Source organism: Oryza sativa, chromosome 3, assembly GCF_034140825.1.
Source record: "Oryza sativa Japonica Group chromosome 3, ASM3414082v1".
NCBI classification, from domain to species: domain Eukaryota; kingdom Viridiplantae; phylum Streptophyta; class Magnoliopsida; order Poales; family Poaceae; genus Oryza; species Oryza sativa.
The window spans coordinates 31,368,030-31,424,347 of NC_089037.1; the positions used below are offsets into that span (position 1 = coordinate 31,368,030).

A 56,318-nucleotide genomic window follows, 5' to 3' on the forward strand; every position below is an offset into this window, starting at 1 on the left:
CACCGTGGGGCCGGGCTGCAGGTGGGGACACCGTGGCGTGTGGGGCTCACACCCCTCCGCGGCAGGATCTACCTTCGCTTTATTCTTTGGGTGATGATCCACTTGCAGAGATGCATGCATGCATTCTGAACTCTGAAGCCAAGGCTCAAGGGAAGAATGTGCGTACGTGCAAATCTAAAAGGAATTCATGTACAGTTTGTGCTACTAAGTTTTTTTTTTCTTGTTCTAGATAATGTGAAAAAAATATGAATGTCAAGGGTCAACTCTAAGTAAATTCAAAAGTACAAAATGGCCCACACCAAAAAGAGATACTCAGTCGTATCCAAATGCATGGTCAAAATTTGAAATTTAACACAGTCGTATCCAAAATAATACTCCCTCCGTCCTAGAAAAAAAATATAGAGTTTTAGAGTTTGACACGGTTATTAAGAAAGTAGATAGAATTAAATAAGGAGTTGTGATTTGTTGAGAAGTGGAAGGTATGTGGGAAAAGTAAATGGTGGAGGGTTGTGATTGGTTGGGAAGACAGTGTTGGTGGAGAAGTTGCTATATTTTGGGACACATTCTAAGTGCTAAAGTTGTTATATTTTATGACGGGGATTTTAATTCACTCTAAAAAAAGCAATATGTTTTCGTCGGATGGAAGTAAAATGGATTCGAGTAGGACTATCAAACAAAGCGAGCACATTCAAAATTCGAGTTCTTTTGTCTCAATATTGGTACTGTCCTTATAGATTTTTACTTCCTCCATACTAAAATATAAGAATGTAATATTAAATGGGATATTTTCTAATACTACGAATTTAGAAGTATATTATTACATTATCATAAAATGCCCCATCTAATTCTAGATTCTTATATTTTGGGACTGATCTTGAAACTTTGTGAGAATTCATATTTTTTTTGCTTTGATTAGAGTGTACTAATACTAGCTTCGGAGGCCTCGCTCGTTTGTGCTAGCTAAGGCAAAAAATAGTGAACTGCCGGCTGTGCTTTTGGGCGAGCTGCAGCCTGCAGAGGCCCAAAATGTCTCAACCACCAAACAAATTATGAACAACAATTACTAGCAGAAAAATGAACAAAGCGATAAAAAAATTTATGTGTATAATTTCTACGTTTATATATTTGTCAATTAAAAGCTACTGCGTCGTAATGTTGTAAAATAAGTACCTCAAAATCAACTCAAAATTAAGTTTGTAAAATTTATTTTGTTTACTGCGGTTGATAAGAAGAAAAAGAAGAAGATCAACAAACAATCAGTATGAAAAACACATGTACTCTACAAGTACTAGGGTGTAGCTCTATCCTTCTACCCTTGATCTACTGTATACTCTACAAGTAGGCTGAAGGAAAATAAAAAAATAAAAACCGAAGTGAAAAAAAAAACATGACGTATATCTGACTTTGATGGGCAGCACAGCAGCAAGAAGAGGAGTTGTTGGATTCCCAGGCCTCCAGGGTGGTGGGCCCCACGTGCCGGGAGGGGTGGGGACAGGTCAACTCAGGTGTCGGCCCCACCACTCCTGCGTGCATGTGGGTTGTGAAAAACGGATTCTCAGCTCCACGCGACCACCTTATATATTCCCGCCCAAATTAATCAACTACTAAAACCAAATTAATCAACTAATTAAACCGATCGAGAGAGCACTAGCCTACCTAGCTTAACATAATGGCATAGGATTAGTGCTGCATAATTTAATTTAGTAGCAGCAGCAGCATTTCTTGGCTTCCAATCATTCTCCAGCCAGCCAGCCATGGATCGATCCCCAATTTAACTTAATTATTAGTAGCAGTATAGTAGTAAGAAGAGAAGCATGATTTGATTTGTTTAATTAAATCCGTTTGCTCAGAACATAGTTACTCGAAAAGGCAAATTAGTTAACGCTGTTAATTAGTGGCAGTGTGTTCAGGGAAATCTCTATCAGAATCTATGCAGAATTTGACGGTGCATATATATATACACACACACATCTGCCATGTCCTACTACTGAGTACTGACTGATGGAGCTTGTTAATTGTAAGCCCCTGCATGTATGATCAGTTTGAACATAATCCGCCCTGTTTTACGCAAAGATCGAATTAATTGTGCAGAACTCATGGACTAATATGCGTCGCGCAGTCCCCGGGATAAGCTAATTGAGATGGGTGATGAGAGGGCAGAGTGATGCCTAGCAAGTACAAGAAAAGTCCTGATCGAAATGCCCGTGTCCCCTCAAAAGCAATACGCCACCATCTATTGCTAGCTAGCTAAACCAGCAATATCATTTGATTTGTTTCAGTCCATCAGTAAATCGAAGTGATGCATCAGTAGTACATCCATGATCCATATGCAATGGATTCCCTGTCCTGGTGAGGCATCGGATGGCACTACTGCTTTTTTTCCCCTCCAGACGGCTGGAATCACTTTTCCCATGTGGGTGGAGCAACCGCCTGAAATTAGATATACGTACAAACCAGGATTTTTATAGACGGGCGCCACAACCGTTTGTAAAAACCGATTTTTCCTGGTGAGCACGTTACGATGTCCGACCGCAGGAATCTTTAGTAAGAAATAAAAAGTCTAAAAATATATTCCATAAACCTTAGTTTAGATCGTGTTGATGGCAATATCGTCTCCGATCTAGCCACCGGATCCACACCTCTGGAGGCTGATGGCAGCATAAATCCGCCGCCACTGTCATTGTCTCTGCTCTCAGTGCCCACCGACAGCGGATCCGTCCTTCACAAGACTGGCACCATCAACGCCGCCACTACTGGGGTCACAACGATCAATGTTGCCGCTCGCATGCATATCGGCAGTGGATCCATCATTCCAGAGGCTGGCATCGTTGTCGTCGCTGCTTCTGAGGTTGTTGGCCGCCGTTGACGAAAAGAGGAAAGAGGACCCAAGTGGCGTCGACTCACTGCTTAAGAGAGGGAAAAATGAATAGAGGAAAGAGGACCCAAGTGGTGTCGACTCACCGCTTAGGAGAGGGAAAAATGAATAGAGTAAAGAGGAGGAGAGACCGAGGGAAGAGACTAGGGGGAAAGAGCGGGCTCAATGCGCCCTTTGATTTTAAAGTGGTCGTACGTCGTTGGTCGATGCGTCTGGTTGTTTAGATCAACTAAAAAACCACCACATGCGAAAGTTAGGTTATTTTCATAGACAGACTGTTTAAAAGCATCTTATGTGAAAATCAATTTTCACATGAAAATGTTGATCAAGTGTGTTCTCCGTATTTTCACCAACAGGTTTTACTTAAGCCATTTTATATATAAAAAAAGGAGGGTGTTTATGAAAATAGTTTATTCATATATAGTTGCGGCTGATCAAAACTCAATGCAATAAAACCAGCGTGCCACGTTACTAGTTGTGGTGTTTGCATGATATATCCAATATAATTAACCATCCGTTAGATCGATGTTTGTTCTGCTCGCGCGGGCTCTGAGAAATTCTCGAGTGCATGCATACTGTTCTTCGTGAATGGGCAGTGGCGGTAGCGGGGGCGAGCATGTGATGTGGAGCGAGAGTAGTGGGGTGTCGCCGGCGCGTGGAGTGGCACGAACGGCCATGTGCCCCGGGCCGGTGCACCCCCCACCACCCCTGACGTACCAAACGAACTCCTGCATGCCTCACGACCGTTGCATTTGCATTTGCCTGTGGCTACCCCCAGCTTAGCTACTCTCTCTTCGTCTCAAAATAAATGGACTTTTCACTCATCTCATACATACCGATAAAACACTAGATTATCCTTTATTTTATCAAGATACAATACAATCTATTTTCCACCTTATCTACTAACAATACAATTATTCTTTACTTTCTACTTTAGAGAGTAGCTAGCACCGTGTTGTTTCTCTGTTCTGCATCTACTAGCTAGCTAGCTAGCCTGGGTCTAATTTAAGGCCCTAGCTAAGCCCCTATCCAAAGCATTACTTTTCTCTCTGCCTGTTACTGTTAGGGATCCTAATCTTATCTCACCATCGTGATTAATAATCATCACACATACATACTCCTTTTATTTTAGGGAATAGTTATTAATTACTCCCTCCATTCCAAAATATAAGGCATAACCACCCCTAACCCAAAGACCGAGAAAATAATTATTATCATATTGTAGTTTGGATCATTCTAATAAATACAATGTATGCATCCAATAAAATTAGAGAACATGAAAGTGGATGATTTAAAAAAGTAATAATTTAATGGAGAAGAGATCATAGTTAATTACCTACATGCATACATGCTTTAGGGCAGTCCCAACTCATAGTGTCCATAAATAGTGTCTATGGTGCCATGTCAATAAGACATCATGATAGAAACTACACTCCACAAACCATGGTTTCTTAAAGTGGGCCATTAATAAATACATCATCTCTCTTCTCTACCAATCATATTTATTCTTCATATATTATGAAGACACTATTATCTCCCAATGCAAAACTTGATAGTGTCTAGTGCATAGGTTCTTGTGTTGAAGCTGTGTCTTGCATGAGACCCAGTTTCTTCCTCTCTTCACTCTCTCTCTTAATTAATATAGTGCCATATAAGTTAAAAGTCCTACATGACAATGTAGTTAATGCCATAGACACCATCCTAGGTGGAAGATTGGGACTGCACTTATATTATAGAATATCTAAAAGTGGTTGTGCCTTATATTATAGAACATCATTAAAAAATTGGTAGAATGGAGGGAGTAGTTAGTTAATTAATTAGGGCTTCGTTCATCGTCAAGACCTGGGGATTAACATGAAAAAGTTTAGCACAGGAACACCGACTGTTACATCGAGGACAATCAGAAGATTGGAAGTTCCAGTGGCGCATCAAGTGGCTCTGAAGAAGAGAACCTCTGATCTCGACACACGATGCCAGCTTTTTGCCGGTGATCGACGCTGACCGATGATAGGATCCCAGTAAGTAATTCGTGCTAGTAATAACGTGTTCTTTAGCAGAAATGTTTTTTTTAAAAAAATCAGGGATGAATTTAGAGAATCTATAGCAAGACTATTCCCGCCATCTCAAAATATAAATAATTTTTAAAATAGTGACAAGTTAAATCTTTATAACTTTAACTGTTAATAATAAAAATAAAAATAAAAAAAGATCAATCATGTAAAATTAATATCACTAGATTTATCATTAAACAAACTATCATAATATGCAAAACTTTTTATTTAAAATATTTTATTTTTATAGATATTGTTGGTTCGAATACTGTGTCGAAAGTCTTAAAAATATTTATATTGTGAAACGAACGGAGTGGCAGTTATGATCAAGCATTAATTATGAACTGATCAACATGATTGTCATCCTTTTCATCACAAGCAATGCGATATATACATGATGTGGAAGTGATAGGGAATGGAGAAAGAGCAGAATACATACATGCACACACCTCATGATTCATGAATATATATACAATAATGCTCCGTAGCATGGCTCACACCCACAGATAATCCATAGAAGTAGCATGACTCCCAATTAAGCTAACCCCCCTAATTATTGTATTAACCTGTCTAGAAACACGTTCCTGTTGCATGTGCCCGATTCCTCCCCCGGCCTACACACACACCGATCGATCGATCAGTCTCACTGGCCGTAGCATACATTGCACGATCCAAGAAACGGCAATGTAGAGGCATGCATGCATGCATTCAGAATGAGATCGAAAACTACCTGCAACTAGCCCAGCCCCAGCCAACAAGTTTGCACACTGGCAAATGCCAACTCAATAAAAGTACTCCCCTTTACTTCCTCTGTCCCACAGAAACCAACCTAATACTGAATATTGACATATTCTAGTATTATAAATTTAGACAGACCTTAACATCCAGTATTAGATTAAGTTTTTTTTGGGATGAAGGAAGTAAAATATAAGTATTTTTAGGTTGGTAAGAGTATTAAAAAGGCATATAGGAATATTGGAGAAAATATATGATTGGTTGAAAAGAGAAAACAGTTAAAGATGAATGATTATTATTGGCTGAGAGTAGGAGATAAATGAAAAAAAAACCTAACTTTAAAACAAACTACTGTGATATAAATTAATAGCTATTGCCGTGTTTAGTTGTTTTGGTAAAAAAAATTTGACATATACAGACACACATTTGAAGTATTAAACGTAGACTAATAACAAAACAAATTACAGATTCCGCCTGAAATTGCGAGACGAATCTATTAAGTCTAATTAATCCGTTATTAGCATATATTTACTGTAGCACCACATTGTCAAATCATGGCGTAATTAGGCTCAAAAGATTCGTCTCGCAATTTACATGCTAACTGTGCAATTGCTTTTTTTTTCATTCACATTTAATGCTCCATGCATGTGTTCAAATATTTAATGTGACGGAAAAGTTGGAAGTTTGAAGGAAACTAAGGCCTTGTTTAGATTCTAACTTTTCCGTCACATCGAACTTTACTATACACAAACTTTCAATTTTTCCGTCACATCGTTTTAATTTCTTCAAACTTCTAATTTTAGCGTGGAACTAAACACAACCATAATATTAGTACTGTATACTACTATGTACAGTACACAGACCCTGACCAGCTAGCTGCTGGGGAGCTGTGCCTTTGGATCAGCTGAAAATTGCTGCATTTCTCTGCAGCTGCCGCTAGCTGACGCCGCCGTCATATAAGCTTGGTTTCCCAGTGAGGTTTTACACTGCTCTCTGACGACGGATGGATGCATGCATGCACGCACGCACTGCAGATGTGGTGTCCGAGTAGCACGGTGCAGCGACGTCAGATGCACGTCGCAATGTCGTCGTCTACGGGAGGCAGCAGGGAGGCATGGAAACGAGCCCATGCCCCTCCCGAGTACGCACAGGATCGTACTATACGTACAGTACTACTGTGTTGGATTTTTTTTCCCCATTCAGTGCATGCATATGCACTCCAATTTATTGTATTTTTTTTTACGGATTGACCTTTTGGATACTGAGGTGTGGTGGTACGGTACGGTGGAAACAATGCAGATTTTGTTAGCAGTAGAGCTAATAACCAGCTGAGATGTGACTTTTGAGATCTATGCACGCGACATGGCTTCATTTTATATTGATGTGCGTATATAGATGTCAGAATGTTCATATCAGATTAATGTAGGGATGGTGAAAATAAGCCCCTTGTTTAGATCCAAACTTTTTCTTCAAAATTTCAATTTTTCCATCACATCGAAACTTTCCTACACACATAAATTTCTAACTTTTCTATCACATCGTTCCAATTTCAACCAAACTTCTAATTTTAACGTGAGCTAAACACACTCAGCGTACGCCTTGACGAATGACGACGCAGCGTACGCATCAGATTGAGACGGTCCAGGCCGTGACGGCAAAATTCAGCTTCAGGCTTCTGCACTGGTAGCTTGGCTAGCACCAGAAAATTAAGTAGAGCAAAAGTGTGAAGGTAGCTAGCAAGCGGAGTGAAGAGGAATAATGGTCATATTGAGGAGAGTAAAGTTACGTGGAAATGTTGTTTAAGATTAAGATTTTTATGTGGTATTTATTTTAAAAGGTAGTACTATAACTAAGGATAATTTGGCTAGAAGAAATTAGAAGGGCATGAGTTTGAGATTCTTTTTTTTGCATGAAAAGTAAGACGATACATTATTTATTTTTTAATTGCCACTTTGCTAATTTTTTCTAAAAATCGGTACAGTTCTCTTTTGGTCTATATCCTCCTAGTAGTATATCATATATATTTGAGAATTGACTTGTGGGTATTGATATAAAAACAATGAAACTAATCCTTGTAGAAACATCTGCTATATGTTGGGTTTTTCTAAATTAGTAGAAATGATATGGTCTTTGATAAATCCCCATCTAAATCTTATGTATAGGTACTTTTTATGGCAACGTAAAGGCTTCGGTTTCTGAGCACAATTACAAATACATGACGAGAACAACAAACTCATGCGTACTGCATGCCTTAAGCTAGAGAGACAACGGATATATAGATTTTTGTCAACAATGTTGATTCTTCGTTGAGTGTTGGTGGTTGACATTAGTCTATGTTTCACTTCCTTCTTTTTTTTTGCTCTTTGTAAGTAATATTTTGTGCTTTTTTTTATTATTGAACGGATATTTGTAACGAGTGGTTGTAGTTTCTTCGAAGCAAAGACTGAAATATATTTCATTACCTAAAAAAAAGGCTAGCGGAGTGGAGGAAGCAAGCTAGCATGGCCGACCTGCCTGCCTGCCAATACTACACCCCCAAATGCCCGGCAGACGACGCGCACGCACTGGCGTGGCCTGGCGCCCATGCCATGCACATACAGGGCCGCACTTGCACACACACACAGTCACACTCGCAGCATTATTCCTAGCCTTCGATCGATCGATCGATATATGTCGAGATAATCTATATCTGATAGAGCGATAGAGATGACACGATCACGCGACGAGTCGACGAGCGCTAGCTAACAAAACGAATTATAAACGTACACGATATATACACGTGTGTGGGGACGATACGGCGGCGAACGAACGAACGAACGCATGGGGCGCACGCACGCGCGATATGGCTGTAGGGGAGCAATGCCGTGCAGCCGGCCGGCCGCCTCAACTCAATTTCCACGCCCGTGCTGTCGCCGTCGGCGCCCACGCTCGCGCTGCTTCAATTCCATCGCGATGTGATTTTCCGTCGTCTGTACGTACGTCGCGCTTTGCCTTCTCTCCACCGCGCGCGGCGGCGCGATTATGGTTGCCAGCTACTTTCTCTATTTTACAATGTAAGACTTTCTAACATTGTCCACATTTATATAGATGCTAATGAATCTAGGCACACACACATATATATATATATATTCATTAACTTCTAAATAAATATGAGCAATGCTGGAAAGTCTTACAATCTGAAACGGAGGGAGTAGCATGTTTAGGGGTGAATCTAGCGTGGGTGATGGAAAACTCGGGTCCCCCTACGACTTCACTAGATCACCATCGATAGAAAGAGAGAGAGAGGGGGGGGGTAAATAAGGGAGAGTACGTAAGATGAGAAGGGGGACTGGACGAGGAAGAAGGAGATAAGTTCCATATATTGTTTTTTAGATCCATCACGGAATATGTTGATGTATGCGTACTGTTACACTGCAGTAAGTTGTGGTGGTCAATATATATTAAGAGGAGAGGAAATACATGTACCATCACTAAAATAAAGTGAAGAGAGTGAAACATCCTCTTTACTCGCATGAATGGACGAGATGGACGATATATTGTGTGTAATACTATTCACTTGTGCTTGTGTCTTGTTTATATGTCTTTTGGAGATTTGCTTACGAGTGGTATATTTTAACGCCATTTTAGGGCGAATCTTGTAGCCGACAGATAGCTAGTGCCATCAACCTGGATTTATCATGTTCCTGATGATGGAACAGCACCGGAAAGGTTAAGTTGCTACATGAGTTAGGAGGTAATTAAACTAAGTTGTTGCCGACACACACCTCTCACACGCTTAGATGGCCATATATATGTTTTTAGAGAAAATGAAAACCTAAGCTAAATATGAACATATCATATTATCTTATAGCAATTTACTCAAAAACAATCGAGACAAGAATATAAAGTCCCTAACATCTACTCCAAAACAACTCCTTCAAGAAAAAACGCAACATTTATCTATCATTGCCATCAGAAACATGAGATTTTTATCTGAAGCCCGAGAAGACACATGCGAAGGAAATACAAATAAACGTCGATATTACTGAATCCAGGTAAACTAGAGATTAGATTTTTCACCCTGGAGTCATCTCCATTACTCCGTGCCACCATCTAGATTAAATGAGCACAATCTGCGATGTGTAGCCACCAAAGACAAAGTGCTAAGCTTCCTCTATTCACAATCACCAGCGAATGGATGAATCCATTGTCGAGACGGATTCATAGAAATAGTAAAATAAAAACTATCAACGAATATATCCAAGTGTGTCCCACTTGATATCTTCATGATCAGAATGGAACTCGTTAGCTCAGCTGCACGGAAAGACACCACCAAACCCTTCATTAGCTAGGCCAAATCTCCCTTCCTAGATCTCAATCTAATAAAACTTGCTTTCGGTAGATCGATCTATAAACCCATCTGAAATATTTCGATCGAGAAATAGGAATGCACATCACATTGTCGCATTGGCTGGATTTTCACCTTTTAAAAAACTTATTCTACAAATAGATCCCTAAAAAAAACTTATTCTAGGAATGAACCCTTTTCGCGGCGCCAACGTTATTGACGTCAATAACGTTGGCGCCGTCCCCCTCATCCCCAGGTGAAAACTAAGTCACTAATATCTCGTTGGCGCCAAGGACCTTTTTGTAAAAAAAATAAAAATGACATATTTGTAGCAGAAAAGGACCTATTTGTAATAAAACACTAGTGCCAATGACCTATTTGTAAATATATTATTATTATAAATAGATCCTATATTTTAAAGAAATACAAATTAAATAGGTACTTGGCGCCAATAATGTTAACGCCGTTTCCCTTCACATTAGTGACTTAGCTTCCATCGGGAGCTAGAAGAACGTCGCCGACATCATTGACGCCATCCCATCATGTTGGACCTAACTTTGGCGTGTTGAGCAAAAACAAGTCGCTACACCACACCACACAGGATCCAACACGGCAACGTACATCCATCCATCCATTCATCCATGCATCCGTCGCGCGCGTCCGTGATACCGCGCAGCTGCTCATACGCCCCACATGTGTGGCCGGTTGGGCGCGCGCATGCGTGCGGTGTGCCTTGCCGAAGGGGATCGATAGATGGCCATAATTTTGACAAATTGACCCTTCCAAAAAACTTATTTTAAAAATAAACCGTGCCAAAAACTAATTTCAGGAATAGACCGTGGCCTCAGCGCCAGCCCACGGTTTTAACACTGATATCAGCGCCAACCCATTTGGCGCTAAGCTCGTGTCATGGTGGACAAAAATCTCAGCGCCAACGCCGGTGGCGCTGGGACGTTTTAGCTCACATTAGATAAACAAGTGAAGCTAGCCTGGTGGTAGTATCGACAAGTTTGAACTTGAAGGTCACGGGTTCAAACCTCGTTAGTGTAGTATTTCTTTTCAGTTTTTCTTTTACTTATCCTCCACGAATTATTGTCCTATTAATTTCTTTTCCAAAGAATTATAAATATAAAATTTTAAACTTGAATCGTATAATTTTGGTTCTTATATTCGTTCCCTCTAAGTCTAAAAATAAAATGAAGTTGTAAAAGGCACGTGAACATTCAAAAGAACACATAAAAAGAGCAAGTTGAGAAAAACAATAATTAAAATGAAGAGGACAGGAATCAAACTCCCGTGCCTTGGATTGCTACTACGCAACACCACCACTGAGCTATCTACGCTTCCTTGCTTTTGAAGCACCTATGCGATTTTATGGTATACAGAGGTCAGCGCTGTGGAGTGTGGCGCTGAGCTCTCCATACAAGACGAGTTTGTACCACGGCAGATGAAATCTCAGCACCAACTGCAGTGGCGCTGATACGCTTTAGCTCAGCGTCAATGACAGGCCACGGCCTATTCCTGAAATTAGTTTTTGGTACGGTTTATTTTTAAAATAAGTTTTTTGAAAGGGTCAATTTATCAAAATTACGGGATAGATGGAGCTCGAGCGGGAGCGCGCCCCCGCCCACGTGTGACAGTGTGTCGATGACGACGGATGAGCCGAGGCGCATGCATGGTGGCCGGCCATCAGTTCGCCACCGGACGACGTACGAGGATGGATTCTCATGTGGGAGTGGAACCCCGGCCCGCTGCTCGCCTGCTTCCCTGCATGCTGTCCCGGTGCGTGAGGTGCCGCACGTGCGTACGCAGTACACGGTAGCTAGCGCCATGCTCGTGGATCAACGTGATAGTAGTCGTAACCAGGGCCCTGCAGGAAAGGAAGCTGCTCATCTCTCTCGTAGAGGCCGATCGAGCTACTGAGCACCGCGCGCGTCGTGGGTATTTTTGCCGTGACAGGTCGATCAGCCACTGGCAGCTAGTTATGGCCTCCTGTAGATGGTGGTTGGACCGTGGTGTGGATATCGGTCAGACACATTTGGGTGTGTATTCATAAATTATCCGTTTGTTGGTGGCTTCGACTCAACAACCATACATCTTTAGATTAGGAAACGGTTCTGAACTGTTGAGAGGGATATCCTCTTGTTTTTTAATTATTGAAATAGTTATAATTTTTTTTAGAAAATATTTAATAAGATAGATTACTCCATAAACATATAAGGTTAATTTAACTTCTACAAGCTGAAAAGAAAAAAAATAGTCGACCAACTATAGTTTGATTTGTTTATTCAACTAATAAAATTTAATATTAACCCGCATGTTTGCGGATTGATACATATATAGCATATTAACCATTTTCTTGATTTTCTTTAAAAAGTTTCATAACACTATTTGAATGACATGCAAACAACAATAGGATGTTCTCTCAAGAGTTTAAAGTCCACTTCCCTCTAGATTGAGGGACTGCTTATGTAACATTTGCGAGGAAATCCATTTCATCTTATTCACTTTTGAACTACCCATACCGGTTTGAGATTAGTGCTGCTACGATAACTTCACCTTATCCATCTCCCCAACGCCGCGTCCTCCAGATTGAGTAGATCGATGTCAATGTCGCCGCCTCCCCTACTCAGCAAGGTCCCCCGCCCCCATCATCTTCACTGTCTCCAGTAGATCCGGCCTGTAGCTAAAGATATCGCCACTGACTCCGTTTCCTCCAACCTCGTGGTTCTAGCAGCGATGGCACCACCACAATGTCTTCTTGTGTTTGCACGCCCACGATTATCCCTCTAAGCCCAAGTGGACTTCATTCCCCTACTCTTTGCCCAAATTTTGATCCCAAACCTAGTAATTCGTAGCTCATCTGTCAGAGTTGGGATGCTGCTGCCGTCGAAGAAGAGGAGGAACTTACGAGAGCTGGAGGAGATGGGACTCATACATGAATCTTAGCGCAGATATATAGCGGTGAAGAAATCTCTTTAAATTTTCTGTTGGATGCCGTTTAACAAATCTATTAGCTATCTATACTCTCATGTATGTCAGTGTAGACACGCTTAGGCAACCAACAAACTAGCCATCCCGACCGTTCGAATTGAACCACACGTATGCGCACAAAAAAATTAACGGAGAGCTCGATGTGTGGGGCCGCCTCAGAGCAAGGTTAATAGTAGAGCTCGCTATTGGCTACAAAAATAACACATCATCCTGTTATAGCTAGTTTCAAAAGCTAATAAATAAAGTAATGAGCTCTATAGTTATCTCTACCTATTTCTCATGTACAACTTTTATTTTTTAAAAAAATCTTAAGTAGTACCATTTGATTGGCTGCTCACAAAGGATGTACAAAGTCACACACATGCAGGGAAAAAAGCTAGGCCTGCAGCATGGGTAGCCAGCGCCTCTCTCCTTTCACTCTCTCTCTCTCTCTCTTCCAACTAGATAAAAATTTACTATATGAAACACTATAGCCTACTGATGTGGACTTATTGTAGCTGCTCTCACCGGCCGGCCGGAACGCACGCACGTAGACATCGACGTACGTGCCCGACGACGACGGTCATCTCGACGGGCGGCCGGCCAGCCGGCGCTTGTCTCGCCTAGCTACAAAAGCAGCTACACCACACGCGATCCAACACCCATTAATCCATTGCGAATCGCGCGTGATCCCGTACGCGCGCGGCCGATGGATCGATCGATCAGACGATCACACTGCACACACGCGCGCAGAGCCGTGGCCCGTTTGGCTCTCCCATCCCATGTGTGTTTAGTTCACGTTAAAATTGAAAGTTTGGTTGAAACTAGAACGATGTGATAGAAAAATTGAAAGTTTACGTGTGTGAAAAAATTATTTTTAATGTGATGGAAAAGTTGAAAGTTTAAAGAAAAAGTTTGAAACTAAACTCGGCCGTTGTGCGGTGGTGGAGGGAACCCACGCTGCTTCCCGCCGTACGTACGCGTCGCAGCAATGGACCAAATACCAGCAAGCTGAGACGACGCTGGTCCTACTGATCCATCCTAATGCAGTAGTTGTAGTGATGGCCACTCGCTTTTCTTTGGTAGCTGCATCCTACTACTGCTTACACAGTACAGTAGTTACAACTTAACCGGGGCCCCGTGAACGGGACCTGCTCCCTCCATCGATCTCGCAGCAATCCGACCGGTCCCTCCCCACTGCACGCACGAACGGCATGGGTATTCAACAGCTAATTATCTAGGCACCGACGCTCTCTCTCACAACTCACAACTCACAAGTCACAACCATATGACCCAGCGACGACGATAATAACATATGACACCGATGGCTACTGACAAACTCATAGAATTCGTTCACCGATCGATCGACCGATGCTTAGCTAGCCACCAGCCACCGCACCCGGGCCCAAGCCGAATCCAACCATCTGCACCATTCGTTTCAAAATAAACCAACTCCTAACTACGGATCAGTCTATGTTCGTTGATAGGATTGATCTTTTTTTTTTGGACGGAAAGCAATAGCTCTTGCAACGTGCGTGTGCGTGGGCGTGGCGGACAAACAGTGGCCGTGCCGTGCGTGTCCCTGTTGGGTCTCAACCGAACAACAGTGGAGCGAACCGTGGCATCCGGAGACACTCGGACGACATGAGCAGTTTCACTTGTCCCCCTCCCTCTTCCCTTTGCTCGATTATATCCGGCTGTTCAGACTTCACACCCATCAGAGCACTGCACTGCAATGCATATGCGACCCAGAATTAGTGCCTACTTGGACTATTGTACCGCTGTCTTAAGACTATTCCCAGCTGCTAATACGCGTACCGAACTAACTGGTACTTAGTACTTGGCTTAAGATAGAATTAATTTGGGCTGTACCCTGTACGTACTTTGCATTAGTACATAGTACTAGGCTACTAGCTATAGCTAATTAGCTACTTGTTCGTAATCAAACATGGTGCAGAAATAACAGTGGAACCATGTGGCCAGTGGATGTATATCGATCATACATGCAATCCACTGATCCTGTGTCGATCAGACGATCGAAGCGTCTCTTACTTGTTCTCTTCTTTTGTTCGGTTCCCTGGAGGCTGGAGATAGGATCCATATCACACAAAGGTCCCATTCATTCTCCAATAAGAGTTGGACGAAGATAAAGATTTTTGTGGCACACTTTTCAAACTGCTAAACGGTGCGTTTCGTGCGAAAACTTTATATATGAAAGTTGCGCTAAAATATCATATTAATCTATTTTTCAAGTTCGTAATAATTAAAACTCAATCAATCATATGTTAATACCGTCTCATTTTGCGTAAAGAACTTCATCTTCATTTTCGGGAGAAAAAAAATACCACCAAAGTGCCACTCGAATCACATCAAACGCTGCATGCAGAGTTGATAAACCAGACAATTTTTCTTTTGAATTCGCTCGATCGAGATATATATCGCCGTATCGATCGAGGAATGTACAGACTGGTGTGTCGATGAGGAGCAGGGATCGCTGGTACGCAATCTTTCCTGTCGCCTAACCGACATGAGAGGAGGGATCCATCGATCGATCGATCGATCTCATCACCCGTTGATTAACTCCTCGTCGCCAAGGTTCCTGACAGATCGAAGATCCGGATTACGCTTTTGTCGATCGATCGATTCGAGTGTTCGGTATAGACGAGAGAGAAATCGATCGCTCTGCACATGCATGATGGTTGGTCGGTATTAGTCTGATGAACTCTGACGAAGCAAGTTGATGGCAGACATGGACGGGACTGAACGGCTCATATCGAAAAGCAGATGACATGTATCTGCTACTAGTACTACACTGCTGGTAATATTCCTCGGGAGCAATTGGGTTTTGATCTGGTAAACTGAAGATCATGTTGGTTGTGATCGAGCGATAATGGTTTGCCAATGGCATACTTAACCAGGGGAATGTGATCAGTTTTCATTGTCTTGTTTGATTTGATGAGATGGGGGGATGGAGGTGACGACATATGATGAGCAGGTGAAGGTACAAAACTTTATGGCCCCTTTTGAATTGGAGGAAAAATGTTCAAAAAAAAAAGAGGAATTGAAATCCTACACTATTCATGTCTTTAATTATTTATGTCTTTAATTCGTATAGGAAAGAAAACTTTCTTATTTCTACGATTCTAGTTGAAAAATGTATGAAATTTAACATCCACTCTAAGTCTCTAATCTCTTGAAAATTTTCTTTGAATTTATCTCTCTTATTTGATTCCTGCGTTTTTTCTACTGTCCAATCAAATGGTTATTCCTGTGTTTTGCAATCATCTGTTTTACACTTGCACTATTATCAGAATCAAGTGTTTTCCCTATTTCTCTTTTTTTTTAATCATGCAATTCAAAGGGGCCTATATCTTGCTCTCTTTTTTATACTAAACTTTTATCAGGGGACACTGACTGAAAGTGATTAGAACTGGACAAGCTTTCCTGGATGGATTAGAAAGACCCTTGTTTTTCATGTGACGTGAATCGACCATGGTAAATATGGTATCCCTAGAACAAACTGAGCTAGCACCGTATGATTCTCGTCTGATTTCGATCTTGCTTGAGCATAAACGGATTTCACTATATGGGTACATGCGCACACACTTTAGTTTACACAATTTAGCTTAGTACTCATTTGGTTTAAAGGATTTCTAAAAGATTATTGTACTAATTAAAACCATAGGATTTTTTTTATATATACATTATTCGTTTCAAAATTCTTAAGAATCATAGTCCTATAACCTTATCGTATATGATTCTTAGTATGAGATAGACATTTTAGAAAAAAAATCCTAGGAATTGGATTACATGTGACATCTTAATTTTTCTATTTTTCATATTCTTATGATTTAGAAATTCTTCGAACCAAATAAGCCTTACCCCTCCATAAAAGAAAATCCTAACTACGAATCTAAATATATATGTGCTCAGGTTCATAACTAGAATTGTCTTTTTTTTGTTTTTTTAACAGACTAGTATGGCCGTTGCAAGTTGCAACAGTGAGTTTTTTTCTCGGGCTTCCTTCCAGCGTAGCGCAATTAGAGGGTGGGCATAATATTCAGCCCATGAAGTAATTTCGCGGCCCATAATTTGGCGAACGTTTACTTTAGCTGTTGGGCCTCTGCCACGCGGCGCCGCCTCGCCGTACGCCGCCGCCGCCGCCGCCGCGAAGGCACCGGCTCGGAGGCGCTGCGGGCGCCGGCGGCGAGGCGGCCCTCTCCGGACGGCCTCCGCCGCTCCCAAACAGCGACGGTGGTACCGCCGCCCGGGGAGACGGCAGGCGCCTTCGACCCGACGCGCGCTCCCGTCTCGCCGGCGGCGGGATGGCCTCCACCGCCGGCGCCGGGAGGCCGCCGTGGGACCCGACCGTATCGCTCCGGCTGGGCCACCCGGCGCTCGTCCTCCTCGAGCGGTGCGGCGGCGGGGCGCGGCCGTTCAAGGCCATCCTCGCCCACATGCTCCGCCTCCGCCTCGCCTTCGAGACCTTCCCCATGAGCAGGCTCCTCCACTTCGCCACCGTCTCCTTCCCGCACCACGCGCGCGCCGCCGAGACCCTCTTCGAGCACTTCACCCCTCGCCCCAACCTCTACATCTACAACCTCATGCTCTCTTCGGCCGCGGCGGCGGCGGCGGCGGCCTCCTCCTCGCCTAGTCGTCGGCCGGCTGCTCTCTACATGTCGATGCTGGCGTCATCCATTCACCCCGATGAGCAAACCTTCCTGTCGCTGCTCAAGTCGGTGGATGCGGAGCGCCGCTCCGTCGGGAAGCAGGTGCACGCGCACGTGGTGGTGACTGGCCTGCATTCGCGCGTGTACCTCCGGAACTCGCTGATCAAGATGTACCTCGACGCCGGCGATGTGGAGGCGGCGGAGGCGATGTTCCGGTGTGCGCCGACGGCGGACGCGGTGTCCTGCAACATCATGCTGTCCGGGTACGTCAAGGGAGGATGCAGCGGGAAGGCGCTGCGGTTTTTCCGCGGCATGGCGTCGAGGGGGATCGGTGTTGATCAGTACACGGCTGTTGCTCTCCTCGCTTGCTGCGGGCGGCTGAAGAAGGCAGTTCTTGGTAGGTCCGTCCATGGCGTCGTCGTGCGGAGGATCGGTGTCGCGGATAGGGGATTGATCTTGAGCAATGCTCTCTTGGATATGTATGCCAAATGCGGGGAAATGAACACGGCCATGAGAGTCTTTGATGAAGCTGGTGAGAGGGATGGCATTTCGTGGAACACTATGGTTGCCGGATTCGCTAATGCTGGCTTGTTGGACCTTGCTAGCAAATATTTCGGTGAGGCGCCTGCCAGGGATATAATATCCTGGAATGCGCTTCTGGCTGGATATGCTCGATATGAAGAATTCTCTGCAACAATGATACTATTTCATGATATGCTTGCTAGTAGTGTAATACCTGATAAGGTGACTGCTGTTACTTTGATCTCTGCGGTTGCCGGCAAGGGGACTTTAAATTCAGCAAGGAGTGTCCATGGTTGGGTGGTTAAGGAGCATGGTACTCAAGATTCTTTCTTAGCATCCGCTCTTGTTGATATGTATTGCAAATGTGGAAGTATCAAGCTAGCGTATGCCGTATTTGAGAAGGCCGTGGACAAAGATGTTACCTTATGGACAGCTATGATATCTGGCCTTGCATTCCATGGCCATGGAGATGTAGCATTGGATCTTTTTTGGAAGATGCAAGCTGAGGGTACAGAACCTAATGGGGTAACTTTGGTTGCTGTTCTCAGTGCTTGTAGTCATGCTGGCCTGTTTGATGAAGGGTGCAAGATTTTTGATACCTTGAAGCAAAGGTTCAACATTGAACCAGGAGTAGAACACTTTGGCTGTATGGTTGATCTCCTTGCACGATCAGGTAGGCTGTCTGATGCAGTAGATTTGGCCAGGAGGATGCCAATGAAGCCAAGTCGGTCTATATGGGGTTCCATTTTAAGTGCGAGTTCAGCTTGTCAGAATACTGAAGTAGCAGAGATTGCTTCAAAGGAACTCCTCTGTCTTGAACCCGCAGAGGAGGGTGGATATGTTTTGCTTTCCAACATGTATGCTGCTGAAGGTCAGTGGAACTACAGCAATGAAGTAAGGGAGAATATGGAAAGGAAAGGAGTGAGAAAATCAGCAGGTGCTAGTACTTTTGGCAGCTGATTCTGTTGCTTCATATGCTAGGTAGGAGTATGTTTCAATTGTGTAGGCAGTACTAATTTTCAATTGCACACTTCTTTCTCCCAATAAACACATTTACTGGTGCACATGTCATTTACTCATCCTCTTCTAACCTGGAAGAATGCAGTTTTCAATCTGGGGAATAAAGTATTATTCATAAACCACTAGCTATAAGTTATTGGTGAAAACTTTGATGCTAAAACAGTATCTGGGCTTACCCGCTCCCTTTAATTGATTTCTTCTAATTCTTTATTCACACAACATATTCTGAATACATATTGATTTTTCTCTTCTTCCAGCATGCAGGAATTGAAGCAGACATTTTTATTCATAAAAGATCAAATTTCAGGGCATGATCTAGATTCATTAAGAACAATTTTGCACTTCTCCAGTAAAAAAAAAATCCTGCACTTCTATGTAAGCTATACCTCTAGTCATAAATTCTGTATGCACTAGAGATTGCTTCTACAATTATCGCTGGTTATTATTTTTTTATAAGTGAGTCATCGCTAATTATTTGAGTGAAGCCTGCAATGTTTGCACTAGCATTTAAGTGTTTACTGATCAAAAGAAACTTGATATCAAAATCTACCAGATCTATGAGATAATCCCATAATCCCATTGAGTCTTTTGATTTCAAATGTTATTATGATTCTACCAGACACTGAGACTGCAAAGTACAAAGGTAAAAGTATGGAAGAAATTCCACACAATGTTTAACACGAATATAATGTATAGCCATGATATCCAAGCTTTCTCTGATAAAATCTCTTAACTCTTTGAACTGTAGCTAGCCAATTGGCCCAGAATAAATTCGATAGGAAGCCCCATATCTTTGTTAGATGCTGATCAAGTACGGCAACAAAGAAAGTATACTCGTAAACCTTATTTTGAGAAACTGCAAACGGAATTTTCTAAATGCCCGAAGGTTCGGAACTGGAAACAAAATCTTGTAGATGCCTGAGGGGGTTGTCTTAAGTGGGAATCTTCCTCAGCAGTGCAAAATTGAAGATACCGAACTAGAAGATTCAGGAATTTTCTCTTCTTGCATAGTAAAATAAACTAATGATGTTTTTACTACAAACAAACCTTGCAACTTATGTAACGTGTAAATGCATCTTTTGGCAGGTGCAGTTTCATGAACGTTGACAAGATTGGGGGTGATTGGGTGACAATGGCCGGCAACAATACCACATTCTTATCAAGCTACAATCAGCAAGATTACTAGTCCCAGTGCAGCAATGGATAATGTGCTGGTAACTGTCCATCAGGTTTCAGGTAGTGTTTATTTGTTCCAGTATTTTTTTTTCAGAACAAGAATTCCATACAAGCAAATTTATTCCAGCTCTCATAGATGATTTTTTTTCCTGCTGCTATTTTATTATATTTAAGCAGAATTGTCAATGGTCACCAATTTCCCCTATTTTTCATCACCACCTGAGCATATTAAATGCATTTCTGCTCTCACCATCTGTAAGTATAGTTTCACCATTCGCTAATATTATGAATAACAATATTTAATTGTTACCTCATTTCCTCCTTGAGCCATGCCATCCCTTCTCGTTCACCACGCTTCACCATATGGCATATGAAAGGAGTGCCTGCACGGCTGCACCCCATAGTCAATGGTTTCCCCGATTCAAGCATTTACACACAATCCTTGTTTCGGATTATCCATTTTTAACCACAGGTCCACTGCACCAACTGTGCACATTCTTGTGCCATGACAACTAGTGCACACTCATCCCCAGCCTTGCTGAGCTCACACATGTACAGTAGGCACCACAAACATCAATGCCAGATTATTAACAGTGCATGTAAGCTGCATTTTGAGGGTGGAATTACTTCACAGTATGCTGTTGCTTGGGTGGGGTAGCTGATTTATGTTCCAACATGTTCCTCTGTCTGTTGCAGGTATCATCATGCTGGCATCGCCTCTTGGGAAATGCATCCGTGCAGTTGAAAAAACGGATGTCCTGCTGAATTTTCATTCTTTGCATACCACTCCCTCCATCCTCGACAAATACAAGCACTCCTGAAAGTTTTAAGATAAATTATGGTTGGGATAAAAATATTTTCATGCCTCCGGTTGAATCCCTCAACCATCACCTGATTGTTTGGGATGGGGAGTAGGTGAGGAAATTGAACGAGGGGTAGCTGGACAAATTTCAAACGCTATAATTGCTTTATATTTGTAGAGGAGGATTCTCTCAGGGCCCTGATTGGACAAAACCAAGAGTTCTAGAAATTGACAGTACTTCAAAGGTGCCAACTTCCAAGGTTAGGAGAAACTGCTTTACTGCTGAAAGCCTGAAACATGTGCGCCGGGAGCCCCTGGAAGTATTGCCATGCCAATGCAAAACAATAGAAGTTCTGTTCACCTATATTGATGAGGACGGGGCTGCGATTAACTGCTACCCGTATAATTGTACGAGCTTGGTATGAATACGATGGGTCCACTCAGTGTATGTACACATAGCCCTTGCTCGAGGAGTTTCAGGAAACTGCAACTTTTCAAATATTCTATACTTTTATACAAGTTACAGAATTTAGAAAATAAATTGAAAGTGAAAGGTTAGAAAATGTATCTTTCCTATATTCTCGTCGGCTATTTTTTTTTCGCGAACACGCAAAAGGATTGCACGTCAATATATTAGATTCTCGTCAGCTAATCACCGTAAGTTTCTCATGTATCTTGTGTTTCCACCAGTAGTTCTAGCGCTTCACACATGGATTATTTTGGACATACGCCCCATTTGAATTTGATGAAAATAAAGATTAATTATAGACATGTAAAACGAGAAAGTTATCTATCCTATAGTTGTAACAAATGGTTTCACTCATTCACTCGTTCTTTCATTCCTCATGGAACGGTCCAGATCATCTGTGTGTAAAATCGAACGGTCTAGATCGATCCCCCGCCTCCCACCTCCATCAATCGCGTGATTGCGTGGGCCCCACTCTGATTCGCCGCCCCCAACCTGCGCGCAACCCTCTCACTTCTCTCTCGCACACGGACGCCGCCGCCGCCACCATGCCGCTGCCCCCAAAAACCGGACGCCGCCACGCCAACCACTACGCTGCCTCACGCCAATCGCGATCTCCTCCCCATCCCGTCGCTCCCACCTCCCCCCTCGCGTGATCTCCTCATCCGTGATTTCGCGATTTCCCCTCACTCCCATCTCTTTGCAGGATCGCTCCCCTCTCTCCCATCGCGCCTCAGCCCTTCTGCCACCGCCGATGGTCCAACGCCTCTTCCTCAGCCGCTCCCCCTCAACAGCAGCCACACCCAGCCACCCACGATCCACGCCGACGCCGCCGTCGCCGCAGTCCTCATCCGCTCCGCACGTTCTCCTACGCTGGTCGGGATCTCCGTCCCCGTCGCCATACCCTGCACATGAGTCACCGAGGTCCGTGCCGCCAAGACACCATCGCGCCAACCCTACATCCGCCATCCCCGTCGCTGTCGGCCGTCTCCTCTACGCCCGTCCCACCACGTAGACCGCCTCCTTGCCTGCATCGTACACTTGAAGGTCTCCATCCCCGATCTCCTAAATTCCTATCCCTAACTCTTTGAATTTTAACGGAGAAGCCCAGACTTCCTGGTCCTTTCTTTTTTTTTTTATCTCCATTCCTTGACTCCAATCCCCCTTCTCTGATTTTTTTTCTTTGTTATTTGCGTGTGTGTGCAGGACAGCGGGAGCGAGAACGTCACAATGGTAGAGAGCACCTTGCAGATTGGATGGATCGATGGTAATGCCTCGTCAAATAATTAGTACATCTTTATTCACAGCAAAATCCAAATCTATATTCCGGTTCCTCCCCTCCCAAACGCGAATGCACTGAAATCCCCATCTCTTTATAGGTTACACTATCATGAGCAGGCATTTTAACGATAATGTACATTTTCTACCGTTGTGTTGAATAGTATTGCCTTCAGCAGTTACGATCCAATCCAGATATAAGTTAGTTTTAGGTCCTTCAGTATTTAAGATTTGATATTGGTTGTGGTCTTTTTATTACTGTGATATGAGTTTAGATAATTTTATTTGTCAGAGAAGAAACTTGCTGTGAGGTGGAAACTCAAATTTTACGCATATGTTTTCTTGGATCTTCTTCTTTAATTGTATAGCAGTTGGTAGAGCATAAGCATGAACAGTCTGAACATTTCAGGCCTGATTGTTTAGTTCTATTTTTTTTATTTTTTTTCATTGGATCAACGTGGCGAGCTTCATCATTAGGGAGCGGCTCCGTTCTACTATGAATCATCCTAATATTAAATTATCAATGGCTATTATGCATCTGTTCAAAGTTACTGAAATAGAGATAAAATAGTGAATACAAATGAATATGTACTTGCTGTTTAATTTTCCTCCCTCCCACTATAGAATACATCAGTGAGATAATTGAAATTAAATTATTATGTGCGTTTATGACACAAAAAGTTATTATCTGCATGTGTTTCTCATTCGATTCCTGCCTCCAAATTGACTCACACTGTCGCCGCCGCTGCCACACAAAGCGCCGACTCGGCCGTAGCTCCGTCGCTGATTCACTGCCGCTAGGTTGCGTCCATCATCTACCCGATTCACCGGCGGTCTACCTGATCAGTGTCATCGGCCCTCTCTGCCTGGTACATGGAGATCCTTTTCTCTTATTTCATTTGCTCTTTCCTCTTCTTGATTTTTCCTCGATTGGTCCAAAATTTAATAAGCAATGGCAATTCATTTACTTGCGGATTGACAGTGCCATGTTTCTGATGTGTGTGCACATATCCCACTAAATTATCAATGATGACGTCATGTTTTAAACAATTTGATTAGCATCTGCAACTTTTTATATAATGCAAATGATTTAATTTCTCTTATGATCAGGATGTTTATGTCTGTAATTCAGATGAAGCGCTTTAATTAGTAGCGTGCATATACAACCTTCAAGTATTATATCGTTCAACTGCTGCAACAATGGAATTAATCCAACTTTCAGAGTGGCTTCTGGTACTTTTAGGTTATATCCAAGTTCTGCTTTGTGCAGTGATAATTTTTTCCCTTGAAAATGTAACATGACAATGAGATGGTATGATGTCATGATGATGGGATTCGTTCTTTCCTTGAGCTAATTCCAGCCACATAAAATTTACATGAGCTAAACTATGTACTTTCTGAAAATTCCATAATGCTTTTGTCTATTTGTTTAAAGAAATATCCAGGGTGGGTCTATTATCCGTGTGGCAGTGGATTCAATGAGTTACGTCATAATATTGCTTTTCAAATAATGACACCTGAATATGTAAAATGTGCTGCATTGGTTATGTGCAAGCACTGATGTATTGCCTAAACTGATTTTATTGACTACTATACATTGTTATGTTACTCTATTGAGAAGATGGTTCTATAGGTGCCATCACTCTCATCCGGCCTCTCAGCCGCTGCCGCATTCCCTGATTCCTGTCGCGGTATCGAGCAAAGCCTCATCGCCGTCCAGTCAGGGACGCAGCCTCATCGTGGCCAACCTCCCCTTCCATTGGAAGCGCCGTTGCCGGTTCAAACTCATTCGTCAGGTTACATAGGCCGGCTCCAATCAGGTACAATATACATGCTCCAAAGAAATAAATGTCTTTGATATTGTCCAATTGATTGACACATGTATATTTACAAATAAAATTTATTGTGTACTATATCAGTGAAATGTATATTTAGACCCTTGTATATTTGGAGTACATGCACCCGTGATTGATGGCGTGCATGTGTGATATGTTTCCTTGGATTCAAATCCAATGTGTTCTTTATTATAGTCAATTATGCTAGGAGGATTTGATCTGTCAGTAAGCGGATTCGTGGCTATAGTTCCACATGTCAAATACTAAAATATATATGGCACTTAACTGCAAGAGATCAGGCCAATAAACTGAAAATAATCTATGCGTCTTATCTTATGAAAATAGTTTATGTCCACTTCCTTGTATCCGACGTTAACAGTTTTGCATGAATCAGGAAAAATCTGCTCTGCTGTTGACTACTTCACTCCAGTTATTCAAGCTATCAAAGTTACTCTAGAGATACTCCGGTTACTCAATTGTATACATCTCTGTTTCACACATGATCTATTTCTGCATGTGTGTCACATTTACTCTAAAAAGATGCTGTCAAATTTTAAAAGAACACTGCTTTACTAAATTGTGGTGTATGTAGCGTTAGCATGCCACCCATATGGCAAATAACTGAAGAGTGATGTATTTGAGTTAACCCTTTTATACGAGCCTAACCTACGGTACTTTCATAGCCATGGATTTAAATAGATTGTTCATGTAGTTCCTAATTTCATTTTTGTTTCAACTAGGCTGGTCCTACTACATTTGCATGTGGTAGAGGGCAAGGAGGAAGATATTATAAAGTAGACCAATGAATCTATTGTGATCGGGAGTTTTGCAACATTTCATTGGGAGTTTATTTATATATTGTTTTATGCTCTGGATTTTTGGATTCAAGCCCAACCAATTCCAAGGGGTATAAACAGAATGCCTTGAGGGAACAGAAAGAATCACCTTGCCTGTGCCTAATTGCTCCAAAGTAAAAGGTAAGCACATATGGAATGATTAATTCTTGTTTTCAAGAAAGTTTCACCATCTAAATTAGGAATGAATAGCTCTCATAGCATTAGGTATATTTCTAGGGACCTGAAACAATACACTGTTGTGTGGATGTAATATGCCCGCTTGTCAATGTTTGTAGCTGTATTTGAGACGTTTTACTTTAGAATATCTTGATAAGAAGTATTGCGTGCATAACTTATGCCATATAGCACCCTAATTTTATTAGTGCAATCAGAGGATAAATTATTAAGAGGACATGGGTAAGTGATTCCACACTAATTAACATAGTGGTATTGTATAATAATAACCAGTGTTGATGCAGAACTGCTTAACAGTACCAATTGTGGTATACATGGTTTTGAAATCTGCATTAAAATAGCAGCGGACCAGCGGTTACACCTATTGAGTTTTACAAATAAAAATGACAGACCTAGCTACAGTGTACATCTACTGTAAACTAAAATGCAATCTTGAAAATAAAATCATGTTTACTTTCAAGCCAGGGCAGATGTATTGAAATTCATTTTTTAAGCTTCATAAAAGTATTGCCCCTCAAAGGGTGGCAAATACACTCTGTATACAGAACTAACTAACTGGAGTCATTGCCTCACATCTTTTTGGAGACAGTTGAACCAACTTAGGAGCAATTTAAGTAAACAATATTCATTCAAACTCATTTTATTTTCTGAATCTATGACCAAAATAAACTTACACAGTCCACAATAATTGGATTGTCACATGCTATAGCTAACATATTCAGGGGAGTGTACATCTTATTAGACAAAGGGTCTATGGGAACACTATTCGTTACATGGTACAGTCGACACGTAATATAAAAGTTGTGATGTAATGACCTTATGATACTAATGAAAAACAGACACATACTTTAATGAAAAAATCATGGGCAAGTATAATAATTAATAGCAACAAATGCATCAGTCCATAAAATTCCTCAATTTCTCATCTCTCCCGCAGTGTGTCGGAATTAGTTTTGCTTATAGATTGTAGTGTTGGTTATGGGACCTGGCAATAAAATATCGTGTATAAAGACGTTCTCGACTGGTGAGCAAAGGTAGGTTCTCATGATTAAAATTAATTCGAAAACATAATCTAGAAGATAGTAAATTGATGATCCGAATGTTACTCACCAATGTCCACTTACTTTGTACAACACGACATCACCATTCAGTTGGAATATCGTGTAATTATGTTCTCCATACCATACCATGATACATGCTTCAGTTTACACCAGGCTGATAACATGACTATACGTTAACACGTCTTTCTGAACATATACTTTTGCCATCAATAAATTTCAGTACAGATATCTTTTTAGTATTCGGGTCATGAAAGAAGATGTTAGCGAGATGACAACCACTTGTTATCTTGTTATACATGGTAAAACTATTAATTTTATATCTACTTCTTATTAAACTGTTATTTGGGTTTATATTCACGCCATCATGCTATGTGATCAAAGGGTAGCGGTCGGCGTGTGTCTTATGTGACGAATAGAAAAATCAAGATTTTAAAAGTTATTAAAGAGAAATAGAATTGTACCGTAGCGTTTAGCACGGGCATATTACTAGTTAGATACGATTAATTAAGTTTCAGTTATTCCAAACTTGAGAAAAATAGTTTTATCTGATATTTTAAAATAATTTTTATACAGAAAGTTTTCGCACAAAATATATCGTTTAGCATTTTGAAAACTAAGCTAACGAAAACTGAGGCAAATCTACATCTTAATCATAAAAGAACATGTGTAAGGCCCTGTTTAGATTTTCTGGCAAATTTTTTCATCCTATCACATCGAATGTTTGAACATATGTATGGAGTATTAAATATAAACGAAAAAAATAACTAATAAGACATATTGCGTGTAAATTGCGAGACGAATCTTTTAAGTCTAATTGCTCCAGATCTGACAATGTGGTGCTACAGTAAACATTTGCTAATGACGGATTAATTAGGCTTATAAATTTGTCTTGCAGTTTACATGCGGATTATGTAATTTGTTTTTGTTACATGCGGTGTTACAGACATATTATGTAATTTGTTTTGTTATTAGTCTACGTTTAATACTTAAAATATGTATCCGTATATTTGATGTGACACGTCAAAACTTTACACCCATGAATCTAAACACAGCCTAAGATAACAATTTGATCATACGAATAGAGTAATTTTGTACGAATTTGTACTACAAGGTGAAAATATAAAAGACAAAAGAAAAGCGTGGCGGCGTGCCATCCAAAAAGCATTTGGCCATTTGCACCACCACACCAGTCACACCGGCACAACTCGACTGGAGTCCTTCAAGTTACAGGTCAACGACCCCTCTGGCAAGGGCAGTTTGGTAACTGCACCCCAAAACGCACGACATCCCGGCATCCCGCCACCGCTCCACCTTCCCAAAAATACCCTCACCGAGATGCCCCTCCGTCTCCCGTCTCAGCTGCTGATTTCTCCCACCCATCCGCGTAATTATCCGCAGCGTCGAGGGCATATATGGAAACCGGCACGCCATTTCGAAATATTTCGCCAAGTGGCGCACGGCTGGTAGTTTCCCACATACCACCCTACCCTATTCACAAATCCCACAAAAACTCCCTATACACAGAGTCTCTCTCTCCCCAACGCCCCAGATTATATGTAATAATAATATCATTATTATCTGAGGGGTTAAGTGAAAAAGCGCACTTTTTCCTATATCATCCCTAGCTAGCCCTTTCGTGGGAGTAAAGAAAGGAAGAGAAGAGGAAAAAAAAAATCTCGCTTTCGTCCGCGTCGCGTCAGGGGGTAGGAGAGGAGGAAGCCGAGGCTCCGCGAGCTCGCGAAAGGTAAGGGTTTCCGCCTTATCCGAATCCCGAATCCGCCCCCAAATTCCTCCGCTTCCCGCGCGGATTTCGCCGCCGGGCGGCGAGATCCGCACGATTCGCGCCCCGATCTGCTCTGACCCGGCGCTCGCCTCGCCGGATTCGGCCCCCGTTTTGCAGGGTTTCCGCCGCCGGGGTCGCGCGGGCGTTCGAGCGGAGCGGAAGGGGAGGAGACAGGAGAGGGAGAGGGAGAGGGAGAGAGAGCGATGGCGGGAAAAGGAGGTAAGGGCTTGCTCGCCGCGAAGACGACGGCCGCCAAGTCGGCGGAGAAGGACAAGGGGAAGAAGGCCCCCGTCTCCCGCTCGTCCCGCGCTGGTCTCCAGGTGATCTCTCGTCTTCCTCTGCTTTCGCTTTGTTCGCTTCGTGGGGGAGCGATGGATAGGTCAGGTTTAGACACGTTTGTATCGAGAGGTTGCTTCTTCTGCCAGTATGTGTGTTTAGTTTAGTTTTGATATACATGCATTGATTAGATTTGTGTAGGTATGGCGCGTGTTGTTAGTATTTTGTAGAAGGTTTTGCACGCTAGCGAGGTTGGGTTTTAGATGTTTGGAAACTCGTCGTGTTCGGAGGAGGTTTTGGTAGATCTATGGAAGCATTTGGTCTATCTGGTTGTGTTATGTTGATTGGTTTATACGATTTAGTTTGTTTGGTCAGGCGGTGTTAGCACAATGAAGATTGGCTGATTTTGCTGTGGAGATATGCTTTAGAATTCGTGATGCTAACATGCTAACATTACAGAAGAGGATGATTGCAGGACATCGTTTGTTTGTATTGCCTAAACGATCTAGAGTGTACTGATACTTTGTTTCAATAAGAATTGAAGCTGGGGGATTCTCTTTCTTTTTTAATAAAGAGGAGAGAACAATATACGTTTGGAGATTTTAGTTAAATGAGAGAACAATATACGTTTGGAGATTTTAGTTTATGTGATGATACATTTTATTTTTTTGCTATTCTGGTCGTGATGGATGGTTGGAAAATGGAAACTAGATGCATGTGGCCATAGTGTGGACAATTTGAGGTGGCTGTTGAGGTAGCAAACAAGATTAGTGCAATTTACACATTTACTCCCTCTATCCCAGAAAAAAACAATTCCTAGCTTTGCATTTGGATAAACAATTGTTCAGATTTAAAGTTAGGAATTGTTTTTTTTCTAGGACAGAGGGAGTAGATGTGTAATTTGTGCATCTAGGAAGGTGGTAGTATGCCAGTGGCACCAACTGTGGTGGTTTCAGCTACCATGGAAGCCAACCATGATAGGACTCTGGTAGGCAGGGGCAAATCTATGTCGGGCTACACACCACTGGCAGAGGATACTGGGTTTGATTTTGCTTTTTAGTTTTTCCTCTGGGTCTGCCACTGCGGTATGTTGCATGTGTGTGCCTTTCAAAGTAGTTTTTCTTGTTGATTCTTTTTTCCTGAGGGGATGGGGATACAATGACAATCAAGCACCTGACTTATTACCTCTTGATAGATAAGATAAACATGCACCTGATTTATACACATTATTTTTTTTCGTGCAAACTATTTCCAGCATCTAGAACGTTATGTTGCTTTGTTATATTGTTGTCACTTGTCAGATTATGTGAAACAGCGGCTTGTTTGTCATCATGTGTTAATTATGTCTGTTGACATCATTTGTTAACATATGTACAATATATTTCATGGTCTGTGAATTGAGGCTGACTTCTTTGTACGTGCTATCTGGTGTCACATCCTTCAGTCCACCGTGAGCATGTCAGCGAGTCAATTGGTCCATGATATACTAGTATTTTTCAGATTTATGAAATCAACTTTATGTGCTACTGCTTGTATGGCGTTGCTATATTTTATGTTTCTGTGATATAAAGAAAACAACTTTGGTTGTCAATGTGATATTAATGGTTCTACTATTAGTGTTGGTATAGAGTTCACTATATTGAATTGTGGAATTTGGACTCTGATAATTTTTCCTGTTCATATTTTCAGTTCCCTGTTGGCCGTATCCATCGCCAGTTGAAGCAAAGGACTCAGGCAAATGGACGTGTTGGTGCTACTGCCGCAGTTTACTCTGCTGCTATTCTGGAGTACTTAACAGCTGAGGTTCTGGAACTGGCTGGGAACGCTAGCAAGGATCTGAAGGTCAAGCGTATCACCCCTCGCCATCTGCAGCTTGCCATCCGTGGAGATGAGGAGCTCGACACTCTCATCAAGGGTACCATCGCTGGTGGAGGTGTCATTCCTCACATCCACAAGTCCCTGATCAACAAGTCCTCCAAAGAGTGAAGATTAGGACAGGAGCATCCTTAGTTTAAACTGGACTTTTGTGTGATGAGTCCTAGTTACCGTGTAGGTTTTAGTCAAGCTTTTCATATATCAGCAATCCATCTGTGTAATGGTTTCCTCGTACTGCTTCAGTCATTGGAACACTGTATTTGTGGTCGGTTGTTAACTTTGATTGAGTACTAAACCTTAATGCAAACTTGGTTCCCTTTGCTTAATTTGTGGCAATCTGCCGATGTCATGGTACACTCTTTTCTTGCTTTCTTTTAGAGTAGTCGATTTCGTAGTACATGGCCTGCCTGGTCTCTGCAGTTATGATGTAGTCCTGTCGGTTGGTAAACTTGTGTTCTGTGCTGTGACTGTTGTTGATGCTGTTGCATTTCTACGGCTTGTTCCTTGATGTATGCCTGATTATGCAGTAGTTCTCCATCTGACTGCTCCTCGAGCATTTTTCCGGTGACTTTCTCAGTGGTCAAGAGCTTTGTTTTCTTTGTCACTTTTCATTATTTTACACTCCAGGCTGACTGGATCCAGCATAGATATACGGTACGTGGAGGTCAGTTTATTGCTACTTTATTCTGATTCGTTTGATCACTGCAGGATGGTCTACTACTCAAATCCGAGCTAAAGCTACTAACCCTAATGAAAGGTTATCATTCTGTTCCAAGTCAATTCTTGCATCAATAACCAATACAAGTTGCCCCCCTGCTGTTTATCCCCAGAAACTTACTTACCCTTTACTTTCACCCTTGGCTGTCATTCAGGTACTCTACATCGCTGGAATAATCCTGGAGGATCTTCACAACACCGGTATCATCTCATCTCATCTCAATTTCTCCTGTTGTGTTTCACGTCGTTTTCGCCACCATCAGACCGACAAGGCATTGCGTGGCACAGGTCGTACACTCGCATACGCTTCTCGTCTGGCTATATATTAGTATTACAAAATTTGCTCTTATACTCTAGTTTTTATACAGTTGTTTAACGAGAAAAGCTGTGAGTTATACCGAGTGTAATATATGTTCCAGCGCTGAATTGTGGTCGCTTTCCTGAGTAGAATGGCAGGGAAAGCGCAGGAAATGATTAGGAAAACCTCAAAACCATGAGAGCTCCTGACTTCCTCCAATTTTCTTCTACCACTACAAAGATGCACCACCGTCCAGCGCGTCTCTGTCTCCAAGCACAAGGAGGGGTCTTCTTTATCTTAGGCATTTCTTTTTTCCCATGGTAGGATACTTCCACCCAGCTTCCCTCCTCTCACCCTTATATAAAGTTCTTGCTGCTGTGACTCTGCTTTGCTTGCTTCTTCACCCAACTACCACCACCTCTGTGTTTTCCTGCACTCTCCTTGCTAGTGGTGTGACTGTGAAGGTGGCGGAGCCTGCATGGAAGGGCTGACGAGCGAGCAGATGGTGGCGTTCCAGGAGGCGTTCTTGCTCTTCGACAAGAACGGCGATGGTTAGTTTCAACTCTCCTCTTGCCTTCCTTCCTTTTGGTTTCAGCGTTTGCTGAGATTGTTGTTCGTTTGCATTTCTTGGTTATAGCTGTGATGATTTTGGAAGCAATGTTAGGAGTTTCAGAGTAATTGGTCTTGGGGAATCTTGTTTTGTTGTTTATGTCAACTGTTGATGATAGGAGGATAGAGCATGGAGGGAGAAAAGTAAAGGGTTCTTGTCTGAACTGTTCAACTTGTCGCTTAGAACTTTCTATTGCATCCTACTTGCTGAGACATTTTTTTCCTCGAAAACTCCTCGGTGTAAAGAAGGCTGACCTTATCTGAATCGTTACTTTTTTCAATAATGATCTAAATCATTTAGATGGTTCAGGAATTTTTTATATATATGTATTACATCTTGTTTTAATTTGTGTGCTGGAGCTGTAGATGGAATTGGAATTTCTGTGTTCTTAGGAAACGTTTCCCTGAAGTTTCTACGCTGCCCAATGACAGGGATTTGCTTGCTGCACGACTAGTTTGAGAGCTTCCTTTGGTCAAAGAATCATTCAGTTTGTGACAGAAAGGTGCTTGTTATTGGCTCACTCGTTTTCTTGACTAGTGAGGGCCCTTTAATCTTTGCAATGTGTAACCTACCTAATTTGTTTAGAAAAAGTTGTTGAGACATGCTTATCTAGTGGTCAAGTTCCTTAAGTAATCCGTAATATGTCCTCCAAAACTGCTTTTCTGATATTTGTGCTACCACTACTTGCCATTAACTCTATGATATACACATAGTTATTATTAAATAGTAGTTAAACCATTCATTGGCCCTTGACGTCTCTATCTTGGTCAATGATTCTGACCGTGTTTTGCACATGGTGTGGTCTTGGTCTTCGTTTTGGATATGCACAAAAACCTACTATGTGCTAGTAAGCAAATAGCAATAGCATTGGAGGCATGTTTTCACGGCTATTATCTTCAGTTACACAACAATGAAATCCTGCTAATATTTACAGCCTTCAGGTCTATGCGTCTATGATATCCTAATTGACATTTGATATTGGAACCTTTGTCATATATGTAGGATGCATCACCTTGGAAGAGCTGGCTGCGGTGACTCGTTCTCTTGGCCTTGAGCCGACCGATCAGGAGCTCAACGACATGATGAGGGAAGTTGATACAGATGGCAATGGGATCATAGATTTTCAGGAGTTCCTGAGCCTCATTGCCAGGAAGATGAAGGTGAAGCTTGAACTTTGATGGATACTTTAATTTGATGATCTACAGTATCTGTTTCCCCTTTGCCAAACTAGATTTCCAATATCTGTCTCTGCAATTGCATTCCATGCGTATCGCAGGATGGGGATGGCGACGAAGAGCTGAAAGAAGCTTTCGAGGTCCTAGACAAGGATCAGAATGGTTTTATCTCCCCAACTGAGGTGGTTTAGTACCTCAAGCAGTTCAGACCATTAATTTTCAAGCTGTTATCCATCATTTCTGACCATGTTCTTGTTCATGTGTGCAGCTGAGGACAGTGATGACCAATCTTGGGGAGAAGATGACAGACGAGGAGGTTGAGCAGATGATAAGGGAGGCGGATACCGATGGCGACGGGCAGGTGAACTACGATGAATTTGTGATAATGATGAAAAACGCTGAACGGAAGATATCTGGGTGAAAAGATGCCGTTCATAGATCATAAGTGTGAACCACTGATCCCCAAATTTGGGAGCATCTTTTCCACTGTAAATTCCATTCTCTCAATTACTGTATTTGAACCACAAAATTTGGACTTCAGCTATGGGTAATTGCAGCTTGTAAGATTGTGATTTAAAACTATACTAAGGTTGTGGTTTTATTTCAAAAGTTGTTCGCTTTTGCGAACTATGTATTAGAAATTGACATATACTTAGAAGGGCGTCTATCCATGTTTTTTATTTTTTTTGGGAATTTTTTTTGAATGACTCGCACAGACGGTGCGAAGTTCTATTGATAGAGCAGGAAAAAATTATAAGATTGCAACCCTGGAGGGTCGTAACCAGGAAAAAGAAAAAATAAACCACCACCCACACACCGACAACGCCTAAACACAAGTCCGGGAGAAGGCTAGCACCATACCGGCCGCCGCTAAGCGTGACCGACCGCCGCTAGACCAACAAAGGAACACAGACGAGATCGTCAAGCAAGAGGGTGCCAAAACGACGTTTTCAAGAAGAGAAGCGACGGAAAACCGCCGCCGCCGTCCGTCAAGGATCAAAGGAGCCAGGACTGGGCTTTCGCCCGGCAACCACCCTTGAGGGGCGAGACAGCACGACAACGCCCTCAGGAGGGGGAATTAACCATTGTTGTCGGTCCGGCCAAGGCCGGGCTGGGTTTTCACCTGCCGCTCACCACCTGCGAAACCACGGCTGACACACCGATGCTCCACTGCCAATCAACCTCTGTCGACATGTGGGACCCCTGCACCGGCGCCCTCCGCCGGCTAGCCTTCGTGCGCCGAAGACCGCGCCACACCCACTGGCAGCTCCTCCACTCACCAAGGTCGCCTCCTCCACCGCCGGCCGCGCTTCTCGCGCCGAGCCGGCCTCCGCTGCCATTGGCTGCGCCTCTCTGCGCCAAGCCGGTCTCCGACCCTTCCTCCAAACGCTGCTGCGCCGGCCAGATGCAGTCATCTGCCACGCCCTCGGCTAGCTGTCCGAGGCCGCCGTGCCTCCTCCCCCTCATCCACGGTCGACACCGCGTGTAGCCGCCACCACAGCTGCGGCTGCCTCAACCGCCGCCGCCACCTCGCTGTCGCGGCTGCCTCAGCCGTCGCCGCCATCGCCAGCCACTGCAGCGGCTGCCTCAGCCGTTGCCGCCCTCACCAGCTGCTGCCACCGTCGCCATCCACCTCCGCCGCAGCTGCACCACGGCCGCGAGCGCCGCCGCCAGCCGTCCGGCCAGATCTGGCCACGCTCGCCGTTTGTCGCCGCAGCCACGGTCATGCCGCCGCGTCCTCCGCCCCGCTGCCAACTCCACGCCACCGAGGCCGCCCTCCGGCCGTCGACGCGGCCCTCCGGCCGCCGAAGGCACCACCTCCACGCCGCCGATGCTGCGACTTGCCGACCCGGCTCGCCGCCGCCCGGAGCAGCAGATCCGGCCATGGGGGTACCGGATCCGTGCATCCCGGCGCCGGATCTGGTCGCCGTCGTCGGTTCTTCCTCGTCGTCGGCGCCTTGCCGGCGCCCCGTCCAACTCCACTGCGAGCGGTGGAGAGAGAGAGCCCTGCCGCCGCCGTCCTTGCAGCCGCCCAGCTTTGCCGGCGGCGGCGAGGCGTGGGAGGGGAGGAGAGGGACGGGGGCGACGCGGCTTGTTTCGCCGCCCGCATCGCCCCCGAGGCAGAGCGACCGGGCGTCTAAAGAGATAGTCAGACTTGTTTTCCTTTTTTTGGGAATCATGTTAACAAGCTTTCATGCTGTCCTTAGTCATTCTCTGAAAATTTCATTTCTTATGGACCTTGAATATTTCATTTTCCTTCCTTATGTTGGCATCTATCAAATGGTCAGATAAAAATGAAACATAGCAGGTAAATTCAGAAGTCTGAACCCTTTCTTCTCTAGGGGAAAAAAATGGAGTTTTGGCGAATATACAGTAGATCAAACTATTTTGCACCATTGCTGGCCACCTTGTTCGCGTGTGCATTCGAGGATACTGATGATGACCAATCTTGGGGAGAAGACCATTTCCAAACTATTTGTGCTCATGATGAAAAATGTTGAACAGAAAAAAAAATATTTGAGTGAAATTTTCGCTTCAAAAAAAAAAATTGAGTGAAAGTATGCTAGTAAGAAATCATACGGGTGCAACCACTAGTTCCCAGATTGGACGCAATGTTTCCACTGTGCGCATAACCTGCTCATGATATAGTTGCAGCTTGTAATGATTTTCCTCAATGCAATTCTAAGGTTGTGATTCTATTTCAAAATTTGCGTACAAAAATAAACAAAGTAATAAAAAATTAAGGTAAGACCTATATTGGTAATAATGGTTCAAAAGACAAAACTGAAAAAGTAGAACATAATAATTGAAAAACCCTAAAAATTAATTTCTAGAATTCAATTTCTGTAAGTGGCTTACAAACCCTTTCTTGAAATTTATAGATATGGTAACCTTGAGAATTTTGATAATTTGACTCTTTTTTTTTACCAATTTATTTTAATCGACACTTGAGGATGACATATAAGACTATCTTAGTGGATAAAAGTAGACCACGTTGAAACCAAGATTGCTAATTAACGATCGGCCATGCGCGGCCCCCTTGCACGTAGTTAGTTTCTATATGGTACGGAGTACTTGTTGTACATATATGTGTACGTGTATATACAAATTTTTATATATACGTACAAAGTTTGTACGTATATGAATAAACTCTGTAAGCATATGTATAAAGTTTGTATGTATATATACAAAGTTTTGTTTATATATATATAAAAATTTTATACATTAAAAGTATGCACTTATACATATACGTATAAACTTGATATACATGTATACAAATTATATACATAGACACACGGACTAAAAGCCAACCCCTATCCCCTCGTGAAATAGCGTTAAATTATCACATTCAGATATTATTTGTACATTTAGCTATTGTCAAATTAAATATGGTACGTTTGCAATATAATTATATTGTAACTATAATATAACTTGCACGTAATTAGTATGTAATTTTCGAAGGTCACATATCTCTCCCATATGCATTTAAGTAGAGTTATCATCTAATCACTTCAGTTTATACAGTGAAAAGGGAAAAAATATGTATGCAAGACCCTCACTTGGTCATCATCGAGTCCAATGCCGCGTACGTAACGAACCGCACACTACGCCTTTCGTTAGAAAAATCGATCTAAGAAGAAAATTTGACGTCAGCAAAACCGTCAAAATAGATGGGCCTTGTGGGCCTGAGGTTACGTGGGCTTCCTTTCACTGTAGTACACGTTTCCAAAGTCGGTTCGTCCATCAAACCGACCTGTCTCCCCCACAAAATAAATACCCGCAAAAATAAAGAAGAAAAAAAAAAGATCCCCGCAAAATCAGCGCGGGTTTCAACGCCGTCTTCCCTCCAAACCAAACCCTCCTCCTCCCTTCTCCGCCGCGACGTACGACGAGAAGAGAGGAGAATCGCCGCGACTCGACGCGGCGGCGGCGGCGGCGGCGGCGGACAACTCGGCGAGAGGTCGCCGGCTTCGTTCGGCTCGCCCTGCCAAAGGTAATCCACCAGCCGATCCATCGATTCGGCCAAAAACCTACCCCCACCGTCTCGGCCGCGTGGTGATTCGATTCGGTTTGTTTTTTTTTGACTTTTGATTGACTTTGATCTGCAGCCATGGCCAAGCCGGGTAGCGGCGGTGGCGCCGAGGCGCACGCGCGTTCGAGGAAGTACGACTACGTCGAGAACTCGAACCTCGTGCTCGGCTCCGGCTCCGGCTCGCGCCCCCGTGGCGGCGCGGACGAGCACACCGGCGAGCCCGAGACGCTCCGGGGCAGGATCGACCCGAGGAGCTTCGGCGACCGCGCCGTCCAGGCCAAGCCCCCCGTCGAGCCGCCGCGCAGGAGGAAGGCGCGCGACGCCGCGGACCACGACATCGGCCACCGCCTCGACGCCAAGCGCAGGCGCCGCGCCGCCTCCGCCTGTACCGCGCAGCGCGAGGTCAGCGTGCTCACGCTCATCGACGACGTCGTGTACAGGCCCCGGACCAAGGAGACGCGAGCCGCCTACGAGGCCCTGCTCAGCGTCATCCAGCGGCAGCTCGGCGGCCAGCCTCCTGACGTGCTTGGCAGCGCCGCCGACGAGGTGCTTGCCATCCTCAACAATGACAAGATCAAGAGCCCTGAGAAGAAGAGGGGGATCGACAAGTTCCTCGACCCCATCTCCGACCAGATGTTCCACCAGTTCGTCTCCATCGGTAAGCTCATCACAGATTTTCATGATACTGCAGTTTGTGATTCAGCTAGTGAACTGGATGAAAATTTCGGCGTTGCTGTTGAGTTTGAACAGAACGAAGACGATGAGGGAAGTGATTCTGATCAGGTACATACATTCAAATGATCCTTCTGTTTACAATCTCTTGCTCTCCCTTCTATCTGCGTGTACTGATAGATCATATCCTAATTCCTAATGTGTAATGCCCTTCAACGTTTGTCTATATCAGGTACTAGATGATTTGGATGAGGACGACGGCGACACCATGCTGAATGCTGCTGGTGCCATGCAAATTGGTGATGAGTTAGACGATGATGATATGCATAACTCCAATGAGGAGCTGGCCATAAACGCACAAGACATTGATGCTTACTGGCTTCAGAGGAAGGTATCACAGGCATATGAAGATATTGATCCGCAGGTTAGCCAGGAGCTTTCTTTGGAGATCATGAGTTTTCTTTCTGAGAGTGACGACAAGGATGTTGAGAATCGGCTTGTCACGCTATTGGGCTATGACAATTTTGATTTCATCAAATTGCTGGTGCGGAACCGACTCAAGATATTCTGGTGTACTTGTTTGGCAAGGGCTGAAGGTCAGGAAAAGCGGAAGATGATAGAAGAGAATATGCTGAGTGACCCAACATTAAGTCCAATATTGGAGCAGCTGCATGCAACGAGGGTGTCTGCAAAAGATAGGCTGAAGAATATGGAGAAAAGCATCAGGGATGAGGCCAAGAGGCTTACCGAAAAACAAAATGCTGGCATTAATGGTGCGAGGGATCAAAGGGTAGTTAAGCGGGATATGGAGAGTGGATGGTTGAAAGGCCAGAAGCAGCTGCTTGATCTTGAGAACCTAACCTTCCACCAAGGTGGTCTCTTGATGGTTAACAAGAAATGTGAACTTCCACCAGGATCATTTAGAACCCCTCATAACGGGTATGAGGAAGTCCATGTGCCAGCACTGAAAGCTAAGCCATATGAAAATGGAGAGAAGGTTGTCAAGATATCTGATATGCCAGACTGGGCTCAACCAGCTTTTGCTGGGATGACACAGCTGAATAGGATTCAAAGCAAGGTTTATGATACTGCCCTTTTCAAACCAGATAATATTATTCTCTGTGCACCAACAGGTGCTGGGAAAACCAACGTGGCTGTGCTTACAATCCTTCAGCAGATTGGCTTGCACATGAAAGATGGAGAGTTTGACAATACCAAATACAAAATTGTGTATGTAGCCCCAATGAAAGCTTTGGTTGCTGAAGTTGTTGGAAATTTGTCAGCACGGCTGAAAGAGTACAATATCACTGTAAGGGAACTCAGTGGAGACCAGAACTTAACCAAACAACAGATTGATGAAACACAGATTATTGTCACTACACCTGAGAAATGGGATATTGTCACAAGAAAATCAGGTGACAGAATCTATACTCAAATGGTGAAGCTTCTAATAATTGATGAGATTCATCTACTTCATGACAACAGAGGGCCTGTTCTGGAGAGCATTGTTTAGATCAGTCAGGCAGACTGAAACAACCAAGGAACATATCCGTCTAGTTGGTCTCTCAGCAACTCTTCCAAACTATCAAGATGTTGCAGTTTTCTTGCGTGTTCACTCTGGTGGTCTCTTCCATTTTGATAACAGCTACCGACCTTGCCCTCTTGCTCAACAATACATTGGGATCACTGTGAAGAAGCCCTTCCAGAGGTTTCAGTTGATGAATCAGATTTGCTATGAGAAGGTTATGGCTGCTGCTGGAAAGCATCAAGTGCTTATATTTGTGCACTCGAGGAAGGAGACAGCCAAAACTGCTCGTGCCATCAAAGATATTGCATTATCTAATAACAAACTGACCTGCTTTCCAAAGGTTGAGAGCGCGAGCCTAGAGATTCTTGCCGATCATGCAAATCATGTGAAAAGCAATGATCTTAAAGATCTTTTGCCGTATGGGTTTGGTATTCATCATGCTGGGTTGACAAGGGTAGACCGTGAGCTCATTGAGGGGCTTTTTGCTGATAAACATTTACAGGCGCTCGTTTCGACAGCGACCCTTGCATGGGGTGTCAATTTGCCTGCGCACACTGTAATAATAAAGGGTACCCAGGTTTACAATCCGGAAAAAGGTGCTTGGACAGAACTGAGCCCTCTGGATGTCATGCAGATGCTTGGTCGCGCGGGCAGACCTCAGTATGATACACATGGAGAGGGAATAATACTAACTGAACAAAGTGAATTGCAGTACTACCTGTCTCTGATGAATCAGCAACTGCCTATTGAGAGTCAGTTCATATCCAGATTGGCTGATCATCTGAATGCTGAGATCGTTCTGGGGACTATTCAGAATGTTCGGGAGGCATGCACCTGGCTTGGCTACACCTACCTCTACATCAGGATGCTCCGGAATCCAACGTTGTACGGTTTACCAGCAGATATTATGGAAACAGACAATACTCTAGATGAAAGGAGAGTTGACTTGGTAAGTAAAAACTTATGTCCTATCCTTTTTTTAGGTTCTTTTATATTAGTCCTTTCATTCTGGTGTTTTACTTTCCAATATTTGTTCACACTTTATGCTTGCATTTCCACAATCCCACTATGCTCTCTTAGGTCCATTGTGGTATGAACTGTCCAAGTTTTTTCTTAGGCTTTCTGAATGTTCAGGAATTGCGTGAGCATAAATATTTCTCGTAAAATTTTTTTCTTAGCATTTACTGAGATGATCACTGTTCAGTATTGACTAGGCGGTCATAAACTGCAATAGGGCAGTCCTTTGATGTTTATGAGGTAGTGAAGAAACCTGGAATGAATTCCTCCACTTCACCACTTGCATCATACTTGCATGTTGGAATCTAGAATGGATAGTGTACAGTGCTCTTGGATATTTTTGTTTACCTGCTTATTTGCAGCATAGATTTATACTTCCATTCCAGATGTGCTGGCTGTCTTTTTTAAACGAACCATACAAAATATTGCGAGGTTCATTTAAAAAAGACAGCAAATACATCTAGAAAGGAAGTATAAATCTATGCTGCTTGCTCCTTACATTAGTGCTTGCTTTCTTAGTATAATAATAGTAACAGGAAACAAACTATTCATGTTCATGTCTCTTCATTGTTAATACATACTCCCTCTGTCCCATAATATAGAAACCTAGGACCGGATTGGACATTTCATGGTACAACGAATCTGGATAGGAAACATGTCCAGATTCATTGTACTATGAAGTGTCACATCCGGTACTAGATTGTTATATTATGGGACGGAGGGAGTAATGTATATATATAGCATTTTATGAAAATGTAGCACATGTAACTGTGGTACATGTAAAATGTAGCACATGTACTTCCTATGAATATAAAACATTGTGTTATTACTTATCATGTAAAATAATATATACAAAATCAGAACAGACTATTTGCTGCAATCCAGATATCATCTGAAATTATTGCGTGGGACATTTGATTTGAATTATCTATACAGTTACGTAGAATAAGGAAGAAGAATTGAAATCCTATCAGATAATCAATTATTTTATAAAAGGGAGAAAAAAGATTCAGAGCTATTTGTCTGATGATTTCCGTTGTCTTGCTTCATTGCATGTCATCATTTTGTAATAACTACTGTCACAAGATTTTGAAGAAGTATCATGATCTATCATTGTATTGTTAGTGTTTATATAGATGCTGCCTTGATTTTTCATCATTCCATGTTTAATATGTTTGTCTCACCCCTTCTGTTCCCTGCCCGGCACACTCTGATTCCTGTATGTGCTGTTGCAGGTACACGCTGCTGCAAATATACTGGATTGGAACAATTTGATAAAGTATGACAGGAAAACAGGATATTTTCAGGTAACTGACCTGGGAAGGATTGCTAGTTATTACTATGTTAGTCACAGGACTATCTCAACATACAATGAGTGCCTGAAGCCTACAATGGGTGATATTGAGCTGTGTCGACTCTTTTCACTGAGTGAAGAATTTAAGTATGTCAGTGTTAGACAGGATGAGAAAATGGAGTTGGCAAAGCTTTTCAATTGTGTGCCTATTCCTGTGAAAGAGAGCTTGGACGAGCCCAGTGCAAAGATCAATGTTCTACTGCAAGCATATATTTCTAGGCTGGAACTGGAGGGTCTTTCCCTTAGTTCAGATATGGTCTACATCAGACAGGTAAAAACGTGTTATCTCTGCTGAATGCACTTCCTGAATTATGGTATGCTTATTTGGTCTATTAATCTTACGTAGCATTTTCTACTTTATGATGCAGAATGCTGGCCGTCTCCTACGAGCGCTGTTTGAGATAGTTTTGAAGAGAGGATGGGCCCAACTAGCGGAGAAAGCGTTGAATCTTTGCAAGATGATTGATAAGCATATATGGAACGTCCAAATTCCCCTGCACCAGTTTCCAAGTATTCCAAAGGAAATCTTAATGAAACTGGAGAAAAAAGAATTGGCTTGGGAGAGGTACTTTGACCTATCATCACAGGAAATTGGTGAGCTAATTCGTAACCCGAAGATGGGGATGCAGCTGCACAAGTGCATCCACCAATTACCAAAGCTGAACCTTTCAGCCCATGTTCAACCTATTACTCCTACGGTTTTGGGTTTTGAACTGACTATAACAGCTGATTTCCAATGGGATGATGAATTGCATGGATATGTGGAGCCCTTCTGGCTTATTGTTGAGGACAACGGTGGCGATAACATTCTTCACCATGAGTACTTCATGCTTAAGAAACAATACGTGGATGAAGATCATACACTTAACTTCACAGTGCCAATATATGAGCCACTGCCCCCTCAGTACTTTATACGCGTAGTATCTGATAAGTGGCTTGGTTCTCAGACAATTCTTCCTGTCAGTTTTAGGCATTTAACTCTTCCAGAAAAATATGCTCCACCAACTGAATTGATTGATCTGCAGCCACTACCTGTTACTGCCCTGAGAAATGCACGATATGAAAGCCTTTACTGTGCTTTTAAACATTTCAACCCCATCCAGACTCAAGTGTTCACTGCCTCGTACAACAGTGATGACAGCGTGTTGGTTGCGGCGCCAACAGGCAGTGGAAAGACCATATGTGCAGAGTTTGCTATTCTAAGAAACCATCAGAAGGCTGTATCTGGTGACAGCAACATGCGTGTTGTGTATGTAGCTCCTATTGAAGCTCTTGCAAAAGAAAGATATAAGGATTGGGAGAGCAAATTTGGAGAATTGGCGCGGGTAGTTGAGCTAACAGGCGAAACAGCAGCTGATTTGAAGCTTCTTGATAAAGGGGAGATTATAATCAGTACTGCTGAGAAGTGGGATGCACTCTCACGCCGATGGAAACAGCGAAAGAATGTGCAACAGGTCAGTTTATTTATTTTTGACGAGCTCCATCTGATTGGATCTGAAAATGGGCATATTCTGGAAATCATCATCTCTAGGATGAGGCATATGGCGAATCATATTGGTAGTAACATTCGGATTGTAGCGCTTTCAGCATCCCTTGCAAATGGTAAAGATCTTGGAGAATGGATTGGCACCTCCTCTCATAGCCTTTTCAACTTCCCTCCAGCAGTGCGACCACTGCCGTTAGAAATTCACATTCAGGGTTGGGATGTAGCAATTTTTGAGGCAAGGATGCAGGCAATGTCAAAGCCAACATACACTGCTATAACCCAGCATGCAAAGCATGGTAAGCCTGCCCTGGTGTTTGTACCAACACATAAGCATGCAAGGTTGACCGCAGTGGATTTGTGTGCACACTCAAGTGCTGAGAGTGGTGGAACACCTTTCCTTCTTGGGTCAGAAGACGAGATGGATACTTTCACTAGTGGTGTCAATGATGAAGCACTTAAATACACTCTGAAATGTGGTGTAGGCTACTTGCATGAGGGCCTGAGCGACTTCGATCAGGAACTTGTAACTCAGCTCTTTCTTGGTGGGAGGATCCAAGTGTGTGTTGCAAGCAGCAAAATGTGCTGGGGAAGATCATTGCCCTCTCATCTGGTTGTTGTGATGGGAACCCAGTATTATGATGGCCGGGGGAACAGCCATACTGATTATCCAGTCACTGATCTGTTGCAAATGATGGGCCATGCCAACAGGCCTCTTCAAGATGACTCTGGGAAATGTGTTATATTGTGCTATGCGCCTCGCAAGGAATACTACAAGAAGTTCCTTTTTGAGGCCTTCCCTGTTGAGAGCCATCTCCAGCACTTCTTGCATGATCATATGAATGCCGAGGTGGTAGCTGGTCTTATAGAAAACAAGCAAGATGCCGTGGATTATCTTACTTGGACCTTCATGTACCGACGGCTTGCGAAGAACCCTAACTACTACAATCTGCAGGATGTGAGCCACAGGCATGTATCAGAACATCTCTCTGAGCTGGTTGAGACAGTGCTGAACGACCTGGAATCAACCAATTGTTTGGCTATCGAGGAAAATATTTACCTGAAGACCCTCAACCTTGGTCTCATTGCCTCGTATTACTACGTCACCTACACGACTATTGAGCGATTCAGTTCTATGCTAACTCAGAAGACCAAGTTGAAAGGCCTCCTGGAGATTCTAGCTTCTGCCTCAGAATATGCAGATCTCCCCAGTCGCCCTGGTGAGCAAAAATCCATTGAGAGGCTTGTTCATCACCAGAGATTTTCTGTCGAGAAGAAAGTCAGGTATGACGATCCACATGTCAAGGCCAACGCACTGCTGCAATGCCATTTCTCAAGGCGCACGGTGGAAGGTGACCTTGCAGCTGACCAGCGGGAGATTCTCCTTCCTGCTCATAGATTGCTCCAGGCACTGATCGATGTCATCTCCAGCAACGGATGGCTCACCCTCGCTCTCAACGCAATGGAGCTGAGCCAGATGGTGACACAGGGCATGTGGGATCGCGATTCCGTGCTGCTTCAGCTTCCACACTTCACCGAGGAGTTAGCCCGGAGATGCCAGGAGAACGAAGGCAAGGCCATCGAGACCATCTTCGATCTGGCTGAGATGAGCACGCATGAGATGCAGGATCTGCTGCAGCTACCAAGCTCCCAGCTGCAGGACATCGTCGGATTCCTCAGGCGGTTCCCAAACATCGACATGGCTTTCCAAGTTCTTGAAGGCGATGGTGGCAGTGTGACCGTGCAGGTGACGCTAGAGCGCGAGATGGCAGACCTGCTGCAATCTGAGGCTGGTCCAGTCCATGCCCCCAGGTTCCCAAAGCCCAAGGAAGAAGGATGGTGGCTGGTGATTGGTGATCGCTCCACCGACCAGTTGCTGGCAATCAAGAGGGTCAAGCTCCAGAAGAGGGCTCGAGTGAAGCTCGAGTTCGCTGCCCCTGCAGAAGCAGGGAGAAAAGATTACATGGTTTACTTGATGTCTGATTCCTATCTGGGCTGCGACCAGGAGTACGAGTTCGCCGTCGATGTCAAGGATGCTGGAGGGGATTGATCTTCGAGAATCGAGATGGAGATAGCTTTGTCCCCAGGTATTCTATGGAACTTGTTCATTTCTTGAGATGGAAACTGGATTCTTGGTACGTTGCAATTGTTAGATAGCGTTCGACTCAAATATCTCCACGGCTTTCCCTTTTCTGTATGTATATACACTTTGTGTATCTTTACCTGCTTTTCGCCGGGCCTATCTTTACCTGCTTTTCAGTGTAAATGAACGATGCAAGCGAAATATTACAAGCAACAAGTTCTTTGCGTGGCTTCTTGTTGCTGCTCCTACTCTTGTTTAGGTTGATACAAGATGGTGGCGATATACCACCAGTTCATTTGAATAAGCGTTGGTAGATCGACACAAGTTCATTTGAATAAGCGTTGGTAGATCGACACAAAATCTGTAGGTGCACCGGCATGATTAGCTCGTTGTCAACAGAGCTTTCAACATCAAATGATCAAATCATAGAGGCTGAAGTTTGTGTGTATATTCAAACTCCTCAAGGGCATTCAGGAGACGTAGATTTATTAGAGTTTGCTACTCGTATTATACAAATGCAGAATTCAGATTAGGGGAAGGGTTCAGAACTTCAGATTCCCCATTCTTTATACGTCAACGCTTTCGGAGGCAGACTATCAACCGAATTATTCATGCCATTCTTCCGAGACTATGTTAAAAGCTTTTTTTATTAGCATTGTTTAGATAACTTTTTTCAAACTATTTTTACTTCATAATAATATCTAATTCTCTCCTATAAGTAATTGTCAATAATTATTCTGCCCCTGATTCTGTCTCTGAAAATAATCGTTGCCCCAGAATATGAAGTTCACTCTAGCCTAAAGCAATTGCCCATACCATACAGAAACCTTGATGAGATTCCAGTGTTAACAAAAATATTGCTGACCATCCCTCATGTCCTCGAGCCCTGTCCAATGACCAGATGCGACAATAGAAGATGAAACCTGCTCTTCTATAATAGCAAACACACCAAGCACTATATAAATACCACCACATTGTATATGTACATATCTAGCAGAGCACACAAAGGCTCATCCTTATTAACACCAACAACATGATGAGCTTCCAATGTAGCATTACCAGATGATAGGGCACATACAAATCACACCAGAATGCGCTTCCAATCAAACCCAAATGTTTAGGCCTTGCGACCAGTAGTATACACATATACCATTGGTTCTCTCTCTGAAAGAACCATTTTACAGTTGCAAGATGCAATGTTCTTGCTTATTTGAGGTAGTTTCAGCTTTCTAGGCCGCAACCGCCTCGCGCAGTTTGCTGCTGTCCGCTGATGGCGTCAAGCTGTCGTAGTATTCAACAAGGACCTTCCAGCCACCCGGGCACATGAATCCGTCAGGGGGGCTCTGGCAGTTCTTGGCAAGAGTACGCATCTATATAACACAGGCAATGTTGTTAGGACTGGGCTGGAAAAAAACATTGGTGCTCAAAATTAACTGGTGTACCAAAACAGGATTGAAATGGATGTTACCTTTGTGCCAGAGATGAACAGGAAATCATCTTTCCTTGATGGATCGAAAAAGTCCATTTTCTTTTGCTTTGTGTCATATGCAGCCACCTGATAAAACAAATCAGGAGTCATGCCAAGAAAAAGAATACAACAAGGTTTATCTGAAAACTAAAATATGTTGCTTGACATCCAAATTCAAATGTACAAGATGGACAGTAAGCTAGCGAACTACACAATCTAGTGCATCCAAAAAATGTGATATCTGGTCTGGTAGGATGACATACCTTGAAAGGAAGGATATTGAGCTTCTCAAGCCCAGGAGCCATGCTCAACACCTTTTTCCCATGATCAGCATCATACAGGTCCCTCTTTTCAGTTGGGTGGCCCATACCAGCAGGATCTCTTCCAACTATGTAGAAGTTTGCACCAGCATTTATACGAGCCTTAGCATGCCATTGCACTTCAGTTGGCCCTGCATAATGCATTGGAGAGGGGAAGATTGCAACGACAGTTGATTCTGGGTTGAGGACACCTTCCTCAAGAACCTACCAAAATAAACACGCATCAAAATTGTGCATGAATTGGGCCTTACAGTAGTGTAATTAAATCAAATGGTTTCATCAACAACAAGGCACCAACATGCATTTGCTAAAAAGATTTGACAGTACGATTGCTACTCTTAAAGCGTACCTTTTCATGCTGCTTCATTCTCCAACTAAGAGGCACATCATCTGCTTTTGTGAATCCTCCCAATGGATGAAGCAGAAGAACAGGATTTTTGTAACCCATCTCAAGAAGGCGTTTGCGTGTATCAGTCATGAGCAAAGCATGTCCATTGTGTACAGGATTGCGAAGCTGAAACGCGAATACCGCATCAGCATTGCGTCTGGCAAACTCTTCACGCAGCTGGGCTGGAGACAAGCGATACTGATCAAGACCATCATTGTACTTGATTGGTTCTATAACCTCCAAGTCACCACCAATTAACCAATCACCAGCATTTGTAATCGCCTCATCAACATAAGGCAGCCCAGGTGCAGTTGTTCCCCATGTCCGTGCAATCCTTTCTTCTTTGTTATGCTTGTAGATCTCAATGCTGACAACAAAGAAGAAAAATATGTCAGGGAATGCCATGGTATAACTAATTAAAAAGAACTAAAACCATGCTAAATCAAGTCGGATTGTTTTGAACACACATGACTTGAGGAGTTCCTAGACACAGATGTAAACGGTTGACGTTGTTACGTCACCTCTATAACAACATCTTACAATAGCTGGATGTGTACAAAACCTTATAAACAAATGGTGAATAAAAAATAATCTTTCTGATGTAAATCATATCATGTGTCAGTTGCTTAAACTAAAATACCCATAGAACGCGGCGAAAAAACAACGAAACAAATATAATATCACTTGTCAGTTTAATATAGATAAAACTAAAATACCTAGAGAACACGGCAAAAGAACTACGGAACATGTATTTATAAGGACTACCAATGGTATTACCGATCATCGTATTATATATATACGACTCAAAAAAATATGACCTGAAAACGACCGAGATGTATAAAGATGTCCTGAGTTCCTGATATAGCATGACAAAGGTTATCCGCATGACGATATTGTAGTCTAATCGACAAAAGAGGAATGCCACAACCTTAAAATTAGTTTAACGCCCAAGATAAAACCTCCGCCATGAATGATATATCATTGACCAGGTTGCTGTGAAACAAATTGTTTACTAGCATTAAAGTCTAAAATATAACCAGAGCACAAGTTTGTGAGGGATAAGCTCACGAAATGTGGGAACTGCACAGAAACACTCATAATCTGTATTTCTGCATATTATGTTTCCAATTGAAGAAACCACCTATGAACTTCTCTGAACCATTCAGGCTACAACCCCCACAATTCCAATTTCCAACCCAAGCACAAAAATTACGGCTTTTGGAGGTCCAAAGGCATCCCACAACTGTGAGAATCAACCAACCAACACGAACAATCAATATATCTACATTCCATCCACTCATGTAATTAGTAATTTTACTCTTCTAGCAAGCACTCCTAGTAACCAAATAATTGCAATTAAGCGTCTGAACAGGGAAATGCAACTAACTAAACAAGGGAAACAAGAAGAGGTGGGGTAGGGGGGATGTCTCACTCGCTGAGGACGGCGAGGGGGCGGTCGGCGGCGTCGACGAGCGCGACGCGGCGGGCGCCGGACGCCTCGATGGCGCGGCGCTGGGCGTCACCGAGGGGGAGGACGATGGGCACGGACATGTTGACCATGGCCCCGTCTCCGCCGCGGATGGCGTTGAAATGAAGTGCTTGGAGGAACTCGGCCTCGCGCATGAACCCTCGCAGCGGGCTCGCCCACCCTTCGCTCAGCACGTGCAGCCACTCCGTCTCCACCCGCCCCAGCCTCACCCGGTGCGCCAGCGCCGCCGCCTCCCGCCGCGCCGCCTCCCGCCGCCCTCCCTCCTCCGGCACCACCAGCTCCACCAGCCTCCCCCCGTCGGGCTCGATCAGGCTCGCCCTGCACCTCACCCCTCTCGCCGCCGCCGCCGCCGCCCCACCGCTCCTCATCGCCACCCTCACCGGCGCCGGCGCCGGCGGCGCCACCACCACCGCGCGATCGCTTCCCCTCCGCTGCGCCAGCTGCGGGAACATCGAGGCGGCGAAGGCGGCCTGCATCGCCATGGCTACCTCGATTTGCTCTCCTCCTCCTCCACCACCACCACTACCTACTTATAATGCGGCTCCTTTTTATTTTTCTCTTCTTTTCTTGTACCCGCGGCCTTCGCAAGTTCGCAGTGGTTGCGGATGAATTAAAAAAAAAGAAGACGGGAGGCGGATGAACCTGGATGGGATTGCGGGGCATGGGGGCGGGGTGAACATGGACGGAGAGCGGGGGGAAGGGGAAGAGGATTAATAGTGGGGGTTGATGAGGATGGATCAAAATCAAATGCTGATTAGGGTTGGGGGGGTGGTGAGTGCTTTGTTGTCTTTTGGGGGCATTTCTGGGGTTTGTTAATTTGGGGGACAGGGTTGGATTTGGACTGGTCTACTGCCAAGCAGGCGTATGAACTTGTGTGTCATGTTTAAGGTTTGGATCTTCTGCGAACTTGAGTTTTTTTTTTGGTTTGTTTGGGTGGAGTAGTATTTTGGATCAGCTGGAGTGAGCTAGGGCGTGTGTATGTGTTTTTTTTTTACTTTTTAATAAATAATTTTAATAATAGACTTCATATGAACTTATTTTTAAAAATAAACCTTTTTTTTCACACCAGTATAACCTGCATGGCCAAATTACTCTGTCATGCCATCGGTCTTAACGTGGCAAAGGTGCCCCATGGCAGTAGTTGGCGTGGACAAAGTCAAGCAGCGCCAACGTAGAACTTATTGCCACGTCAGGGTCCATGGCGTGGCAGCTGAAATGTCCGGCTCATTGGCTTGACAATGCAGCTAGCCCTATTTATTTCATGCCTTTTAAGAAATAATTTCAAGTGTTCGATAAGAAAATTTCATGTGTTAGGATTATTGTTTTATTAATTTCATGACTATTGTGGTTTATGATGAATATAACAAGTTTGTATTTAGAAAATTGGTACTAAACGGATAAAGATCGGATAAAATATCTATGGTATTATTAGAAAACTACATAGTAATGAATGGTTTGGATGAATCCATTTTAGAATGGTTTTGATGGACTTGATTTATGTGTTGAAGATATGAATGGTTCAAGTATATTCGATTCCTTGTTACATGTTTTCACTGCAATTTAGAAGGATGGAAATAACTAAATGCAAACACGAGAAAAAACCTAAAAAAGGAAATATACCTATGGGATGGGCTCCTACTCAAAAGGGCTTAAAATCGGAGTAAGAATATCGGATTTTGAATGGATTTCGAGGGATTTGAGGAGGGGGCATTGGTTGCTTCATGCGGGGAGAGAGAGAGAGAGAGCAACGGAGAGGAGAAGAAGAGAGGAAGAAGGCAGAAAGGGACGACATCGGCGGCTATTCCCTAGCCATGCTAGGCGGGATGGCATGGCGGTATTACGCCACCAAGCCTGGCGTGGCAAGCCCAGCCTCAGCCCCCTGCCACGTCAGCACCCGCTTGACCTTGCCAAAGGCAATGATCGTCACGGGGCATTTGTTACCACGCCACCTGTCCTAGAGTGGCATAGTAGTTTGGCCACGCCAGTTCCAGTGGCGTGGCAAAATGGTTCATTTTAGAAATAAGTTCTTGGGATATCTATTAATAAAATTATTTATTAAAAATGTCTAAAATAAAAGCTCGCAAGCGCTCGAGTTCTTCACTTTCGGCAAAAGATGGCACACCTCTCATGCTTTACCAAGTAAAGGTACTAAATAAACCGCCTTCGCTGGCTTCTCATCGATAACGGAATGAAGTATGGCCTTTAATTTTACAATCATTTATTACGTAATTCGCTTAATAGAGAGCACGTAAAATCTAAAAATTGACGATGCAAAAACTAATAACTCCAACAGGAGATAAATATTTATTCAAGTATATTCTTATCAGTTCCTTTTGATAAATATTTCATACTGAAGTTGAAGCTTCCCATGACCGTAATTCTACTATTTCCAAAATTACGGCCTTTGGTGAAATCATATTAAAATGATAGTAATTGATGATTTTTTTATTACCGGTAGCCTGCTAGTTATCGGATGAAAAAACAAAATCCACATTTGAGTTTGAGATATACATTTTGAAATTTTCAAATGAATCCATAGCATTCATGTGGGTAACCAATAACCACCCTTTGTTGGTCCTTGCCTGGCTTTCTGGGCCCATATATACACCCATACCTGCAAATGTTCGCTGAAGCACATTATATTATCTCACCGATATCACATTGTCACAATCTTGCCACATCGGACAATATCTTAGCGCCAATGTAAGTGGTGCTAAAATGTATATGAGTGTGATGCGTGTGATAAATGTGGCGAGATTGTCACATTAACATATATTACAACAGTGTTTATGAGTGTGATGCTGTATTGCTGTTTTTGATGGCAATGTGATAATATAATGTTCGTTGAAGCTTACCAGGATTATAATGCCGCCATATCCAAAATATTGTGTCAATAATTTCACACTAATGTATGAGTGCAATGTTGTTGGGTTGGCAATGCTATAATCAGATGTTGTTGAAATTATAATGCCGCTATCTTCAAAATTAATGTAATTTTGTCAGTGTTAAGGATAAGACATACCTACTATACATGGGTTTATAGTATACGAAAATACCATATACCTAATGAGATATACAAGAATGTATCCTTTGATTAGGGAAATAGTACTACATATCTAGAAGGAAGTTATCTTTCCAAAATAGAAGATGTCAGACTTCTAGTCAGGAAACATAATATCTCTTTAATCCATATCTTATCCTAAGTTTTTGAGTTATACTTGGGGAGGAAGACGATCATCACTATAAATATATACAAGAACTCCTAGGAGGAGAGGGGTAGGCCAACATAAGACAAGCCAATATAGATCTACACAAACCCAACGTGGAGCCACAAAGACTAACATGACCAAAATTATATTCGAGTAAGAAGACTATACTAGCTATCGACTACGTGTGAAAGCTCCATGCCGCCAAGCCGACAAAGACTAGATTAGTTTATCGCAAATATTGTACTCATATGATACTGATATATAAAGACAACACCAGCTTCGGCCAATAGGAGTAGCCGAGTAGGGTTATTACCTGTCAATTAAGGGGCCTAACCTATATAAAAATCTATCTCCCGTCTCTTTATCTCAATCTCACGTATACCCAGATTTCAACGATCCCCATACTCAAATATCCTAGATGGGTGCAGCCCATCGACAAATGCCAATGGTGAAATCCTATGAAATGATTTTATCAGGCAAAAGTTCAGAACCAAAAAGATTTTTTTTGTCCGATAACCAATCGGCCTGTTGCCAACTGGTAAAAAAACATATTTGAGTTTCGGGTACAGTTTTTTGAATTTTGCACATGAATTCATAGTCTTCCGGTCAGTAACCATCCTTGTTGGTCCCTGCAATAACTTTAAAACAGTGCGTGAGCGTGATATTGTGATTATATCGAGAAATTTTACTCTGTTCATTTAATTAACTAATAAAAGGACACATCTCCAATTTTATACAGGAGTGTGGAACACGGTGATGATATTGATATCTTACTTAATTTGCATCTACGTACCTGGGGCTCATATTATCAATGATCATCAAATCAAAAGGCCCACGGTATTCATCCGAGCCCCTTAATTTTGATTTCCATCTACAAAAATTATAGCTCAAGTGGTCCAGGAAATCTCTACTCTCTCCATCTTATAATAAGTTTATTTTTGGCTCTACTTATTTATTCCTAAAATAAGTTAAGCTTTTTTAATCATTGCATCGAAGTTTATGAAAGTAAAGAATAATTGTGTTGGGAGTAGATAAAGTGGAGAATAATTGTATTGTGATTTAATAAAATAGAGGTTTATAGTCTTATTTATCTCTGTATTCATAGTTTGGGATGAGTGAAAAATAAACTTATTTGGGATAGAGGGGAGGGAGTAGAAGCTAAGGTTGTATTCATTATATCTTCTTATTTTTCACATACGTTTCTCAAACTAATAAATGGTGTAATAAATGGTGTGTGTTTTTCTAAATTATATGGAAAGGTTTCTTAAAAAGAAAAATCATATTGATCTAGTTTTAATTTATTTTAGCTAATATTTAATTAATCATATGCTAATTCATTGCTTTGTTTTACGGGCTGAAAAGGAACCGTTTTCATTTTCTAACCCTCCCGAACAAACGCAGCCAAAAAGATCCCGAATGTTTTTTTTTCCGAGGGAACAAAAGGCTCCCGAATGTTCACGTCTGCTTTATACGTGAAATTTATACAGAAGGTTTGCGACCCCAAATAATCCTATAAGGTGTGTCATAGTTTTAGCCGCAGAGAATCCCATATAGTTGTTTGAATTATTGGCGGCTTTTAGAGTGGCAAGAACAATATAATATATACAAGTGTCAAGTCTCTGCTTTTGTTCCTTTCCTCATCATAATCTCTATGGGCGTGTTCATTTAAGTAGATATAGTAATTTTTTTAGCTGTAATTAACATTGTTTAGTGGTGAAAAGGACCAACTGTACTTATGCTAGTCCTAGCTACACTAAGAGCAAGTTTTACAGAAGAGCTAATCACCACTTCTAATCTGATGTACTCTAGCTCACTGAATTCAATATTTTTATTTTAATTTGTTTGTTCGATCCACACTTAATTTTTTTTTCTTAAAAGTTTTAAATGTGAAGGTTATCTCTTGTATGAGAGGTGGTTCACAATCCTTTCTTTCTTCTCTTCTCATCATATTATCATATATGAGCTTACGTGGTATTTCGGGATAAGTATTAAGACTTCTACAGTACTATTCGCTCTTACAATAGTACGTGTCGCTTAGCTAGATGCTAATGGCGTCAACAACGTGTGGCTCGACAGCAGGGAATACACTACCGGTAAACAGCTTCAAACAAGGGCAGAATGTAAGAACTGTTCATTGTACCCATCATTAATTTAGCTTTCCGCTGCAATGGATTAATCCTAGAACAGCTATAATTCCGTACGGATCCACTGTAATTCTGTTGATGTAATTTTCGGGAGAATCTATTATATCCCTGTGTTCAGATTCATCTTTAGAATTAGACTTTTTTTAGACGGATCGGAGGGAGTATATCAATGAGTTTACTCTAGTTCAAAAATTTATCATAGAATTTGTCTCTCTTTATAATACATGGTTGATTTTTTTTATAATATACCGTTAGGGTGGACACTTTTCTAAAAAAGACCTAAAATGCCCTTTAAAACCTACGATGGATGATAATTGATTGACCAATAGAAGTATTGAAAAATATAAAATATTTTACATATCCTACTTTATATTTACATTTTGGATGTATTTATTTTTCTAAAAAAAGTATAATTTATGTTTCATATGCTAATAGAATACCCTTGTATTGATGCTCTTTTATTTAAATTATCCTTAGTATGCTACACAATAATTATTTTCCGTTCAAGTTATCGTGATTCCTCTTTCATATGCCACATAAAAACAGTTTTTTCAAAGAAGAACATGTAAAAAAAATCTTAAAAACATGATAAAGTTAGTTTCCGTCCGTTTCCGATCCGTTTCCATCCCTATTGTAGGAGAGCATCCTACAACGTATATTAAAAAGATAATTACAAAAGTTACATATGTACATTTATTAGTTGAGGTTTTCTAGCCATCAAGGTGGGTTTGTCATAATACTAATATGCATGGTACGGCATGTGCTGGCAGAAGGGAGCTATATATGTATAACCACAAAATCAATTTGATCTTACACACTATAAATACACTATAAATACAACGATCAATTCGCTGTGTCCCATCAGCAAGGTGACAATTGAGCTGTTAGTGTACAATGTGATATGCGTGGTATAAGGACAAAGATAGATATACACCACCAACTATTACTATCAGATGTGAACAACATATATTCGTCCCCACTCAGTGGTGAGCCATGATAAAACTTTCACCTATAATGCTAAACTAATAAGAACGTAACTTTTTTTCACAAATTACATGGCACTTTATAAAATTATATTGAAGATTGTAGCGCTATACATAGGGCTTCAGCCCTAGCCAAGCTAGCCATAGTGCTTCAACCTTAGCCGCCCTTTGTATGTTTCCACTACTATTACTACAACTAGCATGGTGACCTGAGCAGGTTTTGTGGCTAGCATTGTTTTTTTTTACATAATAACATATTTATTTTCATATTTTATTATTAAAATATATTAAAATGGTAATATAATTTAGATTCTATACTAAGTTGACCAAAATAACAAATATGTAATATGCATATTGTATTGTATATACATGATAATTATCAATTAGTTTTTAATACCTAATTTTAGTTATTTCTAAATTGTATTCCTATATGGACTTAGACCCATCTTCCAATATTCCTTGTTTTTTAATTTTGAAGTTCCGTTATTTATAAATTATATTTATATGTGGACTCTAAACCTCCTTTCAATATAACTTATTTTTAAATATCGAATCTTAGTTATTTCTAAATTGTATTCACATATGGACTCT

At 42.5% G+C, this 56,318-nt stretch overlaps 4 protein-coding genes, 2 long non-coding RNA genes and 1 pseudogene across 16 annotated transcripts; 6 read left to right on the forward strand and 1 right to left on the reverse strand.

Annotated features, from left to right (window-relative positions):
- The first annotated feature begins 17,099 nt into the window (after nucleotides 1–17,099).
- On the forward strand, nucleotides 17,100–21,714 carry LOC9266678 (pentatricopeptide repeat-containing protein At3g04750, mitochondrial). 11 transcript variants are annotated; one of them, XM_066308351.1, is made up of 6 exons: nucleotides 17,100–19,134; nucleotides 19,431–19,548; nucleotides 20,260–20,409; nucleotides 20,527–20,604; nucleotides 20,677–20,948; nucleotides 21,046–21,714. In XM_066308351.1, exon 1 carries the CDS (start codon nucleotides 17,287–17,289, stop codon nucleotides 19,111–19,113), a length of 1,827 nt encoding a protein of 608 aa, XP_066164448.1. In that variant the 5' UTR covers nucleotides 17,100–17,286; the 3' UTR covers nucleotides 19,114–19,134; nucleotides 19,431–19,548; nucleotides 20,260–20,409; nucleotides 20,527–20,604; nucleotides 20,677–20,948; nucleotides 21,046–21,714. The 11 variants fall into 11 exon arrangements, with proteins under 11 accessions (XP_066164448.1, XP_066164449.1, XP_025880081.1 ...); XM_066308352.1 differs by having other exon boundaries at nucleotides 20,822–20,948; XM_026024296.2 differs by having other exon boundaries at nucleotides 17,100–19,090; nucleotides 19,438–19,548.
- Nucleotides 21,715–22,155: 441 nt separating this feature from the next.
- Nucleotides 22,156–25,454, forward strand: LOC136355593 (uncharacterized). Its single transcript, XR_010739874.1, has 5 exons — nucleotides 22,156–22,664; nucleotides 22,824–22,884; nucleotides 23,654–23,764; nucleotides 24,529–24,715; nucleotides 25,125–25,454. It is a non-coding gene; the product is annotated as an uncharacterized lncRNA (long non-coding RNA).
- Nucleotides 25,455–28,459: 3,005 nt separating this feature from the next.
- Nucleotides 28,460–31,267, forward strand: LOC4334071 (probable histone H2A variant 3). The gene is made up of 3 exons (NM_001418714.1): nucleotides 28,460–28,566; nucleotides 28,723–28,925; nucleotides 30,571–31,267. Exons 2-3 carry the CDS (start codon nucleotides 28,809–28,811, stop codon nucleotides 30,865–30,867), a joined length of 414 nt encoding a protein of 137 aa, NP_001405643.1. The 5' UTR covers nucleotides 28,460–28,566; nucleotides 28,723–28,808; the 3' UTR covers nucleotides 30,868–31,267.
- A 102-nt stretch (nucleotides 31,268–31,369) lies between these two features.
- LOC136355594 (uncharacterized) lies at nucleotides 31,370–32,060 on the forward strand. The gene is made up of 3 exons (XR_010739875.1): nucleotides 31,370–31,513; nucleotides 31,629–31,674; nucleotides 31,922–32,060. It is a non-coding gene; the product is annotated as an uncharacterized lncRNA (long non-coding RNA).
- Nucleotides 32,061–32,074: 14 nt separating this feature from the next.
- Nucleotides 32,075–34,131, forward strand: LOC4334072 (calmodulin-like protein 4). The gene is made up of 4 exons (NM_001418715.1): nucleotides 32,075–32,322; nucleotides 33,384–33,541; nucleotides 33,658–33,738; nucleotides 33,825–34,131. The coding sequence occupies exons 1-4, from the start codon at nucleotides 32,250–32,252 to the stop codon at nucleotides 33,975–33,977; spliced, it is 465 nt and encodes a 154-aa protein (NP_001405644.1). The 5' UTR covers nucleotides 32,075–32,249; the 3' UTR covers nucleotides 33,978–34,131.
- A 3,237-nt stretch (nucleotides 34,132–37,368) lies between these two features.
- On the forward strand, nucleotides 37,369–45,957 carry LOC107276130 (DExH-box ATP-dependent RNA helicase DExH12-like; annotated as a pseudogene).
- Nucleotides 45,958–46,638: 681 nt separating this feature from the next.
- On the reverse strand, nucleotides 46,639–49,930 carry LOC4334073 (ATP-sulfurylase 3, chloroplastic). Its single transcript, XM_015776060.3, has 5 exons — nucleotides 49,335–49,930; nucleotides 47,864–48,269; nucleotides 47,458–47,718; nucleotides 47,195–47,281; nucleotides 46,639–47,096 (listed from the first exon to the last, which is right to left on the reverse strand). The coding sequence occupies exons 1-5, from the start codon at nucleotides 49,871–49,873 to the stop codon at nucleotides 46,956–46,958; spliced, it is 1,434 nt and encodes a 477-aa protein (XP_015631546.1). The 5' UTR covers nucleotides 49,874–49,930; the 3' UTR covers nucleotides 46,639–46,955.
- Between the last annotated feature and the right edge of the window lie 6,388 nt (nucleotides 49,931–56,318).

Bases quoted from the DNA above. Each gene is read 5' to 3' on its own strand.
- LOC9266678 (XM_026024296.2), top strand. From the start codon at position 17,287: ATGGCCTCCACCGCCGGCGCCGGGAGGCCGCCGTGGGACCCGACCGTA. The intron at 19,091-19,437 runs GTGCTAGTACTT...TCCAGCATGCAG, and splicing joins AGGAGTGAGAAAATCAGCAG to GAATTGAAGCAGACATTTTT.
- LOC4334072 (NM_001418715.1), top strand. From the start codon at position 32,250: ATGGAAGGGCTGACGAGCGAGCAGATGGTGGCGTTCCAGGAGGCGTTC. The intron at 33,542-33,657 runs GTGAAGCTTGAA...TGCGTATCGCAG, and splicing joins TCATTGCCAGGAAGATGAAG to GATGGGGATGGCGACGAAGA. The intron at 33,739-33,824 runs GTGGTTTAGTAC...TCATGTGTGCAG, and splicing joins GTTTTATCTCCCCAACTGAG to CTGAGGACAGTGATGACCAA.
- LOC4334071 (NM_001418714.1), top strand. From the start codon at position 28,809: ATGGCGGGAAAAGGAGGTAAGGGCTTGCTCGCCGCGAAGACGACGGCC. The intron at 28,926-30,570 runs GTGATCTCTCGT...TCATATTTTCAG, and splicing joins CGTCCCGCGCTGGTCTCCAG to TTCCCTGTTGGCCGTATCCA.
- LOC4334073 (XM_015776060.3), bottom strand. From the start codon at position 49,873: ATGGCGATGCAGGCCGCCTTCGCCGCCTCGATGTTCCCGCAGCTGGCG. The intron at 48,270-49,334 runs GTGAGACATCCC...CTTTGTTGTCAG, and splicing joins CCCCTCGCCGTCCTCAGCGA to CATTGAGATCTACAAGCATA. The intron at 47,282-47,457 runs GTATGTCATCCT...TTGTTTTATCAG, and splicing joins TCAATATCCTTCCTTTCAAG to GTGGCTGCATATGACACAAA.